Source organism: Camellia sinensis, chromosome 7 (assembly GCF_055761805.1).
Source record: "Camellia sinensis isolate YWXY chromosome 7, ASM5576180v1, whole genome shotgun sequence".
Taxonomy (NCBI): domain Eukaryota; kingdom Viridiplantae; phylum Streptophyta; class Magnoliopsida; order Ericales; family Theaceae; genus Camellia; species Camellia sinensis.
In genome coordinates, this window is record NC_138967.1 from 66,610,815 (window position 1) to 66,678,456 (window position 67,642).

The window sequence follows — 67,642 nt, forward strand, 5'->3', positions numbered from 1 at the left end:
CAATCCACAGCCTCTCTTTGGCACCCTCGCAACCACCACGCTTCATTATGTCAAAATCATAGTCGTAGCCCTCTTGCTCTCTACGAAACCATAGCCACCACGATTTCTCTCTTTAAAACCCTAGTCGCTGACGATCTCTCTTTATTTCAAAACCCTAGTTGTGCGATCTTTTTCTCTGTGAATGTCTCTATATCGTGGCCGTCAGAGTGTAGGAAGGGTTGGTGTGTTACAGGTAAGGGAGTTGCGAGCAACAAGGTTTGCAAGGAGGGTATTAAAGAAGACTAAGTGGGGGCGAAGGTGTGAAGGGAATGGTGGAAGAGGGTGTGAGGGGGTTGAGAAGGACCACTAGAGATGGTAATAGCAACGAAGATGAGATGGAAGGCTCGTGATGGTGGCCAAAGTTTGCAGTGGTTCATGGCGATAGTGGTAGTGGCGAGTGGTGTAACACTCCGTACTCCTTGGACTAGTAGGATTTCTTTGACCCTCTTATCATTGTACTTGAAGCCTCTTTGATTGATTTTAGAGTATTGATTAGGGGTGATATCATAATGGTAAAGTAGGATTGAACCAAAAATATTGATTCAGATAATTGTCCTATGAGCAGTTTTCACTCTTTTTCCTTTTTCTCTTTCCACACTTTAAATCTGGATGTGAGGCTAGAATCATTGGAAAACTTGTTTTCAGGACTTCGATTTGGATACAAGAATGACGTAAAACAGAGTCCGAACGAGGAAGTTATGTCCGTTTGAAATTTGAGTACATGTATTGGAAGTAAGTCCGCTCAAGTGAACTTTTGACTACTCGAGCGGGATTTTGAGATTTTAGGAGTTTAATTTGCCTGCTCGAGCCAAGCTTTGACCGCTCAAGCGGTCTATTCGAAGTCAGGAACTTTAAAGTCACTTTTTAGCCCAAACTTTTCATTCTTTCTTCCTCTTCTCTTTCTCTCCTCCATACCCGAAACCCCAGACCTCCGAACTGTGATTTCATCTATTTTTCACCAAGAATCCACCATAGATCTTATATTAAAGATGAAGAACAAGTGAAGACCAACATTTCGACCGATTGGATCTTGGATTTTTTGAAGGAATCTTCTTGATCTAGCTTCTCTACTTTTATCTTGGAGGTAGGATTACTTTTAATCTTATATCTTTTTATTTTGATGATGTTTATGTGGTGCTATTATTATATTGATGCTATAATTTAATGATTGAGTTTACAAAATTGGATTTTGTTTCAAAAATAAAATTTTCTCTACATTTTCTTAAAATTTCTATTAATGGCTATGGATTATGAAGATTTTAGTTGGGAAATAACATTTAACACGATTTAGGGGTAAAAGCCCCAAATTTATGAAAACTCTTGTTGTAAAATTTGGGAAAAAGATGAAATTGATTTTTAATTCTTTAAAATTGATGAATGGATTATGATATTTGAATATGTGTTGATTGAGACTTGTGAAATTGGAACCTCTTGAGATTTTTCTTGAATTATGAATATTGTTGCTCATTACTCCATTAAATTACTTGAGTGGTGTACATTACCCTTTACCTAAAGAATGTATGAATACTTGGAAATCTTGGAAAGATTGTTTAAGGAGGTGGTAAGTAGCATATGAGTCTGGGTAGGGAGTCGATTTTTGGAAAAAGTTATGTGTTGGTACCCGCGCGGGGGAAAGTTTAAGTGCTCAATTGCCCTATCTTGAGCTTATTGTCGGACGAATGTGAGAAATTGTTTTTGAGTGTCCACTGGTCCTACTGTATTATAGTTGGTAAAAGTGAAAAAAAAAGATGACTTTGGGTGTCCATTTCCTACCGTATTAATAGCTGGTAAATGTGGGGATATTTTGGATATAAACCTATGTATGTGTATGTATTGGGACTCTCTTTAGGGATTTCATAGCATATTTACCCCCGATGTTGAATTGTGTAATTGTGAAAGCTATGAATTCATGCATTCTTTCTTAAATTAATACTATGAGTTGAATTAAATATGTTTGATTGTGATAATGTCATATGAATTTTCGAATAACTAGATACTTTGATAAAAAGTACTTTACTGTCATCTAGCTCACTCATATCTAATAATTTCAGGAATTTGTGATGTGCAACCACCCCTACGAGAAGGAGGGGGAGTCTTTTGTTTTGTTGGGACGGGCATATGTATTTTGGAACCATGTGTCCATTTTGTTGTAACAAGGTCTTGCCTTAATGTTTATACGTCATTAAGACATTATTATTTTTATCCTTTAGTTTCTTGAACTTTGTTAATGTTGTTGTAACTAAGACAAAAATCTGAAAATTTATAATATTTGATATGTAGTTCAATAGAAAAGAGGGCTTTTGGGATTAATGTTATTGTTTGGCATGATAAGATTTCAGATTAATCATGTTATGAGTAATGTTTTAATTTAATTAATTTTGGGGTGTTACAAGTGGTGGCTTGGGTTATGTTAGGTTTGGTTTGAAGGAGTTACGGGTATTTTTGACAAGGAAGGATGATGTGCACTAAACAAAACTTGATGTTTAAAAATCATTAAGTGTGTACCTTAAAAAAACTGAGAAGATTTAGTGTAAAAATAGAATTACCCACACAACATAAATGGAGTTGAATTTTCATAATTACTTTCTAAAACTTGAAATGATAAATACGTTAAATTATACAAATTTAATTAGTACTTGCGTTGTTGAAAGTGCCTGAGAGTAATGCTAACATTTCACTCATTTTATTTAACTTTTTATTAGATATCATAGATTTATATTTATTTATTTTTTAATACTGTAAATTGAATTTTGATATCTATATATGTAAATTTTAGTCAAATATATATGTAAGTAATTTTTTTTTCCCTGTAAATATATAAAGGTCTCATGTTAAGATTTCGCTAAGGTTACTTAAAAATTTAGGGTGGACCCTGAATTTTTGCATTTTTGACGTGGTGGCATAAGTTTATATTATGTTTGATATGAGGAAAAATAATGGTGGAGAATTTTAATAAATGACGAAAAAATTTCCTCAAAAAATGGTCATATACAAGAAATGTTGGGGAGAAAAAAAATTAATTACACTTCTTATTCTTATAGTATGATTCAAATTTTACTTTAATCTCTATTATTTAATTTGAATAATTCGGTCCATATATTACAGTGTAGGCTTAATTTTAATTTGATTTTTCTGTCTAAATTTTTGTTAATTTTATCTACGCATACAACTTTTGAAAATTAATGAGTGTCCCAAAATTATTGGTTTGAACTGAAGAACTAAATTGAACCTACACTTTTAACCAAATATCGGATTAATAATTTTATTGGACTATTAGTCCAATCCCAAGTTTATGTCCACCCAAACAAACATGGCCTAAGCGTTAAAGTAGAATTTGAATAAAACTACAGAGATAAAAAAATATAATTAAACCCATAAAAAATAAAAGAGAGAGAGAGAGAGAGAAAAAATAAAATATAGCTCATAAATGTAGGTACAAAGATATAAAAAAATAATTATTTGAATAATTATATTTTTGATTCATAGCATAAATGAATTTAAAGCCAAACTTTTCTTCCCACACATGCATTCCATGCCTCTACCGTGTTTTTCAATGTTTGAGTAATGATGCAACGAACTATGTACCAAAGCAATAAAAAGATTCAACGACCTCTTGATTATGGAAATTATTTGGTATATTTGGGAATCATGTGCCATGTTACTTACCCATCATTAAACATTATGCTATTTGTTATTTTTTTGTATCTCAATTCAAAATCGTGAATAACACCTCACTCTTTACTAATCATAACACGCCTCACTATATCCCAATATCACCAAATAACTTCTCTTTCAAGATGGCCCACTCATTCAATTTCTTCATTTCTTCATGTCTCTGTCCATCAACTACCTCTATGTACCAAAATTCATCAAGGGTTATTTAGACAAAGACACCACAATTATTAGTAAATATTTTTTTATTTTTTTATTTATGAATTTATATATATTGAACTTCAAATTATAAAAAGAGAAAATATCATTTTGCGTCTCAAATTTTTTTTGCATTTTTCAATTTGACTCTCACACTTCGATTAATATCAATTCTACATCCAAACTTTTGAAATTTTAATCAATTTGACTTCTACCGTCACATTCTGTTTACACAATTGAATGAAATGTACTGATGTGACACCAAAATTTAAATTTTTTAAAAAATATAATTTGATTGAACCGAACTTAGCCGAGCTTGAGTTTAAAAATATTTTAAACATTTAAATATATATATATATAATTTGATCGATATGGCTCTTGTCATTATATTCCATCATATTTAAATATTTTTATTTAAATAATATTTTAAAAAATCTTATCGAGCTAAGCCAAACCAAACTCAAATTTCATTAATATTAACTAGCCAAGCCGAACTCAAGTCTGGTTACTTATCGAACTGAGCTTAAGCTCAATAAATGAGATCAATAAATAAACGAACCAAACTCGAACTCAATAAAACTTGATTCAACTCGATTCATTGGTAACCCTACTAAGAGGGGTTGCCAGAGTCAGAGGGTGGTAGGGTTGCAAGGGTGGCTGGTGGTTGTATGTAGGTGTGTACTAAGAAATTAGGTTCTAGAATTTTGTTTTAAAATATAATTTGATTGAGAGACAAAATTGTAATAAAATTTTTTTTTGAAAGACAATAGACACTTAAATGAGTGGTGTGCATATAAAAATGCCCAGAATGTAAGGAGATGCTTTTGTTGGGTAATAAAAATTTATATGAAGACCCTCAAAATTATTTAAAAGTTTCACTTTAACTATCTAAATTATAAAAGCATACAAATAAATTCCCTAAATTATGCAGAAGTATCAATTTAACTCCCTAAATTATAAAAGCGTACAAATGGACCCCCTAAATTGTTAAGAAGCATCACTTTGCCCCCTAAGTTAAAAAATCGTACAAATAAACCCCCTAAACCTTTAAAATGTACAAATTAGGGTCCTAATAGAAGGGATCAAAGTAAAATACACCAATAATTTATAAGGTCTATTTGTACGCTTTTATCGTTTAGAGAACAAAACAATACTTCTCAATAGTTGGTCGAATTATACTAACAGTCCCTATAGTTTGAGACTTGTATCACTTTGGTCTCTGACTTTTCAATTGTGACATATTTGACCATGAATTTTAAATCTTATTCCAAATAAGGACAATTGAATATATCATTGCTTAATTTCAAGGGCAAAATCGTCAATTTGATAAAATATAAACTAATTTGACAAAAATAAATGTCAAAAAATATTTTTAAATTTTTAAAAAATTATTTCTACGAATTAATGAGAAAATTATGTAAAATTGATAAATCTTTTAGATATTTAATTATATATTTTTTTACTAAATTAATTTTTATTATGTGTTTGGATTATGATCATGTAATGAGTAGTTGTTTTTATTTTAATTAAATTAATTTTTATTTTTTTAAAAGTCAAATATGGCAACAACTTTAATATAATTATTTAACCAATCCATTAAATCAAAAAATTTAAAACTAAAAACATTTCATATATTAAATGTATTGATTACACATTAAAATTCTAACAACCGCCCATTACACAATCATCATCCAAACACATAATAAAAATTAATTTGGTGAAAAAATAAATAAATAAATGTTTAAAAGATTTATCAATTTTACATAATTTTATTTTTGGTGGGTAAAAATAATTTTTAAAAATTTAAAAATATTTTTTCGACATTTATTTTTGTCAAATTAGTTTATATTTTATCAAATTGACGATTTTGTCCTTGAAATTAAGCAATTGTATCTTCAATTGTCCTTATTTGAAATAAGATTCAAAATTCAGGGTCAAATGTGTCACAATTAAAAAATCAGGAATCAAAGTGACATGAGCTCCAAACTATAGGGACAGTTAGTGTAATTTATCCTCAATAGTTTAATGAGTCTATTTGTACGCTTTTATAATTTAAGAAGTCAAAATAATATTTTTCAATAGTTTAGAGAATCTCCGTGTAAATAACCCTCATAAAAACTCTCCAAAAACTAGTACTTTTTCAAAATTATCAATGATTTTAGGATAAATTACAAATATACTTGACATTTACGTAAAATACAAATTGCCCTTATAATTTTGAAAATTATAAATACTCCCATCCTGTGTAAGAATTGATCATTTAATAGAGTAAACAGAAAAAAAAAAAAAAAAAAAAAAAAAAAAAAAAAATCCTAACCACCCTCCTATATAACAACAAAAGTACTACAAATATTAATTAAAATATATTTCTAACATTAAAAAATATTAATTGACTTCACAATTTATTAATAAAAAGAATCATTTGTTATACCAAAAAAAAAAAAAAAATTTGAAGAAGCAAGATATAATTTCAAGAATTATCAGAATAATTAATATTTTAAATAAATTTCATAGAACGTATTTATAATTTACCTATGATTTTATTATGACCTTTCTTCTTTTTTGTTCAAACTTATTTGATCAATCACTCCCAAATAAATGGTATATGCTCGGACATAGCGTACTGAACAAACAATCGTAGCTACAATTTGAGACTTTATCTTTCTTCGTTTTTTTTTCAATTTGGTTTTTTGGTATTACAAAACTAAATGGGATGAGCAACAGATATATTGATCCGTCCAAACCAATCGAACCGAACTAATTTGCCGCATTTTGGAAGGATGCATGATAATGAACGGACAGTTACGAATTGATTTTTTTCAATCTGCCTAATTTTGGACGGATGAAGGATTTGAGATTAATTTGGCCGCAACCAAATCGCCAAACCACAAGCACCCATAATAATTTGTAAAACTTTATGTTTTTAATTTGTTTAGATATTTTGTTTGTGTTTTCAATTGAAAAAAAAAATTAAATATTTTTATTGAATATATTTTGTTGAAAAAGAGTTTTCATCTTAAATATATTTTTTGAATTGAAAAAAATAAACGTATTATTTGTCTATATTTTTTGATTTTTAAATCTAACTCTAAAAATAATAAATAAAAAAGATGATATACGTTGGTTGATTTTTATTTTTAAAAATAGATATAAATGTAACAATACAAATGCATACAATCTCTACTACTGCTCTGTTTATAATTTTGATTGTTTGAATTGTTTTTATATTTTAAGAACCACAACATATTGTAATAATTTATATGAATGAGACATGCTGATTGTGATATGTGAATAAAGCATGTAGTGATTGTAATATTTTAAAATTTCAAAACTTTCTTTGGATAAGACATGCAGTGATTGTAATACTTTTTTAAATCATTGACTGTAATATTTTATTTTTTTTAAGAAAGTGCACAAATTGAATTATGTTAAAAATTTATAAAATTTTAAACCGTCAAACCGATTTGTATTCATCTGTCAATCCGCTCAATCCACATCCGCCGAATTGATAGACAGATGTAGATTGATTTTCTCCAATCCACCTTTCGATTCGCCAATTTATCAAACGGATAACGAATTAAAGATTCCGTGATCGTAACTGACCCGCACCTACCCCTAATGAATACAAAAAGATGAAATGGAAATATAATTGTTGTCTCCCCTCATTACAAATCGGTCCAATGCCGACCACATAGTACTGAGTGCTACTAGTAGCACCTTTCTTCTTTTAGACCCCACCTCATCATACTATTTTGTATTACAATTTTATCCTATTATACAATTTCAATTTTGTTCTCATCCCTATTCTCCCAAAATCATCCCTACCTTTCAATTTTGTTACCATCTCTAAATCTCCCAAGACATCTCCTCCCCAAACTGCCCCCCCCCCCCCCCCCCCCAGCCACGCCTCAAACTGTTCAGAATTGGGTGATGGAGAGACAAGTGTCATCGTTAGAGTTGGGTGATGGCGAGCTAGGGCTGTATGGGTGTTGTGAAGGCACGAAAAGGGTTGTGTGGCTATGGGGGCGCTGCACAGGGGAGGAAGGTAGACACCAAAGGTGAGGAGGATTGGGATAGCACCGGAGGAGGACTAAAGTCTGGGAAGGTGGCCACTGAGGCGGGGAGGGGCTAGGAAGTAGCTACCAGAAGTAGGGAGGGGGGCTGCCAAGGGGAGGAGGGGCTGCCGGATAAATTATATTAAATTTAGCAAATTATGCATTACCATCGTGTGTACCACGACTTTTAGCATATACATATTTAAACAAACTTGTAAACAGAGCAAGAAGCATAAACATATCTTGGATGCAATCTGACAATGACAACAAAAATTAAAAAATAAAAATAGAAAACAAACATAGAAAAGGAAAATGAGAAATTCAAAACCTATCTCTGCCTACAAACAGAGAAAGCTAGAAATTTCAAATGTAAAGATTGTAATTGGTAATGAAAGTACACTTTTAGATCACCACCTAAGAGCTTCCAACAGACTCTTTAACAGAGGCTAGTCACATCCTATTTTACTCCCTTCAACGGGCCAGCTACAACTATTTAAACCAAACTCTTCCAAGCTAGTAACATTTGGATTGGAGAGTCCTGAAAGGCTCTTTAAAAAGTTTGTGTGAATAAATTGGAAAGATAAAAAGTAGCCCCAGAACACATAAATAAAAATATGGTTAGATAAAATACAGTGTACCTTTTTTGGTAATTTAACGAGTAAAAATGAAGAGTAACGTTTATAGAACAAAATACCAAAATTTTATTCTCAAACATTCAGGCAAAAAGAACTCTCCTCCGATAAGTCGTGTTCAACATGTTATAAGCAAGCTCTACATATAAATGGAGGATTAAACCCAATTCTCCCCCATTAATCAGAGCATGTAATGAATAATAAACAGTATGATTCGACCAAAAACCTCCCCAACCAATAACGCAATATATTTATACACTATCAACTGATAACAAATGAGTTCTTTTTTTTCTCTTTTGTAAATGTAGTTTCACTCTCACCAAAAAATGTCAACAGCCACCACACTGCACTTGACGCCTACCCATATATAGTGACACGTGACAGAGCCTGTAAACCACTTTCCTTGTAAACCAGATACAAGGGTTTCTAAATCTATATTAACCTAGTTTGGGAATATGATCACCATAAAATTGTAGCTACAAGGCACACATCGAGGCAAAAAAGGCACCTTCTGCCATAGAATAGCCAACCCACCAGACAATGACTTACCTGAACCCACACGCTCAGCAGCAAATGAGGTGCAGCAGAGTTCCCTACTCCACGTTTTGCTATCATTGGAACCTGAAAGACTGTTCAGGGTTGGTTCGCTGACTACCATATCCAGTGAACCAACCAAAAACTCCATCCAGACTTGGCAACAATTCTTGGCAAATGAACGGTTTTACCAAAGAAGTTGGAGAGAGAAAGCAAAATTCAAACCACAAGATTGTTTACAGTAACTGTAATCATGCGGCAGCAGCCACAGCAGATGCAGATGATGCCTTCTCCATTTTTTACTTCTCAATCTCTGCTCTTCTCTGCTCAGCATGCTGAGCAACACTATTTGCCACCGCCTGATACTGGAAATCGAGTGTCTGTGTGAGGTTCTGAAACCTCAATGGATCGGATGCTTGCAAAACTTGTAAGAAATTGAAGAAAAAAATTCATGTCAGTCAAACACCATCCCAAAAGAAATTTCTGATTTCCATAAAGGGACAAAGTAGAGATATTTGCACTTTTTACCTTTCACAGTATCCACAAAGAAAAGAAAAGGGTCAATCTCATCAATGGGCGATTGCAACTCTTCATCATCACTGTAGTCATCATCCGAATCGTAATCATCATCATCAATTGGACGGAAAGCCTTTGCCTGCAACCCAAAATATCAAAGTATGAACAGGTGAAAGACTAAATGCGTCAGTTGTACATGCAAGAAAAATGATAAAATATCAACTGAGGCAGTAAGTCAAATGAAAATAAAAAAAAATAAAAAAAAAGTGATATCAAGAAATGAAAATTTTATAAGCACATACATTCACATTTTTTTAGTAATATAGAAACATTTATTATTACTTTTTGATAAGTACGAACACATATAGAGAGACACATGATATACTTAAAGGTCACCCATTTTTTACACTTAAAGGTGGTCCACAATTCCTGTTTTGTATTTTGTTTGTTATGCTATCATTTTGTTTCTTCTTCCTCCCTTATTCGCTCCCCCCCCCCCCCCACACACACACACACACACAGAGAGAGAGAGAGAGAGAGAGAAGCCCTGTTTGGCACGGGCCTAAAAGTAAGCTTTTTAGGGTAAAAATGCCAAAAAATGTTCTTTTGGGGGAATTTTTAGCCTAAAAGGCAAACGAAAAAAATAAAACAGCGTTTAAGCTGGTCACCTAGCAAGAGAAGATGATAACATATACCAACCTCTCATGTTCACCTTTCCGCTTTCAACATCACTACCCATAGCTCAATTTTATAGATTTTTTTCATGGCTTTCTTAATCTTCAATTTTTTGTTATAAGAAACAACCATGCAAGAGAAGACTTCCGTAAGATGGTAGCATAAACACATTTAAGATCAAGAAACTATGTCAATTTTCATTCCATCATTCGCTTCTCTTAGTTTACTGCATTCTAAATGATTGTAGTGGACAGAAAACGAAATGAAATGATTTCATTTTCATGCATATGCTTTGATTAAAAAGAAAAAGAAGCAGTAATTTCAAAAGATTGATGAAACCGTGACTTACTTGGGCAGCTAATTTTTGAAGTGTAATACTGTCAGCTTCATCCCCATCCTCAGCATCAATTCCCATTTCCTTGTCAGACCCGTTGCCATCATCATCTCCATAACCATCCATATCATCGTCGTCTTCAGCCTCTTCTTCCAGTGAAGCTTCTGTCCACATTGGATCAAAACGAACATAGAATTATATAAAGTGACAAGAAGTGGAAGAACAACGGTAGAATCATTTATTTAAAGATAAAATTCTATTTTTATTTTTTTTAGGAAAACTCAGCAGTTTAGAATCATTAGAAAATAATAGATGAAAAATTGGGTGGAGAGAAAGAACTTTATACTGGGGATGAAGAAATTAATAAAGCACCTGCCACTTGTTCCTTGTAGGCAACAAGTAGATCAAGAGTAGCCCTAAAAACACGCCCTAAAGCCTCCGCTGGTAATTGATCAGCAGGAAGTGGAAGCAGTGAAGTCAACCCCAAGCAGCAAACTTTTTTATCATGTTCTCTGCAACACCAGCATAACATGCATGAGACACCAAAGGAGAGACTCGTTTTTCTTTTTTCTTTTTCTTTTTGTTTGTGGAAAAAAAAAATAAAAAATAAAAAAAAGAGAGAAGAAGAAGAAGAAGGTTTTGGGAGTTAGTTCATTGAAAAAGAATGAACACAAATGAAAATCACCTTTTGAAATTAGCACGCCCTCCACTCTTCTTAGTTTGTTGCAGCATCTGGAACCAAAGGTTAAAGATTTCCGTAGCAACAGTGAGCTTTTGCAGTATGTTGAGAGTCAAAGATGCATTGTAGTAAAGAGCATCAGCAATCTGCAAAACAACTTAAATACTAGTGAGCACAAAAAAGTTCACCACAAGGAAATCTTCAAAGCATAATAAAAAAACTCCAAAGCATATCCCCAGTAAAATTTATGTACATGCGGTATATGATACTGTATTAGAAATGCACATAACTATTCACAACATGCACGTCAATGTGCACTATAAAAACAAACAATATTTTAAAAAAATCATAAATGCAACAATTCTTCCTTGCAAAACATGCTTAGTTTACAGGAATCCTTAATATCTATCCTTTTCCTATTATAGGCACAACTCTCGAAGACTCTCAAAGTCACCCAAGTTAACTGGAAATATTACACCCAGAAGTTTGTGTTTGAATGTATACAGTTTTTTGTAAGGACAGAATCCCAATGAACAAGCCTTCCATCTTTTTTGTCTGAACAAATAATGTCTGGAATTATGACATTACCATGTCAATGATCATGTAACTGATAGAACCAAAGCTGATTCACCCACTACCATTTTCTGAAAACATGCACAGCTTTCTTTAAGATCAGTTCAATTAAGTTCTAAACATTAAGCGACATTCCTCAGATTAAAGAATTAGTTACCGAGTGGCTACAGAGATAACTAACCAGAATATCAATAAACCTAATTCATTGCTCATACAATCAAATTTTTTCAATATATAAGAAATATACACTCTGTTCAGAAGAGCTGTACATATATACCCACCCTGCAAAACAGATAATTTAACCCCAACTTCTCATCAGTAGAGTACTATACAAAAATTAGAATACATAAGTCAGCGTACATAGAGAATGATGGAAAAGTAAGGAAAAATTGAAAGATCACCAGAGCAGCAGAATTCACAAAAGAAAAATGGTGTTCTGAGGGATGCCTTCAGTTTCCAGAAGAGAGAAACTCGATGTTGCTTACCACTTGGAAAAAAAGGCATTTCAAGTATGGTTTCTCAGTTCGACGCAACCGCTCAACTGTGATCCTAAGATATGGCTCAACCCATTGATCCACTTTCCCTCTGCAGTTTTGAAACACCACTTCAATAAGCTTAGGAGCAGGCACAACGTCACTGTCCTCCAAATTTTTATCTCCCATGATCTGAGTGGGGAAAAAAAAAAAAAATAGAATGCAGCCCTTGTTATCCAAAAGAGGGAACAGAGAAAAATCATAAAAGCAGAAAAGCGGATTGTAAAGGCAAGTTGTCCAACAAGCAGCTGATCCAGATATGTATGTGTTCTTGTTTCATACATAATGCTGACAATATAGCAGCTACTGGTCAAAGGATATTTCTGAGAAGGATGAAGTGACTCACAGATGAATTCATATTCCAAAGGCTTTGCTGGTAATCTGGTTCTCTGCATGTCAGAAAATGTGCAGTACTTCTGGATATATAGTTGTCCAAAGGAACCAATATATCTACACAAATATAGAAATCCACAAGAACCAAAGTGAATAAGGGACAGGCACATGGAAGCTGCTTCTACGAGGAAATGCATATTCTAAGTATAAAAAAATACAATATCCACCTTCAGAAAATTCACCCAGTAGTTCCAACACCATCAACAACAAAACGAACAAAAAGAAATGAAAAAAAAAAAAAAAAATCAGACATTCACAAAGATGCAGCACACTAGGGAATAGATGGCAAGCTTCAGAACCCATGCAGCAAGATTAATCTCATCCACATAGATACACAAGTAACTACAATCCCATAAATTCAAAAGTCAATTGCATGGGTTTCAAGATACACAAATCATTTATCACTTTCCAAGCCCCTCTCTCTCTCTCTCTCCAAAGAAAATGAAATTCAATTTTTTCTTCTCCGTGGAAGGTCCAGATCTATAAGACCCAACATCACACACTTTCAAATACGCATGCTTTTTATGATTCAAGCATTAGAAACAAAACAGGTTTGTAAATTCTTAACTAACCGAATGGTCCAAACAGCAGACATCTATATGTGGACTTCAATCTAATGATTTAAAATATGCAGATTCAGAATACAAATTCAAGTCCATGCGTGCTGTTTGAAATATGTGGATTTAGAATCCAAATCCCAAAACTCAATACAGTCATCAGAAAGTACTCCAAATAAATAAGTGACACAATCTAGCAAAATAAATAAATAAACAAGTGAAGCGGAGTGTGTGCACACCACGGTGATTTTATAATTTCGTCTTTAATATTTATTACTTAATTTGTTTTAGTATCTATTTTAATTAAAAGATTTACTTGTTTACGATTTAATTATTATTTGTTTCCACATTCTAATAGGATTCAGTTTCCTTTTAATATTAGGGTTTAAGCCTATACAAGTATTAGCTTTGCACTGTATTATTCAGTTATGACTAACGAAAATTTGAGTGTTAAAGGCTGTGGCCATTGTGTTAGGGATGTGGCCCTCTTCTTCATCTCCTCTCTTTCTTCTCTCTTCTCTTTCTCTAAAGCATCCTACATCAATAAGTTATACCTAGGATTCTGGCATCAATATAAGGTTGCATTTAGATTGGTGGATTTGAAATGAACGAATTTAGGTCTCAAATTCAAAACAGAGTATTGAAATTGTACTGGGAGACTTGGTGGAAGGGATGAAGTGGAGATATGAGATTTATATCAAACTAGAGTACTTGTGTTTATGTAGAATCCTTAGCAGCATGGGTTTCAAATAACAAAATCATGTTAATTCTAATCCACAATTGATGGGCGTTAATTCCAAATGGTTAATCTATCAGTGGAGCTTCTTTTGGCATGACCTAAAGAAAAACTCTACAATGAAGCACAAATCCAGTCATTCTAAATCCATTAATTGAAACATAACCTAAGTGCATTTGTGACCTTTCCTTGCGTAACTTAATTGTTTGACCTTTTCTTATGAAAATTAAACTACGTGTTTGTGTATGGGAAAGCATTATTAATTTGTTAAACCAATTGCATACCATACATACTCATTATTGCAACTTGTACTTGGTCAATAACCAAACATTAGTCACCTAAAAGTTTTTGGTTGCATAGTTCATGTTCCTATTGTACCCCCACCCGATCTCGGCACAACCCACCATCTACCATTATTTATATTGAGCCACTAACTAGTGATGTCTTTAAGGCGCTCATATTTGATACTATTCAGCATTATGAGTGGTGGTCTATATAAAGAGGTCACACCATATCAAGTTGAAATGATATACATGTACGACAAAGAATTGGATGATCCTGAAGATTAATCTTTGATTGTTCCTAAAGAACTATTTCTCTTCATTTGTGATTTGAACTTTTCTATTCTCTTGAATACTTCTTTAGTTTCATAACAAAAGGATAATTTTTGGATAAAAATCAGGAAATCAAACCAAGCCATAAGAACTAAATATATATATACTGATAAGGATTAACAAGATGCCAATTATTGTAAATTAAGCCAAGGCAATATAATGTATATAAACTTACTGGGAAAGAAATCAATAGCCCAATCAGCCAATGCTTCCATCATCAATGGCCAGAGGGTCCACATATCCAGGGATATTGTGGGTGAAAAAAAGGTCATATATGACACAATTTCTAAAACTTCCTCAAAGACCTCTGCAAACACAAAAATATATTAGAAAAAAGATATATGAACATCTAGCAAAAAATATATATGATTTTTTGCTGAATACAATTACATAATCATCAAATGAGAAATTGGAATAAGATAAAAGAATCAACTAAACCTCTTACTCATTTAAAGGATAACTGAATTATATCCAGGGGAAAACCAAAATGAAACAACTAAACAAATTTCATATTTTTATATTTCTTATATTCTTCTATCCCCCCACCCCTCTCTCTTTTTGTACTTACATAACCAATCAATGTTACATGGAACCAATCAATGTTACATGGACTATTTTATTCCCGCAAACAAATTGGACACTCGGATCTTAAAATATTTGATGAACTAAGCAAGAAAACGAACAGTGGATATTGATACAACACAATATAGAAACACCTACACAACTTAAAAAAAATCAACCGCGAACACGATGTAGACACATTAACAAAGAAATTTACATTTTTATGTATATAAATGAAAATATTAACAACTAGATCACAGACTCTGCACTTGAATCAGCCACACTTCAAGAAACCACCATATCCAATGATTCCGAACGCTAGAATCCTTTAACGGCACCCCAAACTCCTTCAGCCGCCCCACCAAGCAAGAAGCCAAGAACTCAAGAGCTTTGCCATCAAAAGAAAACTGATCCCTCTCGCCTTTTTCCACTCCAATCTCAGGCATCTAAACCTTTTTCAAAAACTCCTCCAGAAGATCTTCAACCTGAACTCCCTCCCCCACCCTTATGTGACACTCCCTTGCTTTTGACCTAGCAAAATTATGATAAAGCAAAGGCGGAGAACTTTTGTGCACCCCTTGTCACTATATCAATACCTGTTGCATCCTACATTTGTTCAATATTGATGTACCTTGGCCCTACCACTAACTCCTCTGCATAAAATTGTATGCCATGGTATATTTAAGTCATTTCCTTGATGTTTCCATGAAGCAATACTAAGAAAGAACAAGAAACTTTTTTTGGATTGCTAAATTTGCATCTTGGAACGATGTGTACCTATTTAAGAACTTGCATTCCAAAACAGAAATCAGTAGGGCATTTACACTTTCTAGCAACTCTAATCCACATGCAAGCAACCAACCAAGCATCTTTCATGTGTACTGTTAAAACCTACCAAAACCTACCACTACAACTACTCCACCCACTTCACCTACTACCAAAACCTACCACTACACCTACTCCACCCACTTCACCTACTCCACCTACTACACCTACTACATACCTACCTCCTCTAATCTTCTATATATAGGACTCATTGTAAACATAAACAAATAATCAATCAATAATACAATTCTCTATTTCTCTATTTCTCTTTATACATTAAATTTCTACATGGTATCAGAGCCATAAGATTTAGGCCCGTATTTTGTTTTCTCACCGGCGGGCAGCCGGCCGGCAACCTTGCCTTCGCTGCCCGCTGGAATTTTGTACACATACCTTCACTTTCCTACATCTTCCAACTTTCTTACAACTGTTGTCCCATAGATGGGCTTCATATCTACCAGTTCATCTATGCCTTGTGACACCTCTATACTGTGAAGTCCTCTGTCCAAATGTATCAATGGACTTCCTATGGCCAACCTGCTTCTGATCAAGCTTCTCAGCCTTGAATGGTGTTTGGTACACCTCATGGCCTCTAAATGCATAGTAATCTGAGTATTGCTGGGCTTGAATCTGCTGTTGTTGACTATTGTTGGTCTCATGATCTGGGTTGTGGTGGTAGTACATGCTCTCTTCTTACATGAGAAGGTGCGTCACTGTCGGAATACGGGCTGCCACCTCTGGCCCCTTAAGCTTCTGCTGCTTCCGCCCTACTCTTGCTAACGGCGCCGCACCTGTGCTGAAGGTTGCCCAATTTAGGCGGAAAGTTTGCTCGGTATTTGGCATTGTAGTACCATTGAAGCTCTGCAGAACTTTCTCAGCTGCTGCGTGAGAAAGGAACTCAATAAACCCATATCCCTCTGACTGACCAGTCTGCTTACTGCGAATAACCTTGACAGCGTTAACCTCGCCAGTGTGAGCAAAGCAGGTGTTGATGTAACCTTTGTCCATCCATTGTTGAAGATCACCAATCCAGATCGTCCTATTCTCATCACTCGAACCTTGAATCTGCTGTTGTTGCTATTGATGATGTATCTGTTGTTGCTGTTGAATCAGCTGCTGCTGCATCCACAGCTGCTGTTGCTGCTGTTGATTCAGATCAGCACCGTTGGTTGTCGATGGCATCATCTTCACAGCCTCAATCTCTCTCCTCGAAATCACAGTGAATTGAAATTCGGCAACAAATGGTAGAGAGAGAGTGTGGTTGGGGAGAGAGAGTGGTAGTGGTACTGTTTTTGTGCGAAGGGACAGAAATCATCACATTTCTCACCTTTTTCTTTTATTTTGTCCTCCACTTTACACCTCACATGCCTTCTCTCTGTCTAAACAATAATTTTCCACCACCCAACTTTCTTTTTATTTTATTTTCTTTTCTTTTATTTTATCACCCACTCACTTCTTATGATGAAAACACAATGGACCCAACTTCATGCCAGCCACATGGGCCTGTCCCTCCGCCAATGCTCTCATCCTTTTCCTTTTTCATATATATATTTATTTCGCCAACCAATACCACTTTTTTTAATTCCTTAATTTATTTTAATAACATGAGTGGCCTCCCTTTTCCACCATCTCCCTTTTTTTCTACACAATCTTTTTGTACCACCGCCCACTCCATGATACCCATATTAATATTATTATTATTATTTTCTAAAAAAAAATTCATTCCAGTTGATTTTTCTGCATTACCACACCTACCATTCGAGTTTGCCAAACACACTTATTTTTTTCATGTCAGGATCAACCCTGATCACAATTTTACACAAAAAAAAAAAAAAAAAAAAACAAACAAACAAACAAACAAACAAACTACCACAACACACCCAACACCCACAATGGGATTTTTCTTCTCTACTCTGCTGCAGGTCTCTTTTTCTTGCCTCCGTCCTGGACGGCCCTTGCCGGTGTTGCCTCCGTGTTTCCCACGCCACCGAGCACATTCACTCCCCCCTGCTCCTCCACTGCAGCATATGGCGGACCTCCAAATCGGAACATAACGGTGGCCTTCCGCTTCAGCTCCTTATTTTCCGCCTTTAGCACACTTATCTCTGCTCGCGCATCCTTATACATGCGTTGGAGCAGAGCCAGTTGGGCGTTTAACTGCTGCACCTCATTTGTCCTACTCTGAAGCCGGTGCGACAAGTTTGTGACTGCCGTCATGGTCTCCACGCATGACTTCAATGTATACTGATTGGCTTCAATATCCGTTTGCACTGCCATTTTTTGCTCCACAGACCGCATCGGAAAGTTCAACGGAGCAAAACCCGAGGTGTTTTGTTGAGGTTCGCACCAGTTATCTCTCTTGTTGACTCGTTGAGGTCGGGAAAGAGAGTGAGCAGACCACGGGAAGACGAAGCCATTTTCTGGGCAACAGAGTGTTACAGAGTATCTCTCTCAGCAAAGGAAAAGTTTTTCAGAGGATTTTCAGAAGTTTTTTGTCTGCCTCAGCCTCAGCCTCCGTCTTGGTTAAATAGCCAAGGCAGACACGCGCATCATGCGCCGCTCGGCGCTCGACGACAACATGGGCGCGCCTTTTGATGGCACGCCTTTTGATGGCACGCCTTTTTATGGATTGGGCACGCCTTTTGTTGGCACGCCTTTTGAAAGATTGGGCACACCTTTTGAGGGTGCGACTTTTTAGGGGTCCGACAAGACTCTGTAAACTGTCCCGACATTGATTCCGGTTAACTTCTACAACGGTCCGACATGACCCCATAAACTGTCTTCTACATCGGTCTGACACGACCACACAGTGTCTGCTACATCGGTCCGGCATGACCTCGTAAACTGTCCTGCTACAACGGTCCGACACGACCATACAGTGTCTTCACCAACGGTTTGACACGACCATACCGTGTCTCCTATCCTGTTTTCTTTTATTTATCAGTTTACTTTCTTGTTTTGTTCCTCTCTCCAAACTCAAGTTGGTTAGTTCCTATCCCCCTTGAGTTTGCGGGGGGCTGTTAAAACCTACCAAAACCTACCACTACAACTACTCCACCCGCTTCACCTACTACCAAAACCTACCACTACACCTACTCCACCCACTTCACCTACTCCACCTACTACTCCACCTACTACATACCTACCTCCTCTAATCTTCTATATATAGGACTCATTGTAAACATAAACAAATAATCAATCAATAATACAATTCTCTATTTCTCTATTTCTCTTTATACATTAAATTTCTACATGTACCTTCTACGTATGGGGCACAACCAATGGGGGGAAAAAGAATAAAAAAATCAGGTCAAATACTTTTTGAGTACATAGCATTGGAAGTGTTAAAGGAATAATTCCATGCTAGGTGCTAACCAAAAGGACGTATAGTAAATGCTTATCTATTTTTCTACAACCGATGCTTCATGTTTAATTTTCCTTACATAGTGTCTACTTAAATGTTTTTCAATTCATCAAATGTAAATTACTTGAAGCAAATTCAGTTTTTTACTTTTTCCAATGTGCCGTCACACATTGTGTTGTAAGAACAAGAGAATTAATTAACACTGCCAGATAGGTCCTTTTTCCTTTGAGTGAACATCTAGCTACTCATTCTTTTCATGTTCACTTCAGGTCTTAGACAAAGGTGGTTTGCTAAACATTGCAAAATGGTTATCTTTTTTACCCTAATTAATATGTTTGGAGCACAGTTCCCGCTGCATCATCTTCTAGATAACAATAGTTTGTTATTGTCTTAATGACCATCATTGAAGTGTTGATAAACAATCCTACAAGTACCAATAGATTACGCACATCAATAAAGGGAAATTTTTTTTAAAAAAAAAATACTGCAAATATATATGTTGAGATATATGATATCAACTCACCAGGGCATAGCACAAAAAAAAAAAAAAAATTGCAGCAATATAAACAAACATGCTGAAAGTAGTATGAATACCTTGTCCATCAGTAGTCAACATCCTACGCATTATTGGAAGCAGAATTGGCTCAATGTGGACAAAAAGGTGAGGAAGCCGACTCACTGATTCAAGAATTGTGCTTATGGCACGCAAACAACCAACTGCTGCCAAAGCACCAGGATCATCAGCCTCATCATCAGCTTCTGCATTGTTCGTACATTTCCAAAATGCAGCAGCCTAAAGACCAAACAAAAATACAAGAAATTTGAGAATATAAAGTTGAAATGCAGCATCAATGTTCTCACAGACAAATGATGAATCACCAGATTCTGGCATAGTCCCAGAGCATACGGTGCCATCTCCTCCCCAAACTTGTTCACAACAGTCTCTAGTGTAAACACCAGATCCTCGTTTTCAACTTCATTCATAAGTTTAAAAAACTCTGAAATAATAAGGAAAATTGAAATTCATTAAAGGAGTCACAAAAGTTAGTGTTAAGACTACTGAACATAGTTTCATAAACCACATACCATCAAGTAGCTGTGGAAGAATTGGTCGGATTTCATTCAAATCTGTGCAACAAAAAAGACAATCCGTTTTATGAAACCATGAAACATTTGAAGTAATAAAATATAAAAAATACAAATAAAAAATTAAACAGAATATCAAGCAGAAATGTACCTTTGCAAGATTCAACAAACGAACGCAATGCAAAGACTGAATCAATACGAACTGGAAGCTCTGGATCACGCAACCCCGCAACAACACTATGCAATGCTTTACGAAAATTGTTTGGGTCTAAAAAGTTTATATGGGCATATTGTCCTGCAACCCATGCCGCCTAACATTCCAGACCATATTAGCAAAGGATAAGCTAAAAAATCTCAAAGATGGCAAAGAGAAGAACTTCAAGATAAGTTGTGTAAATTTGAAAGACAAGGGAATAGCCTCTACGTTGGGGCAGGGTGTTACATTCCACCTAAGAAACACGGACACGGACACGGACACGCGAATTTTTAAAAAATGTAGGACACAACACATTGGGGCACATGCAAAACATATAATTTTATATAATTATTATGTCATATTTTTAAATATTTTATATTTATTTTATATCAAATATTTAATTTTATCAAATTTATCAACTTTAGTATGCTATTTTAGTAAAAAAATAAAAAAATTTAAAAAAATGGTCCTTAGAGTGTCCCCCAATGTGTCCCCAACATGTCCTCAACGTGTCCACAGCATGTCCCAACGTGTCCCAAGTATCCCAGTGTGTCTGACTCTCTATAGCATGTCCGACATGTGTCCGGAGTGTGTCCGACATGTGTACGTCACCTCCAAAGACGTGACCATGATTCATAGCATTCCACCACCATAGTCATCAACAAACTCCCCATTACAAGCAAGAGAATAACAAGACAAGTAGAAAAATAATGTGCCCACGCACCATACTGTTTTTTCAACAAGCTTCCAAGAAAGACGTTGATGATATAATAATTGTGGAGGTTATAGAAATAACATGCCCTGTATCACTCATTTTCTCAAAACAGTTTCCAGAGATAACACAACAATATATTTCTTGTTGCGATTAAGATGGACATACTCCCTGCATCACAGTTGATCAGACAATACTTAGAACTATCTAGCTAGTTTGAATAGAACTCACCATAAAACTTTAAGCTTACCGGCAAATAGTATTTTAGACTAGACTATGTAGGTATGTAACCCAATCACTAGAATACATTCTACTTGACGAAACGTTATCCCAACTATGGGCAGTGCAGAAAATATTCATTTAAATTCATGCTCTTTTGCTAGTGAAATGCAAGTGAAGGCAAAAGGTACAAGTAACAGATGTTTCGAATGTAGCATTTGGTACATTTAGGAAACAACCATATACAATGAAAATAATTAATAAAGAGAGCATAAATTCATGACAAAATGTGATATCTAAACTAACAAAGCCACCCAAAAAAAAACCTAACAAAACAAAATAAAAGGCCAAAGAACAACCCACCTTGGCTCTAAGATGGCCCACAGGACTGCTGAACTCAGGGAAAACATGTTGTATTAACATACGCTCGAGTTCAGACTTGTAAGGTTCAGTTTGTTTTAATTTATCACATAATGCCCCAATAGCAAGAAGAGCACCATCTTTCTGTCGATAGGGTTTATATCCCACAGATGCCTCATCATATCTGGAATAGAAAAAAGACATGAAAAGATGAGCTTACTGCATGCATGTACATCATAACAGTAACAATAGTCCACCATCTAAGAAGTATGGACACGCGACGCGACACGACAATTTTCGAACAATGTAGAACACAACACATGGAGGACATGCACAAAATATGTAGTTTTATATATTTATTTGTCATATAAATGAATATATCATTCAAAGATAATAAAAAAAATGTAACATAACATTAACTCCTACAAATTTATATTGTTTTTCTTTTATTATTGTATCCTATGTTATTTTGCTCAAACTTATAATTAGTTTCATGTGTGTCTAGTCGATGGACACATATGTCTAAGCGATAGACATGTGTCCCTTCAAGTGTCCGAATAGTGTTCAGGTCTACAAAACCTTTTAAAAAGTAGGACACATTTTGATGAATGTCAGACATGTATTGGGAAGTATCCATGTCTATATCCGACACTAACACGCTGCCTTCTTAGAAGTGTATGTGCTTCTTAGTCTACCATAGACGGAAAAATGTGAAATACCTCCTAAAAATCTCCACAATGAATAGTATAAACTTCTGAAGGTTCTCTTTCCCACGCTTTCTTACCAACTCACTCACAAAATCCATTGCAGCTGTCCTAGGACTATACAAATCTTCAACTATATCTGCACCAAAGAAACGGAGATGATAACCCAAAAATAAACTAACAATAGGATTTTAGGTGACAAAATTAGACTCTGATTACTCACCATACCCCTTCCTCACATATTCATGTGGATCTTCATCCCAAAGCTTTTGATCATTGTCATTAAAGCACATAAGTGGAAAAATTACCTCAAAAAGAACAATATCAAGTCTTGGTTGCAGCTGATTGTACATACTGATCTTCGAAATACTGCATATTAAAAAAATTTGAGTATGATCCACACATCAAACTATCAAATTTAAATAATCTTTTTCTTTTTCTTTTTTTTGATAGGCCAAAATATTAGCTAAACATAGGAAGCAACATGGCCACATAGAAGATATGACTACTTAGAATATATCTCCATTGCAACATCATCTGACACTCATTGCAGGAGTGTTCAACTAAAGAAAAGTAGCAAGCCTACCTTATCCACTCTTGGTTTCGATGATACTATCCAAGTTTGTTCCTATGCTATATTTGAGATTTACCCACTTTTAACAAGATGCTTTGCATCAGAATTTCACTTTACTAAGTGGTTGGAGGATTGATCATGGTGATAACTAAATCACCCGGACACTTAAACATAATAGACTTGACATGCATGCATGAAACCATGTAAAAAAAAGCCAGATAAGGCACTTCAAATTCCCTGATCAATAAAGCAGTTATTTTTCGGGTCTCTGGCTTTCTGCGGGACATTGATCTTCTATTTCAAAAACTTGTTAAGCAATTGGATGCAATAAATATTGTATATCAGGCTCAGCATTGCCTAGGCAAGTTCAATGTATAAGACCATAGAGCAACAATTAGAGAGAAGCAGAAGCTGTGAGAAGCAGCACCCTAAATAGAACCTTTCTGATTTCAAGAAAATCAAATTTTAATTCAGTATTTTCCTGTGTTATGCTGATATTATTCTCTCTGTCAATTTTTTTTCCCACCCTTTTATCAGCTACAAAGAAATATAATATCATTAATAATGGTAGGAAGAAGTACAAAAAAGGAAGCAAAGGAGAAAAAGTCCTCCAAAAAGAAAAGAAAGGAAAAGAAAAGTACAACTACAAATCACAAACCACTCTCCAACCACTATTAATCAAAAACAAACAAATCCCTTTAAAAGCCATGGAAAAGGACACCCAAAAAGGAGCCAAGAAACACAATTTTTCCCACAAACTCTCTAAATCTTCATATTTATTCTAAAAAATTCTCCAATTCCTTCCCAACCAAATTACCCAAAGCACCACACAAACTACACAATTCTAAGGCCAAATCCTCTTCAATCATTTTGCAACATTTGAACACTTAAGGAAGGTAGAACTCAATCCAACTCTGCCAGCAGCAATTATTTTATGTCAATGTACAATAGCCAGCTAAGTTAGACGTAACCATACTTCCAAAAAAGGAAAAGAAGAAAGAAGAAGTTTGCAAAAGCCAACTTAAAAATTGCCAGCATTTAGCACATAAAATTCTAGACCCCGATTACTTCAAAACAATTATCAACAAAGAAAATTGTCTTAGAAACATGCAGAGGAAGCACAACCCTTATGCAACCAAAATTACTTTAAAAAAGCTCGTTGTTTCAGGTATGAGCTATGATCCCACATAAGGAAAACAACAAAAACTTGTTCAAATTACAGTAAATACACCAACAGATGATACAGTGGAGAAAATCATGCAATGGAATGGAATGGAATGAACAAAGGGTCATGTAACACAAACCTGTTGCTTAGATACTGCAAAATAAAATTTGTAACTCTATCAGGCAAATAACCACCAACACGGATCACATTCAACAAATTCAAATGGTACTCCAAAATTTTCCCTGCATAGTTCTTCTGGAACATTTGGGCAAAAGTTCTGTTTTCTGGGTTTTGAAGTTTCAAATCTCCAAATCTACAAGACACAAAAAATCTGATAAACCAATTGTTATCTTTAAGCCATTACAGGTCAAATAAGTTCAAAAAGCAAGAGAACTCACCGGGTGTACAGGCGATTTAAAATGTGAACTGTCCACTTTTTCACCTTCCACCATCCCCATGATTTCCTGAGCTCTGGATCAGCAGGTTGGCCTTCTACTGGGACAGGCCTCTCCAATATATTTAAGAAAAGAACCATCCAAGCATTGAAGACATTTGGATCAAATAACTGCTTTGGAATCTCCAACTGAAAAGATTGAAAGATTACCAAGATAAGAAGATTAGCATACAGGAGATTTTCTTAAATGAACAATACAAAACTGACAATCTTATTGAAAGGCTGCAGCTGGAAGGTAAAAGGATGCAATTTGGATTTTATTCACACATTGTACTGCGAAATGTCAATAATCATTACTGAAAACCAACATATCTGTGATTCTCCCAAATGTTGGCTCATTGAAAACAAGAATACCTGAGAGAAACACAACTCCCAAACCTAAAGCCTTACAGAAAAACAAAAAATAATGTACTTCAGCTACAATAGTTAGCTAAATGAATAAGGAAAACATAATAGATTCCAAGTCTCCACACACACATCATAACATGCTTTTGTTGCAAACATTTTGATGAGAAAAAGTATTTTATCCCCTGTTAACATGAACAATACACCATCCAACAAAGAAGGGAAATATTAATACATTCTATGAAACTTTCCATGTGAGCACATACATATATTGATGACCAGAATATTTTGCAGATTAGCTTGATCAAGTCTGCTACTTCCAGTGAAGGGTTTACAATTTGAACAAGCCTGTCAAATATTATAAGCAAATGAGGAAATGTCTCTTTGACAATGAGATAAACTGGTGCTCTCTCTTCATCTGACTTGAACCTATAAAGAACAACAAAAGAATCGAAAATGCTTAACAAATGAAACAAAAATAACAAAATAATCTTGCAAAAAAAGAAAGCTTCAGTAAGACAATATTCACTCAATGATTGAATCCTTCAATAATCAAAGAAACAATTACATGAAGCCAATATATGTGAAAAATGGAAACCTATAATAAATGCGTAATTTATTATTATCCCTAAATTCAATTGCTTGCATTTCGCGAATTCAATTTTTTAACCCCCACGTAAAAAACCCAAAAGGCAGCTGCATTTATGTGGTGCATGTATGTTTGGTAGAAATACATGCATCAGATACACATCATGCTTATTAATATATATCCAGATTTAAAAACAGGGTGGTATGGAATATATACAAAATAACATCCTATTAGCTTTAATACCACAATGATACTGGACGTCGCTTAGATTTTCAAAACTATTTTCGCTACGATAACTGAAGGAATAGGGATTAATGCTTGCAAATTGAAGTTCTATTAGGGATTGTGGATGTAGAAGGTAACAATGGTTAGCAAATGGGATTGAACCGAAATATATTAGGGTTGATGGCTATAAAAAGAATTATGAATAATAAAAGTATAATGGGGAGAAAAATGTAAACTAAGACGAAGAAGAAGGGAAATCATCACTGGTTTTCCTCAATTAAGGTTTTCATTGTCATTTTTATCTTGTTTAGGCGTTCTTCCAGAAACAGGGAAAAAAATAATTACAGAGAGAGAGAAGCCTTTCAACAAGCTGTCCCACCCGTTAAAAGTCAGAGAGCGGGAAAACTCAACAGTCAGAGCCACAGAAGTGTCAGCAATTAATAAGTAGAAGATGTGCCAAGTCCAGAAGGATCAGTTCAAGGAGGGAAAGGGTGGAATGAAAACTTAGAAAAGCTAAATAAAGAAGAAAAAAAAATTGAATTCACACTAAATGATGTTTATTTTTGAGAAATAAAAAATAAACAAGACTCTCAACCTATCCACACACTAGAACATGAATGCAGCATATGCCAACACCATAACTCTATGTACCATACCAAGTGAAGGGCAAACACGTTAAGATCTTATAAATAGAACAATTGACATGGTCACTGAAACTGGAAGTATGTGGCAATATACCTAGTCAGCCACATTTACATTTGAATGTAAATTTACATAAACATAGATATACAACTATACATTCTGTGAAATATGTTATGCTTATGTTCTTGTTATTTAGTTTAGTCATTAAGGGTAGTTTAGTCGTATTATCTGTAATTAGGCTTTTAGGGTTTTGGTTGTTTTCCTGTTTATATTGTACTTCAGTTTTGGTTCTCATTCATTCAATACATACGTAAATTTTGCTCTCAACTTTGTATCACATATGTGTAAGTTTGTAAATTTTTTATTAAAGCTCTCATGCATTATGTGCATTGGCCTGCTGTAGTAGGATGAATCAGTGTTTTTAAGGCGAAAAGCGAACTGAGGCGACAAGGTCTCCTAACGCCTAAGCGCGAGGCGACAAGGTGAGGCGAGGGCTTCATCAAAAACACAAAGGATATTTTTTTAATATAAATAGTATAGACAAAAATATAAATATTTTCAAGAACTATCATGCATTTATCATTCTAAATTCTAAATATCCTTAAACAACAGAAAATATCCAACAAATCTAACATTTTGAGTACTAAATATTCATCAAAAACATCAAACATCAAACCAATCAACCATCCCAAATAATTCTTCCCCCTTCTTTAATCAAAAATCAATGCAATGCTTTAATAATTTTTATTATTTTTTTTATTCGATAATGTGACGCTTATCTTATTATTAAAGTGAATTATATTTTAAATTTTAAATTTTTATTAGTACATGACATATTAATTAGTAAGACAATGTTATAAAATTTATTAATCTGTATAATATTTTTTAGCAAAATAATTATACGATTAACACAGTAAAATAATTACACAATTGTAAAATCAATTTAGTAAAATTAATTGAAAAAAATTTCAGCAAAATAAATAGAAGAGAAACAAAACAAGAATCAGGGAAGGGAAAAAAAAAATCCCAGAACCATAGCGAGAAAAAAAAAACAGCGAATAAAAAAAACAAAAGGGAAAAAAAAAATCTACGGAGAGATGAAATAAAGGAAAGAAGAAGAGAGAAGAACAAGAGAAGGAAAAAAAAAAAAAAAGACAAGGCAGGAAAGACGAAAAGAAGAGAAGAGGGAGAAGACGAAGCAGGAAGAAAGAAGAAAGAAGTAGGAGAAGAAGACTTACCTTAGAAACGATGCCGAAGAAGAAGACGAAGCAGGACCAGGTTTGTTTCTCTCCTCTCCTCTCCTCTCCTCTTTCTCTGCTTGTCGTCTCTCTCTCCTTTCGATACCCCCAGAAACTAGGGTTTTACACTCAATAAATAGTAGAAAGCAATTCTAAGGTGCAATGCATGTCCACAAAAAACACAAAATCAAGAAAAATGAAGGGCCCAGATCTTAGAAGCAAGAAGCGACGCTTTGTTTCGCCTTGCGCTTCATCGCCTAAGCCTCGCTTCACTCGCCTCAACCTTGCCTCTCCATATCACCTCGCTTCGAACCCTATGAAGCGCAATAGCCTCGCCTCGCTTCGGCGAGCGCTTAGGTGCGCCTCTAACAACACTGGGATGAATGGCATGAAAATGCACTCATTAACCATTGCTTGTCATTCATCCCAGTACCTCCCACCATTTGCAGTTGGGCATTCACAACTTAGCACGTATCTTAGTGAAGTATTAAGCTCCGTCAACTAGTCAAATCAGAGTGAAAAACATATATTAAGCAAAGGATAATGATTCTTTACCAGGACCCGCAGAATAATCATCATAAACGTTCTTTATTATATGTTTTGTTTACAATATTAAAAGAAAGCATATGCTAAGCCAAAAGTATATCAAAAGTTGTACCACAATTATTAAAGTTGTATTGACATAGTGACTAAAAACTTTTCACAGATTTATTAATTATACACAAATTCACTAAGCGTCAGTGTGTCTAATTGAGGGCATCTTTCAAATGGTAGAATATCATAAACGAGGACATCTTTCCATGTCTTGGTGTCTAACACTACCTCTACATCTTTCAAATGGTAGAATACCATAAACAAGGCCATTACATGCATTTTCTGGTCCTTGCATTTCAACTGGTAGAATCCTAATTTTTCCCAGCAGAAAATGTAACAAGTGCCCGTAATTTAATCCAAGAAGCATCCTTTGCAAGAAAAGAAGACTTCAGAGAAATTCTAAACTCAATGCGGAGGAACTAGATGTTTCCACATTGTCCGGTGAAGAGCAGATCCAGAAGGTTACCATTGAATTTAATTATATCTTCTTTTCATGCAATTCATTCATTTCCCTATGGTTTTGCATAATAGAAATGATGCTCAGTGAACTCTGACCCTTAGATAGATGGGATTTTAAGCCTTGAGGAAGATTTTATTACCGACTCTAATAGAATTTGGACCATCTCTTCAAGCCTTAGAATCCTAAGTAGCTTCCCTTTATACCAAACTAAGTCTTGCGCCCCAATCTAGTGGGGTTGGCTACGTGGATCTTTTTCCAACATTCCACTTTGTCAACGGTTATATGGTCAGTTAAATTAAATAAATTTATATTTTTTAACTATTACATCTCATTTCAATTTAGGTCTTCCCTTCCTCTAACATTTACATTTATAGCGATCATATCACTCTTCCTAGCATTGCATTGAGAAGCGAAATCCCATATCATCTAAGTACTAAGTAATGTTGAGCACATAAGCGTGAGGGCACCTTCACCTTAATAGCTAGCTTTTGAGATTGAATTCTACCCAAGACCGTATAACATGATATCAGAGCCAAAGTACTCAGGAATGAGTAGGGTGTGCCCTAGCTTGCACATTGCAGGTGCTACCAAGTGAGCACGCTAGTCGTAAGGGAGGGTGTGAAGCAAAATCTCACATCGCCCGAGTAGTAAAGCAATATCAAGCATATAACCACGAGGACACCCTCACCTTAATAGCTAGATTTTAGAGTTGAGTTCTATCCAAGACTATATCTGTCTTCATTGTACATTACTAAACCATCTTAGCATGTCCTCTCTCAATTTATCTTCACTTGGTGCTACTCTTATCATTTCAAAAATATATTCACTTCTAATTTTTTCTTTCCAAGTCTTACTACAAATCTATGTAAGTATATCCTCATTTCAAAAACACTCGTTTTATACAGGTTATGATTTTTAATAGCTCAACATTATTTCCAGCCTTTATAGTTGTTTTATAAAATTTCCTTTCAATTTTGTTAGTATCCATTGCTCACATAATATGTCAGAAGCACTCGTCCACTTAGCAACCCATCTAAGAAGTATGGATATAGCTCACATAATATGTCAAAAGCACTCCTCCACTTTAGCAACCTATCTAAGAAGAATGGATACAACTCACATAATATGTTAGAAGCACTCCTCCACTTTAGCAACCTATCTAAGAAGTATAGAAACAGATACAGATACAGACACAAGTACCAGATACAGCAAGTTCCAAATAATTAGGATACGAACATATCAAGCATATAGCAATATATACATTTTTTTCATTTTCTACGTACATGAATATTATATCCACAAACAACTGAAAAAAATGAAAAACAAACACTAATTCAACAAGATTAAATCACTCAATCTATACTTTAAACTTTATTTAATATAGAAAATACTATTTTATCAATCATAAACCATTACATCAAAGTTGTTTGCTTTCATCAACATCAAAAATTATGCATGCATTACTGACACAAGTAGAAGAAGACAAGTTTTTCTATAACCATTATAGATTGGAAGTAAAAAAAAAAGGAGAAAATTAGCAATTTCAGCAATTAAACACTAATTGAGAATGACAATTTAATATTCAAACACAAATTTAGAAATCAAGGAAGAAAATGCTATTTACATAATAGTGATTACAAAAAAATTATGAGAACACTTTTTACAACTCCTGGCAAGATAATTATGTCTTGTGGTGTTTCCAGAGGTAGGATACGTGTGTCCATGATTTGTCCGTTAAGTGTCCGGGGTGGAGAAAAATTAATTAAAAAATGGGACACACCACGTCGCGTGTCCAAGGGTGTGTCAATGTCTGGCAAGTGTCTGACACGACAACGCCAACTAAGTTGAAATGTTCATGCTTCACAGCAACCTACTTTGATTCGATGGATCTCATTTTCTCCAATCTCTCCTTATCCTTATTAATATTCGAACCTAAGTAACAACAATGTCCACTATTTGTTATCTCCTAGTTTCGAATCTTCACTTCTCTACTATTTATACTTCTATTGTTACTAAAATTATATTCCATATATTCAATTTTATTTCTACTTATTTTTAAACCATTTTGACTTGAGTGTTTCTCTCCAAAATTTTAATTTATTGTTAATTGCTTCCTTAGAATCATTCGCAAGAACAATATCATCTGCAAACAACAAACACCATGGGACATCATCTTAAATGTGTTTAGTTAATTAATCCATGACTATGACAAATAGGTAAGGACTTAAAGTTGACCATTGATGCAATCATACAGTGATTGAAATTCCCTAGTTTCTCCTAAAGGTGATCTAATTGCAGCCACAAACAATCTCATCGCACATGTAATTTATCACATCAACATACCTTTTGATCACACCATATTTCTCCAACACCTACCATATTATATCTCTAGGCAGGCACTCTAAGGTAAGTTTTTTCTAAATTTATAAAAAGCATGTCTATCACTCATTTGTTCATTGTACTTTTCTATTAATATTCTTAGTAAATATATAGCTTTCATAGTTGATCTACCGGTTATAAATCCAAACTCATTCTTTGACATTGTTGCAGTAATCCTTGAGGGATGCTCACTCTCCCCCACAATTTCATTATACAACTCATCAACTTAAAAACTCTATAGTTGTTACAATTTTGGATATCTCCTTATTTTTATATATAGGTCATTTTCCTACTCATGAAAATCTTATTAAAGAACTTTATTAACCAAAACCCCCCCTCCTTACTTAAGCATTTCCAAGCATTACTAGGGATACAATATGGTCCTAATGCCTAATCTAATTTCATCTTCTTCAATACAAATTCCACCTCAAAGTCCCTCATAATAAAACTTACAAAGACTATTATATTCCTATCCTCTTAAATTTTGCAAATATTTTTCATTTAATAGTTTCTCAAAATAATTTTTCTACATTTCCTTAATATTCTCATCATTTACTAACACACTCAAATCCTCACTTTTTATACATTACATTTAACCTAATAAAAGTCTCCTGTTTTCTTTTTTCTCAATTTAACAAAATTGTAAATATTCTTTTCTACATCTTTACTATCTAATCATAGACTCTTAACTTAGCATCTCAATTTTTTCTTTATTTTCTGTTCAAAAGAAAAAATTTGCATTTTCTCATCTATTATTTTACTCAACAACGAAGAAAATTGTATTAGCATCTTCTTATCAACGTAAGTATGGAGGCAGAAGCGCCTTTGGTGGTGTCTCATCTTCTGTATGCAGATGATGCTATAATCTTTTGTGGTGCTGTGGCGGCTCAATTAGGATACCTTTGTTGTGTTCTTCTTTGCTTTAAGGCAATCTCAGGTTTGATAGTGATTTGGCAAAATCAGAACTGATTCCAACAAGAGGAGTGGTGGGTGTTCATCAGTTGGCAGTTATTTTGGGGTGTAAGGTTTCTGTTTTGCCAGTGACTTGCTTGGGTTTGTCTTTGGGGTTTACTTTTATCGCTACAATGGTGGGGGATGGGGTGATGGAACGGGTACAACACCAGTTGGCAGGGTGGACGCATCAATATTTGTCCAAAAAAGGGAAGTTGACATTGATTAAGAGCACATTAGGGAGCATTCCTACATATTTCATGTCAGTGCATGTTATTCCAGTGTCGGTTGCACATTGTTTGGAGAGGTTGTACCGTGATTTCCTTTGGAAGTATTTGGGTGATGTTTTCAAGTTCCATTTGGTTGATTGGAATAAGGTGTGTAGTCCGAAAGAGGGAGTGGTTTGGGATTAAGGAAGTTGGTGGCTTTTAATAGGGTGTTGTTGGGGAAGTGATTATGGAGGTTTGTGGGGGAAACGAAGCGGCTTCGACATTGGTTGGTGGTTGTGAAATATGGGTCTGGTTGGGGTAGTTGGTGCTCTGGGGAAGTGAGGGTTGCTCATGGAAGGGGTTTGTAGAAAGGTATCTGGCTAGGTTTGAAGGATTTTTGGAGATGGGTTAGCTTTCAGGTGGGTAGGGGTGTGCGAGGGCATTTCTAAGGATAGGTGGTGTGGAAACCAAACTCTGGTGTTTCGGTTTCCGCAAATGTTTTGACTTGAAGTAGATAAGGATGTTGTGGTAGCTTCTTGTCTTTAGCTGGTGGTGTGGGATGCTACGATCCGGAGGCAAGTCTATGATTGGGAGGCTGCTCAATTGGTGGATTTATTGGCTATGTTGTATGGCATTCCGGGGGGGTGCGCAAATTTGGGGAGGATGGGTTAGTGTAGAGTTGTAATGTAAGGGTGCTTAAGGGATTTTCTCGATGTTCTATTATCAGGCATACGGATTTTCTCGGTGTCCCATCCAAAGTAGGGTTTGGGGTATTGATGGTTGTGCGTGATAGAATTTTGACTTTGGATAACTTGATCTGTTGTGGTCAGATTCTAGTTAATTGGTGCCGCATGTGTTGTCAGGATGCTGAATCCGTTTCGCATCTTCTGTTTACCTGTCCTATCCTATGGCTTTTCAACTTTGGAGTTTGATTTTTGCAATGTTTGGTTCAGATTGGGTGCAGCAGGGGACAGTGAGGGAGGTTATGTGTAGTTGGAGGGGGGTCGGGTGGGGAAGAGGCATAGAAAGGCTTGGGTTTTGGCACCTTTGTGTTTAATGTGGCTGGTTTGGTTAGAACAGAACCAACGGACTTTTCAGGGGTTACAAATTTCGGTGTCGTGTTTGAAGAATAAGTTTTTGCTAGTTTTGTCAAGTTGAGTGTTGGGGAAAGTGGAGCAGGATTTATTTTCCTTTCTAGATTTCATTGATTCTTTATTTGTCTAGATGTCATTAGACAAGTGTGGGAAGCTTCCAATACATACAACTATAATTGACGTCTCCAACACAAAGAAATACAAATTTATTTATTTTTTTTCAGGCCAGCACAATTGGCAGTGAGATTTGTTAAACAAAATCAAAAAGATCAATAACAGAAATGCTATCAACAATTTTGATAAATATGGGAAATAAACTTACTCATATTTTCTAGAAAGAATCCTCAGAACAAACAACGCTCCAAAAACCTGCTGATCTTGTAAATTATGCTTCACCCACTGTAAAAGACTCGACCATTGCTCCGGGTAATCTGTATTGATAATGGTCTTGAGGCACTCACCCAGCTGTACTCTGTCAAAAAACAAAAAACAAAATGAGAGTTATACCACCGAAGAGCCACCAGAAAAGCAAAAAGATCAATAGCTAAAACATCAAACCTCAACAAAGGAGGGACTTGGGCTATAAAGACAAGAATGTTCTGCCTGATCATGTCTTTATCATTGGGCAAGATCTTCGATTGCTCATCTATATGGACAAGTAAATGCATAAAGTAAACATTGGAAAAGCAACAATTCAGTACAGACACAAATACACACATAATAAATCTCGTCAAACCAAGTATACGTGGTTCATGGGGTGACCAGTTCTTTGCAATAAAGTTCTTGAAATGAATACTGGCGACTTGTCGTACTGCCATGTCGCAATTCTCATCTACTATGATCTGCAACAGTCTCACCAAATGCTGAGGTGTGTACTGAAACTGCAAACAAAAACAAACACAAAACATTAAAAAAAAAAAAGAAACTATATCCAAGTGAATTTATCTGCAAAGGGGTTATGATCCTCTTTTTTTTTTAATTTAGCAAAAAATATATACACTCTACAATTTATAGCATCACCCACCATTGAAAAACCCATTAAGCAAATGAAACAATTACAAAATATAAAAATACAAATCACATGAATAAATATGGGCAACAAATTGAATTTAAATTTTTCAATCAAACATTGATAAAAAAAAATTAACAAGTGAATGAAAATAAAAATACCTGATTGAGGCTGTGTTCAGCGGCTTTGAGTTCATCGGGATTAGGGCTAAGTGCAGATTGAAGGATGACGCAGAGACTAGGAAGATCCATATTTTTTTTATTTTATTTTTTTTATATCTATATATAAATTGTGTTTTTATATAGATGATTGAGAAAGGAATTGGAGGTGAAATTCAAGGATCGAAGCAGAGACAGAAGTGAATCTAAACTCTATAGCTTAATTGCAGTGTGTGATGATTGAAGTGTTGTACTAGGGTTTATGAAAAGCTAGAATATATAAGAATACATAGATTATTCACCCAAAAAAATGAAAAGATATGTAGTATACATATGGAAAGAGAGCAGTGTGAGAGAGGGCAGGGAGGCTGCGGAGAGAAACAGGGATGCAATGAGTGTGTTTTTAAAAGATCGTCATGCCGACGGCGTTGCGCTGTTATTAAAATGGGTAAAAAATTTGAGTAAAAACTTTTTGTTAAATCAAGTGGTTCAATGGAGTTTCATTAAATTATCGGAAGATTGAGCGGATGTTCGGCCGATTGATCGGTTTGCTTAAATTTTTTATAAATTTTTATTTTGAAGTAATTATTTGGAGATATTTGGTGGTGAAAATTAAAGATAATAAATTGTGATTTGATGAAAAGCATATCCGTTCTCAATTTGATGAAATATTTGACAAATTTTGAATTTGATGAACAGTAGAGTAGTAAAAAGTAAGTTTTTGTTATCAAAATTAAATTAATGATCTATTTAATGAATCATTGAAGATAGTTTTATAATGTCTTTTTGTTTTATTTTTAAAAATTAAAATAAAAGCAAAAAAATGTAATTATATTAACAACAATTAAAAATAGGAAAATTTAGTCTAACGTCCCTCTCTCATTTTTAGTAATAAAAAAGATTCATAATATTATTTTATAATATCTAAGGTCCTTCAACCCCACATCCATGTATTACAAAGAAATTTGACTCCTTCAAATCAACTCATCGATCTCGATCTCATGATCATCATGTTGCTGACTCCGGCGAATCGAGGACAGAAGAATGGCGTCGCAGTGGATCGAGAGCGCCGAAACGAAGGCTCGGTGTCGCTGAGGTTCGCCATTGTTGTAAAGCTCTCTCTCCAAGCTGTTTTCTAGGTTTATGATCCTTAACTTCAGGAATCTCCATATCTTACTCAGTCTCATTTCTTTGAGCACAGAGCTTCTCAGTATAATCATCAGGTAAGGAAACTCTCATCTTCCTTTTCACTTCCTCCTTATCTGCTACAGTAACATATTGATCAATTACTTCATATTTCCTAGTAATCGGAGGAGCAATTTTGGGTTTGAAAAACAGAGCACAAGAAATCAAAGAAAACCAATAATCACAACAATAGAAGCAACAGTAGTAAATTGGGTGACTCATTGAAGAGAAAGCTATTAGGGCTTGGGAGAGAAGTGGTGGTGAAAGATCATCGATGGAGGAGCTATGGTAGCCGAGGAAGCTGGGGGAGGAGGAGCAAGCAGCTGTGCTGTTGAAGTATTTTGGTAAACTTGGAGAAGATTGCTCAAAAGAAGTCAATGAAATCTGTTTGATTGCTGAGAAAGTGCAGGAAAACAAATAGAAATTAAAATTCAAAAAACTTTTCAAATTTTCTATGAACACTACTTCAGTTAGTGAATCTAAAACGACATACATTAAGCATTGCTTTGATCTTTTTCCCTTCTTGTAATTTTTTTATTCATATGATTCTGAAAATCTCGTTGGTCAAAATAAATAAATAAATAATTGTGAAAATCTCATAAAAGTGTTTGTTATGACATGCTACTTTTATATAATTCAAAGTTTAATCTTCCGTGAGTTCATAACTGTACATAATCATTAGTAGATTTTATCCTCTTAATGCTTTTGTACCAATTTGAAGAAATTTGATTTCCACTAATTGTTTTAATTCCTGCAGCAAGTGAGGGTGGGGTCATTTTTGTTAGTGGAGTACATGAAGACGTAGAACATGAGGATCTACTGAACATATTTCTCAAATTTGTCAATTTTTTGAGTATCTTTTTTTGAATTTCTCTAAGTTTTTGTGATTTTCTCTGGGAATTTATCAGTGAATTTCTCTGAGTTTATGTGATTTTCTCTGGGAATTTATCAATTGACTATCTGGGAAGTCACAACATTTACATTTCAAATTCCCCTACAACTGTTTCACTTTTTTATTTCAAATTTCAAATATTTATAGCTTCTTCACTCAAACCTAAAGAAAATTCAAATTTCTCGAGGTTCATTTTGACAATTTGAGATTTTCAAAAAATTTGAGGCACATATGAAAATTTGTTTTTACCAGACTTAATTAAGTTGTTTTTATCATTAGGAAAATGCTCATATGATGCACATTGATACATTTGTTTCTCCTTTTCTAGGAAACAAGTACTGGAGTGGGCTTCTACGAGATTACTATGGCCCCAGAGCAGCCACATATTTCAAATTTCTGACAGAGAGTTCGGAAAAGGGTGATGATTTTTGCATAAAAGATTGGAGGAAGGAATGGATTAAGCTTACAAATGATTGGCAAAGCAGTAGGAATTTGTATCCGGTGCAAAGCAATGGAGATCCTCTCGACACACCCAAGTGGCTTTACAACAAATACTTGAAGGATCCAGACACATACGACCACTAAATGGCACCAACTTTGTGCATAAGAAGTGGTTGATATGCGATCAAATGAATCTTTGGTGAAGAGGCAAGTTCCATTCCAAAAATATATATATCATGTAATTGTGTTCTATCTTTGCTTTGCTGATAATATCTCTTGGTTTCGCTCTCCTTCAGTTTTATTTGTGCTGATCCACTAAAAAAATTCACATGTGCCTCAAATTGTCAAAATCTATAAAGATTTGAAATTGTCAAATTTCTCTAGATTCATTTTGACCAATTGAAGGCCGGTGAAGTTAGAGAAATTTCAAATTTCTCTGGAGTGTTGAGTCCAGGAAAGACATGGAGGGCAGAGAAATTTAAAATTTCTCTGGAGATGTAATTTTGTGAAAGGCAGAGAAATTTCTTTAGGAGAGTGGGAAGTATATGGAAGGCAAAGAAATTTGGAAAATGAGAGGGCAGAGAAATTTACAGTGGAAAGTTTAGGAAAAGTCAGAGAAATTTTCAAAATTTCTCTGGACCAATTTTCTCTGTGACGTGAATTTTCTCTGGATCAACTTGAGGGACCTTAGACATTATTAAAATATTAAATATCCTTTTTACTATAAAATCTTAATACTAGGGACCTTAAAAAAAATTCCCTTAAAAATAAATAAATAAATAATATATTTTTGAGGAATTATTGGAGGTAATAATTGGTAGTGGTTGTATCTAGAATTGAGGGTAAGAATATCAGCCAAAGTTGATGGGAGATCGAAAGGTCATTAAAAGATAGTCGAATGTCACAAATGGTGTTTGTTTGATCATTTCAGTGCGCTCAAAGCTCTTTGGAGATTTGCTAGTGGCTGGTGCTGATTAGTTTTGGCTGGTGGTTAGGGTTATAGAGAAATTGGGTTCTTCATGAGTTGGTTCGGTTCGATTTATTAAGGATTTGGTTTAGCTCGTTTAGTAAACGAATTGAGCTTAATCTTGAATATTAGACTCGTTTAGTAGCTGAGTTCAAACTCGAATAAGTTCACATTGTTTATTTTTATTTAAATTATATAATAAATATATTATTTATATATTAAATAATAGCATAAATAATATATTAAAAAAAAATCTTCTTGAGCCGATCCTAGCTAAACTTGAGCCTAATTAGTTATCAAGCTGAAGTCAAGCTCAACAAAACTCGATTCAGTTCGTTTGTTGTCCTATTGGTGATGAAGGTAACAACGGAGAACATAAATTTATTTTAGAAATAAATGAAAATACTTTTTTTCATTTTGCATTTTTTTTTAAAAAATAAGTCCTTTATTTAAAAGCAAAAAAAATATATACCAAATATTTTTAATTTTCAATTTCTAAAAAACATAAAACAAAAAACAAAACATTGTGATGTCATTTGATAATATTTATAGTTTACAAAAAAATATTAAATATATTTATGTTTATTTAAAACAAAACAAAAAAATAAAACAAATCGTTTAGATATCATTTGATAATATTTGTAATTTATTATTATTATTATATTTTATTGTTTATAGAAAATATTAATTATTTTTATGTTTAAACATAAATAATAAACATAATTAGCACACACGTTTTTATAAATTATTTCGAAAACAAGTGAGAGAAGTGGCCAACAGAAGGTGGTTTGTTAATGGTCAGAGATGGTAGTTAGCGGGGCATTTATCCAAATAAGCCAAAATAGTAAGTCAATTCCCAAACTAAGCCTAGTTTTGAAAGAATTCTCAAAATAGGCTAAATCGCGGTTGTGAACCACGATTTCAACACATATAGGCCTCTCTCGCATGGAAGTGGGGAAATCTTAAAATCGTGGTTATAAAACACGCTTTTGATTAATAAATCGCGGTTACAAAACGCGCTTTTAATTAATTTTTTTTCCTTTTGAACTCGTTGTTACAAACCACGATTTTATCAAAAAAAAAATTTGTTTTGAATTCGCTGTTTCTAACCACGATTTTATCAAAAAACATTTTTCTTCTGAACTCTCTTTTCCTAACCACGATTTTATTAAAAAAAATTTCTTCTGAACTCGCTTTTACTAACCACGATTTTAACAAAAAACATTTTTCTTCTGAACTCGCTCTTTCGAACCACGCTTTTTTGGCCAAAATTTTTTTCTTCTGAAATCGTGATTATGAACCACGCTTTTAGCGTAAATTTTTTTTTTTTGTTTCTATTGTCATTATTTTGGTGATAATGTATTTCAGAATAATTTTTTGGGTTACAATTGTTTTACTAAAACCGTTCTCATGTTAATTTTTTTTTCTTTTCTTTTGTCTTTATTTTGGGTTAGAATGTGTAATTCAGCATTTTTTTTTGGCTTGACTAAAGTAAATTTATTTTGTTTTTCCTTGTGTTTGTTTTGGGTTAGAAGATAATAATGTAATTCATAAATTTTTTGAGCTTTAGTAAAGCCGTTTTGATGTAAATTTTTTATTTTATTTTATTTTTTCTTTGTTTTGGGTTAGAAGGTGTTATTTAGTAATTTGTTTGGGCTTTAATAAAACCGTTTTCATTTAAATATATATATTTTTTCTTTTGTCTTTGTTTTGGGTTAGAAGGTGATAAGATAATTCATAAATTTCTTTTCGCTTTACTAAAGCCATTTTTATGTGAAGTTTTTTATTTTTTATTTTTTTTCTCTTGTCTTTCTTTTGGGTTAGAAGGTGATAATATAATTCATAAATTTCTTTTCGCTTTACTAAAGCCGTTTTCATGTAAAGTTTTTTATTTTGTATTTTTTTCTCTTGTCTTTGTTTTGGGTTAGAATGTGTTATTCAGAAATTTGTTTTGGCTTTACTAAAGCCGTTTTCATTTAAATAAATTTTTTTTTCTGTTGTCTTTGTTTTGGGTTAGAAGGTGATAATGTAATTCATAAAACCTTGAGAAAAAACACACAAGTCTCCCACAAAAATACATAGGTAGTACAGACATAAGTCTCGGACAACAATATATTGTGGACACCATGAACTGAACACACAATACATAGATAAACATAACAGTTAGACAGACAAATATTAGCCAGACAATCTGACAAACTCATTACGGAAACACTTACTCTAACACAGACATTACATATTAATGCATGACCTAATATTGCCGAAGTGTAGACATTAACACCTAATTCGCGCTTAAATCGGCAAGTGGCTCAGAGTCTGAATAATTCGAAAGCTCAGCGTCAAAGACAAGTTCAGGATCCTCCATGATACCCTTGATAGCCGCAACATTTGGTTCTATTCTGTTCTTCTGGGCATCCTTCTTAACTATGTGTAGCTGCATATCGCGGGCTAACCTACGGCCCATTTGAGAAATCTCACGTTGTAGTCTTTCACATAGTCGATCAATAGTATCAAGATCTTCCTTTTGGATCTCAACAGAACGTGCTTTTGGCACCTTTAGTCGATTTTCCCGACATAATCTTTCCATTTGCACTCGCTCTATAAATAGTGCGGCCCACTTCAGAAGTCTAGCGTTTGCTAAACCATATCCTGTTTGATTATCTGATGGATCCTCCACCAAACCACATGGATCTCGATAGTACTTGGGCATGACAAAATGTCGCTTCCCAAACCTATCATGATAAGCACAAGAGGCATCTAACAAAGGAAATGGAGTTTCATCTTCAGCATTGTCACTTCGTCTTCCCCCTCCTCGTCGTGAACTGTCAACCCTTTGCAAGTTCCTACCACCTCTGCGATTCCCACTCCCTCCCATGAACCATGTAGCCATGCTAATTTTTTAAAACAAATGAATGATAATTTCGTAGGGCGAAATGAGTTGTAAGGTTGTGTCTTCACCTTTAGTTGTTTATATAGTTGGTTATGAATGGCTTTAGAAAGATGCCTCTGCATGACAATCCCACATATACGAACAAGGTATGAGTTGTCACTAGAATGAAAAACAGAGTAAAGCAAATACTGTGTACCAAGTCATGTGGCTTGACAATCCATCTGCATATACGAACAAAGTAAAGGCATGCTCACTGTAAGGTAAATCAGTGAATTCAGTGTTGGCATGTGACTTTTTGAATTGAGAATCCCACATATATCAATAAGAGATGAGTTGTCACTGTAATAAAAAAATCGAGCAAAAAATTGAGAAAACCAAAGCATGTGCACCAAGTCACATGACTTGACAATCCATCTGCATATACGGACAAAATAAGGGCATGCTCACTGTAAGGTAAATCAGTGAATTCACTGTTGCCATGTGACTTTCTGCATTGAGAATCCCACATATATTAATTACAAATGAGTTGTCACTGTAATAAAAAAATCGAGCACAAAATTGAGAAAACCAAAGCATGTGCACCAAGTCACATGACTTGACAATCCATCTGCATATACCGACAAAATAAGGGCATGCTCACTGTAAGGTAAATCAGTGAATTCACTGTTACCATGTGACTTTCTGCATTGAGAATCCCACATATATTAATTACAAATGAGTTATCACTGTAATAAAAAAATCGAGCAAAAAATCGAGAAAACCAAAGCCTATGCACCAAGTCACATGACTTGACAATCCATCTGCATATACCGACAAAATAAGGGCATGCTCACTGTAAGGTAAATCAGTGAATTCACTGTTGCCATGTGACTTTCTGAATTGAGAATCCCACATATATCAAATTGGTATTGAGGTAAATCTATTTGTGTATAATTAATTGTAAATAGTGATTTTGACAAGCAAATCAAGTAAAACCAATTGGGTTTTAAATTTAGTTCCCCAACTGGACCAACCACTTGGCTTTGAGCTTGTTTGTCCAGCCCCCCAAGTTTAGTTATCTGTCAACCCCCAATTCCTTACCACAGTCATCATTTTGACTGGACTTCCAGGAATTGGAAGGCGACTCTTTCTTCTTTCCCGATGGAGATTGAAATTCGTTACGTACAGGATCCCTATTTCACGAGCCCAGTTAAGGAAAGCTTTTCACCGAGCTACCTGTTCTGTTTTATGTGTTGTTCAAGGCGGTAGTTCGTTTGTATGAACTTTATTTAGTTCCCCAACTGGACCAACCACTTGCCTTTGAGCTTGTTTGTCCAGCCCCCCAAGTTTAGTTATCTGTCAACTCCCCATTCCTTACCACAGTCATCATTTTGACTGGACTTCCAGGAATTGGAAGGCGACTCTTTCTTCTTTCCTGATGGAGATTGAAATTCTTTACGTACAGGATCTCTATTTTACGAGCCCCAGTTAAGGGAAGCTTTTCACCGAGCTACCTGTTCTGTTTTATGTGTTGTTCAAGGCGGTAGTTCGTTTGTATGACCTTTATTTAGTTCCCCAACTGGACCAACCACTTGGCTTTGAGCTTGTTTGTCCAGCCCCCCAAGTTTAGTTATCTGTCAACCCCCCATTCCTTACCACAGTCATCATTTTGACTGGACTTCCAGGAATTGGAAGGCGACTCTTTCTTCTTTCCCGATGGAGATTGAAATTCTTTACGTACAGAATCCCTATTTCACGAGCCCCAGTTAAGGGAAGCTTTTCACCGAGCTACCTGTTCTGTTTTATGTGTTTTACATATTTAGATCATTCAACATACATTAATCCATTTATTAATCCAGAACATTCATTAACTCATTGCAATTCAATAAAGAAAGTCATGAACTAATAAATGTGCAGTTATAAATGTAGTTATTTCATAAACTTCAAGTTCATAAAACAAATACTTGAAATACATCCGTTCGTTAGATGAACAACAACATTGTCTTACACTCCAGTAGCGAAGATATGAGACAACATACAAACATATATGACAGATAAAGGTGTTTGATTTCTCATTCCTCATCTGACATGTAGTAGTCAGAGAGATATTTTTCATTGTTTAAGACATTATTTCGCTCAATCACTGTCAAATCTCTGTTGCTTGCTTCTGCCATTTCGGTGGCTAGCTGAAGCATGAAATGTCGACCTCTCCGTATCAACATTCTATTGTTCTCCTTCTTAATTCTACTAACTGCTTTTTCATAGTCACTCATATTTCGTCTAGCCATGGTCAATGAACGACGATGAGGTACCGGTGCCCCAAAGTTACGTAGATCATTAAACAATCCTTCTTGCTCCGTTACCCTGAACGCCCATTCTGCTCGGATACCAGCATAATAGTCCTTCGGACTCGAGTATTTTTCGCTCTTGTAGTCATAAGTAAATGGAGGTAGCAACCACACTTTCGGATTTCTTTGCTAGTGTGAACTTCCTGCACCTCTTGAAGACATTGTCCATAAAATAAACAAACAAATAATAATAGTAATTGTAGATATATGACTATTATTATGCCTTGAAGAAACATCATACTGGGGGTGTCGCTATTTATAGACATCATACTGAGGATTAACTAGAGATGATCTAGTGACGAAAATGCATGCTGGGGCACTATGGAATAAGTGACACCCGTGATATTATTTTTTAGCTTTTCATTTCATGCAATCCTGAGTACCCGTGACTTTGTGTACCTGTGATGTAGTCACGGACGTGGTTGTTAGATAAAATCATAATTGTAGGCCAGAGGATGACAATGCAATCCCTTCATATTGGAGCAGTGAGTTGTCAAATAAAACAACATGCAGTGAGTTGTCACATCGCCACATGAAACTATTTTTTCATGCTTACTTTTTTAATACATAAGTAGTCACTTGGAATTGACGATTTCAGTATAAATTGGTGTTTTCAACAAATTATAAATGAAATTAAATGCTTAAATTTTCTTTGTTTTAAAGTAATATTATTCGTAAACAGCCTATATTTTATCTTATTTTCACTTAGTGAACTTCACAGTCATCCCATTTTCTCATCTTTGCATTTTTTGCTTCTTTTTATATTCGGTAAATTACACTTTACTCCTTCAGTCCATCACATAATTGTTTATAAACACTATTGCCATGTGGTCGTATTGATGTGCCATGTGGTCGCAAAGTCAGAAAGTCACATGCATTACTGCATCACTGCACAAAGTGACATGCATCACTGCATTACTGCACAAAGTCACATGCATCACTGCATCGCTGTACAAAGTCAGATGCAGCACTGCATTACTGCACAAAGTCACATAGCATCTGAGGAAAAAACAAAGCATCCAAATTATTACATCTGTTCAAGTCATTGGCGAGCATCACTGACAAATGTTAGACGTATCATTGCGCCGAGCTACAATTTATTATCGTACCATACCTACTGTGCCCTTGTGAATTATGCAATCCATTAAAATTTTGAGGGGGTGTCATAACAAAATAACATTAAATTAATAAATATGTCAATACACCTAAAAAGTAAAACAAATTTGTGAATAAATATTTCTAAAAATTTAAAAATATTTTAAAGATTTTTAAATTGTGAGTTCACATTTATTTTTAAAAAAAAAATTTAGGCAAAGAAATTTGACTAATTCAGACGTTTAGTCGGTTGATCAGCTTGGTTTTTATTTTATTATTATTTTTTTATGTTTTTACTTTTTGTTTTGGAATAACAGTAAATTATGCAATTCATAAAAGTCGAAATGACAACTCCTATCAAGTTGATGCATAGTTGTTCAGGTCATAAAAGTTGACGTGACAACTCTGATGCATAGTTGTTTACAATAATTTCATACATACAGCTACCATGTGTATATATGGTATAAATATCGCATCATATCACAACAAAAGTTTTACAGCTATTTCGAGCGATATCATCATGAGATATACGGTGGTTGATCTGTATTTAGCAATGGGTCGGTATTGGGTTGCAGATGGAGATGAATTTGAATACCCAATAAATCCAAATTTGCGTTATTTACATGCCACCGTCAATACCATGAGAGTTGAGTGGGAATTTCGCAAAACTCGAGCAAATGTTCTCGTTGAGCTATGTCGTGAAGTTAATCTTAAATTTCCTCGCCGTTTAGCCATACATATGCCAACTGACACTCCACAGTTGTTGCAAAGGGCATTGCATCGTATCCGTGACGAGGTTAATCGCATGACCCAACGTTTGCAAAGGTCCGAACTAATGAAGACCACAAATGAGCGTACCGAAGATGGGTTAATGGATGATGCACAACAGTACTACGCCTGGAGCATGGATGTTATGTATGAATCTGATATTCAGATGTTAGATGATGATGATAATGAATGAAATTGTTTAGATGAACGCCCAAACCATTTCTGTAATGCATGCAATTTTTAATGCTTATCCACGACTTATCAATGAAGGGAGATATTTCAATTGCTTTCGAATAGTTCTTGTAATTCTACCTTTACTTTCTCTCCGTTATTGTTATTTTGAAGAACGCTACTTCAACTAAACTTTCATGATTTCATGCATTATTGATGTGGAATATAATAATGATACTTAATGAAGTACATGTTCATATAACAAATAGTTGAAATACACGTTTAAGCTATATGAACAACAAATATATATGTCTACATTTTGTTTGGTTATCATTGGTTTGTACATGAAAAGAAGACAGTGAATGCAATCATTCAGAAAAGTGAAAGAAAAGGGAAAACAAAATTATGTGTTTGTTTAGATATTTGTTTTGTTTCCTGTTTACTCATATTTTTCCTTACAACTATCCATTATGCAATGTTTACATTTTTTTCCCATATTTTTTTTGTATAAAATTTTTAGTAACATGTAGCAACATAAGTGGTCCTCCAATATCGCTCAATAATAAAATCCTATCAATTCTTATCATTTTTTTCCTGTTTTCCTTTTCATTTTTATGGAAATCATCAAAACAAGTAAGAATAAAAAATTGTAAAATTATATTTTTCGAATAAATAAGTATGACACATTTACATCATCTGTACAAGTTTGATTTACAAAAACTATAACAAAAACTATAAATAAAATAAACTATACACTCCACATCACACCCGCTGATGCCCTAACCTGCCCCCAGTCCCACAATCCCGACCGTGGACCTCCCTCCTCGATCTCCTGCGGTAGACTCTCTGAATATCTGGCTCCCCCAATCGTAAATGCGTATCCTGTGGAGCCTGTGAGTGTGACCCCCCTCTACTGCATGTGCTGCCCTTGATCCTGTCTGTGGCGGAAGATCGGATACTGCTGTGAGCTGTGAACCTCCATCATCTGGTGCAACTGTATCACGATCTGCAGCTGGAGCTCGACCTCTGCTTCTGCCCGCACCCCGACCTCGGCCGCGACGTCCGCCACGACCAAAACCTCGGCCTCTCCCACGCGCTCTGGGTGGGGGCTCAATATGGGCCTCAGCGTCAACGTTGGAGATGTCAGTGAGAACTGCATCATGTGTACTCATGGTCGCGGTCGAACTGTCTGGTGGTGGTAACTGGGTGGGTGGGGTAACAACGTCATGCATGTATCGGGGCGGTGTCCAATCAGGGTCAGGCACATAAGATATGCCAGTATGTTGCGTAGGAAGTACGTCGAAGGAATCTGCAGATATGTATGGGGTAGTATGTGGTGGGGTGACTGATGTCGAAGGAGCTGATGTGGCAGACGCTGAAGTGAAAGGCGCTGACGTGGACGGCGCTGATGTGTCTGGAGCAGCTGCTGAAGTGTGTACACCGTAGTGGCCGTAATGCAAACGATCTCCCCGATGGGCAAGCTGGAATGCCTGGTACAATAACTCCCGGATCTCTGCAACGGCCTACAAGGCATGCAGCCCATTACGTCTCAAATGGGCGTCCTCAGCCAAGTGAAACGACCTCCCAGCTCCAGCCACCTGAACAAACATTCAGACGTATTATTAGGCTACAGTTGACTGAAAGTAAATAAAGTATGATTTTAATAATTATCTGACACATAATATGATATTCATTAATGCCTCAAGATAAGGGCCAACTCCCCGATATCCAGACTCAGACACGTGGCTCGGATTCCCGACTAGTAGGTGTGTATGTCGCCGATATCACAACATGTAAGGGTCGGAAGAGGGGATCACCTCATCGCTGTAGTCAGCCTGTACAATACTATCCCGGCGGGTATCCCATAACCGTATATATCGCATATAAAACAGATGCCAGTCAGTGCCAGCTCGGCCACGCCTATCAGTGACGTGTAACTGCCACTCAGTGTCGAACCGATCCAGCACGGACTGCACCCGACCAAACTGTCGGAGGACACGATGGGGGAGATGCCACTCAACCACGTCAAAACAAATAAGTGGCACTCTCGCCATCCATATCTCCTGACCCAGTCGGCAGTAGTCGAGGAGCGTACCGAGGACCCCAGCGTAAGGCTGCCAGATAAACTACAATGACGACAAATAAATTAAATTTTGCTCGTGAACTCAAAATATATACAATGAAGAAGACAACTAAAACGCAATCAAAAAATTTCATACATCGCCCTCGATCATCCGGTCCAGCTGGTCTCTATAAACTACCACTACGTGGGTCGAGACGACCTCGTGGCCCATGTCAACCCTCCACCGGCTACCTCGCGGTCCGGTGGGCAACTGCATGTCCCCCTCACCTATAGGTAGCTCACCAGGACCAACCAGTTGCCGCCTAGACGGGACAATGCGAATCAATCTCTCCCATGCCCAAATCTACAATAGTTTGAACACAATTACAATACTGATATATGGCATACAATATGAATTGACATGTAATAAAATTATTACTAACCTGTAGCAACACAAGTGGTCCTCCAATCTCCCTCGTACCCACTTGAGCTGCTCGACATAGCATCCTATACAACCATGCCAGAGCCGCGCTACCCCAGCTGTACTGCCCAATCTCCTCAATGTCTCTCAGCAATGGCAAGTACATCAGCTTGACCAGGTTCTGTGACTTATCAGGGAGAAGTACCCCCCCAATAAGCCACAGAATATATGCTCGGGTATGCTGCTGTACCAACTCATCTGGAGCATGATCTGGAAGATGAGCAAAGTGCTCGGCCAGCCACCTCACCCTCACTCTACCTGCCTGTAAATCTACTGGTGTAGGTGCTACTCCCAATAGCTCAGCACATAGGGCTACCCACTGCTCCGTCGCGACAGATGGGTCAACTCTAGTAACTGCTCGGCCATCAATCCGAAGACCATATAGGACGAATACGTCCTGCAACGTGACGGTGGCCTCCCCGATCAGGAAATGGAATGTATGAGTCTCTGTGCGCCACCTCTCGATGAGAGCAGTGATGAGTGCGTGGTCCAGTCGAATATGCTCGATACGATACATACCATAGAATCCCGCGCGTAATAGATACTGCAAGACTCTATGGTCTAACAGATGCTCCCACAATCCAGAATCTGCCCGACGGCATGTCAACACGGTGCGTGCCTCATCCTGCACAATAGAATGACCAATTTAAATAATAACATTATCATGAAATATACAACAGAATGCAATGTATTTTAATTGTAGGCGTAAAGTCCGACAAATGTTATTGCATACCGGACGGTCCCACATACTGTCAGCCCGATGTGTCTGTCTGAACAGTGGAACCTCCTCAGGTACATGTGCCATGAAGCCTGTACAACTGAAATATTAGATCATCCATATCAAAATCTCATTTAATCATAACATAATAACAGAGAAAACTGTAATTATTGATTTTGTACTTAACGATGTAAAATACAATGAAGTAAATGTTATGGGTTCGAGAAAAGACAAATTTATGAGCCACTTACACGAAAACAATTCGAAATTAATGATTACATTTATGGCATATTTGACAAAACTTAAATATTGATTTTGTAATGCTAAAAGTTTGAATAAATTATAAATTTTGCAAAATACATATACAATTTTGTAATTGTGAACAATGACTGCAGCATTCCAATTTTTAAAATTTTAATTTATAATAGGTTAATTTTTTTAAAATTTGTATATTTTTTAAATTATACAATGTGAACAGTGATTGAAGCATTCGATATTTAATTTATTCAAAAATATGAAATTTTGAAATGGTAGAAGAACTACGTGATTAAGTATAGAATCATGTAATACACATTTTCAATCAAGTACACGGTGAAAAACTAGTACACATTTTCAATAAATTATACAAGTTTGAATAAATTATACATATTTTTAATTTTGCATTACACATTTTTGAATCAAGTACACATTTTGTAATACACATTTTAAATGTACGACCCTGTTTACAAATACAGAATTTAAAAATACATAATTAAATGATCTATTACAAATGAAGAATTTCAAAATGATATATTACAACATGTAAGTATTACATAGTCTTCATCGACCAAGTCGCGCCGGACATGTTCGCCTGTCATGACCTGTCTGGTGGCACTCACTGCAACGAGCTGTCAAACGCCTGTCTGATATATCCATCTCATTCGGAATACGAGCCATAGATGTACGACCCCGTTTTACTTCTCGCAGACAAACTTCATTAGGCAATAAGGTCCACTGCGGATCATCTCAATAATCTTGATGCGGTATTGGATTGAATTTAGTTTCCCAAACCCTCATGTATACAGGAAGCCTATATATTGGATCAACGTACTGGAATGGATTGTCACCGCATTCAGACATTACAGCGAGCATATGGGAACATGGATAGTGTCTTATCTCATATTTCCCACAACTGCACGTGGGTTGATTCATCCGCACAATCTGTCTATTGCGACCTCGTCCACGGCGAAAAGATGTTTACACCTCAAATACACGGCGGGGCCTATAAGACAATATTGATACAAACTAATCAAGTTCATGTTTTTAGGTGTAATTAACTTAACAACATAATAATAACAATTTTTTGACATTACAAACTAACCTGTCATACGATATCAACTTGAAAGTATTTCCCCTTGCGATACCCTCCTCCATAGTTCTTTGCATCTCTCTAGGGTATTGGAACTCATTGCGTACATCTGTTTCAGCTTGGGCTCCCATCTCGTCAAAATATTTGACGAGTCGTCGAAATGTAAATTCAACCATAGCTGAAATAGGTAAGTTCCTTGCACCTTTCAAGACGCTGTTGAAGCACTCTGCATCATTACTGGTCAATACCCCCCAGCGATATCCACCGTCATATGCAAGGGCCCAGTCCTCAGGATTCATCTTGTGGACCCAATTGATGGCTTCTTGGTTAATAGCCTGTATCTGATCTAAGTAACCATTACACTTTCGTCGGTGATTAGCACTCCCTGCTTTCCACAGAAGTTGTTTGAGCTCCTTATTTCTGAAATGTGTGTTAAAGTTACTGCAAACATGTCGAAGGCAGTGCCGATGATATCCAACAAATTGGAGCGACGGATTCAGCCAATGCCGCCTCACAGCAGCTAAAATACTCTCAGCTCGATCAGATATCAAAGTCACTCCCTGTCGGTCCATGACAATATGTTCCTTGATATTTTGAATGAAGAACGACCAAGACTCCAAACTCTCCCTGTCGACAACAGCGAATGCAAGCGGTAATATTTTGCCATTGGCAGTGATAATCGTTGCTACAAGCAACACACCAGTGTATTTACCGTATAAGAATATACCATCTATAGTTATAACAGGCCTACAATAGCTAAAGCCATCGATGACGAGTTTGAAAGACCAAAAAACAAAGTGGAAGACGGGCATAATGGTTGTATGCCCGGTATATCTGTGCTTCCATGTCACGATGGTGCCAGGATTCGATGTCTGTAATGCATGCATGAATTTAGGCAACTGCCTATATGATTTATCCCAATCACCGAATACCATTTTAATTGCCTTTGCCCTTGCATGCCACGTCTTCTTGTATGATATACTATAGTTCATGGTCTTTTTTATATCTTCGATGACATTCTTAATCGGCATATCAGGTTCATTCTACATACGACAATCAAATATGAGTTGGATTATCTGGATGTGAACACTATAAACAAACAAATATGTATATATATGTAAACATTTATTTTTTATACTAACCGCAACTTGTCCCAAAATATGAGAAGCAATGTAACTGGAGCTAATATTAGTGTGGTCCCTGTTCATTCGTGAGTATAAACAATGGTGAGGACCCCTGTACTGCTTTATTTCAAAAAGACCATGTTTCCTACTAAGAGATGCACGCAACCACCAACTGCAGTCGTGCTTGCAAGCAGACACCCAAAGGTCTCGCTTGGAGGTTACGACCTTATACTCTCGATTATTTGTTGCATGGTACAATTTCACAGCATGTAGAAGTTGCTTCTTATCAACAAAAACCATTCCTCTGTCCAACTCGGGATTTTCAGCGCTCCAGATCCGGTTACGGGGAACGACATCACGGGTACTAATGTCAAAATCACCACCCATGTGAATGTTGTCATAGAAAGGGATTTCAACTCTAGGTGGAATGGGGGCATTTTCAGGGTCAACGGGAGCCTGGGCATCATATTCTTCATCATCATCATCATCATCTGATCCGCCTAATAAATTTTCTTCATCACACATGTCATTGTCATCATCGTTTAGGGCGACATCAGGACCGTACATGTCACTGTCAGCAAACTGCATCTTGTTCACTGTTGCAGCCATATTACTAGCAACTTCAACCGGAGTGGTATGATGGCTGCATGTGGGCACATCTTGTGTGTTACTATCAAATTCATACCCATATCCACCACGTGAACTTGATTCTACACCATGGCCCTAAAATGACTGTTGTGTGTAGCCCAGTGGATAACATTGATCTGATTCATACATAGGAGACTGAAACGCTGTTATGTCAATCCCATGCGTCAGCAATGTAGTGAACGGACGAGAATCCATTTGTGTCATGTTCGGGATATTGTGTACAATCTCTTTATCAATGTAGACTTCCAAACAATTTGGTGCTTGAAAAGTTACACCGATACTTAATATGGTGTTCAATGCCTCATCGTCATTGATTGGTAATATCTTGTATTTGCTGTGTGCTTGCCACTGGCGATAAGGATATCTACATTTGAAGGTCAATCGAACACTTTTCCCGTAACTTGCCACCTTTGACGTAAACATCTCCTCCAAATTGCTAAGCGTGGTGCTAATTTCCACCGCATATATCCCTTTCGGCTCAGCATCATATGATACGCCTTCATTAGGATCTCGAATTATGTTTCCCTCCCAGTAAAAAATAATTGGAACAGTGTCCATATACTTGCTTCAATTAAGACAAAAAACATTAAAATAGCAACAATATACTTATATCTCCTTGTACTCGTAAAAGAATTATATGAATTTTAATTCATTCAAGTACAATTACTTGTGACGCAAAAACTGTATTTAAGTAAACATCAATTATAATCCAACAATCATTATTGATTTTTTAATTAAGATATGAGTTAAAATAATGATAATGCTTTAGATTTTTTAGCTTTTTAAAAAAAACATCTTACAACACATACAAAATTAACATCATGCTCTTCTGTTATGCTTTTTACATTACTTATTATGATTAAGATCATGCTCTTGTGCACATTAAATGTAATTTAGCTAAGTTTTAGGTCTAAAAATCTTTTATTAATTTTGGATTAATTTTGTATAAATTATAAAAAAATGATTATAAATTACAAAGTAACAACATTTGTAATCATTAAATAAATATAATTGATGTAAGTTGATTTAGGTAATTGATAAATTATAAATCTAAGTAATTTACATAAACTTATAAGTGTAAGTTGTTAATCTTGTTACTTTGAGTGTAGGTAAACTTATGAATGTAGGAAAATCCAACAATCTTATGAGGTAGGTAAACTTATGAGTGTAGGTAAACCTAACTTTACATCAAAGTAACAATATTTCTAATTTACCTAAATTTCACATCATGACATAAATTATGAGTGTAGGTTGTGACTTTATATAAATTATAAAGTGTTGGTAAACTTGATTTATACATAAAGAAAACTTATTTATACATATTCGTGACCACGCTTGTAAGTAAAATATGTAAAAACGTGTTTTCAAAACACATTTTGAAAAAAAATTCAAAACCAGCACTCACTCTTCTTTGTCACAGACACTGACACTCACTCTCTCTATCTCTCTCTCTGACACACACACACACAACACTTACACTCACATGAAACATATATAATTTTTAATATATATAAATTTTATTTTATAAAATTCAGAACAATTAATTTTTTTTAATTTAATTTTTCTTTTGAAATAAATTATTTTTCCAATTATTTTTATTTTTTTTCCAATAAATTTTTTTTTTCAAAGGTGGGGGAATAACTGTCATAAATATAAACCTCAGGGGTGTCAGCGTAATTTACCAAAAATAAAAAATTACATTTTAAGAATTAAAGTAAAAAAATAATCATTTTATATAGTTGATTATTATTTGCTATTATCAATTATTATTATATATATTTAATATTGGTCTGAATTTTACAAAATAAAATTTATATATATTAAAAATTATATATGTTTGATGTGAGTGTGAGTGTTGTGGGTGTGTGTGTTAGAGAGAGGGATAGAGAGAGTGTTTGTGAGTGTCTGTGACAAACAAGAATGTGTGCTAGTTTTGAATTCTTTGTTGAATTTTTACATTTTGATTAGAAGTGATTATTATCCACGGGTCAACAGTAAAACCGTGGTTTCCAACCACGTTTTCTGAAGATAGAAAGAATTACTTAACAAAAGCATGGTTATGTATAAATCAAATTTCCTTCATCAGATTTACTTTAAAAAAATAATTACTTCAAAATTTATGTATAAATAAAATTTCCTTAAAAACGTGATTTGTAACATAGACAGATATATCAATAATTTTGAATATGAAGACATTACGAAGATTCTTCTTTTATTTTTCTGTTCATATAATTTTATAGTATAATTTGTATCAAGTATTGTATTTATTTTTTCTGTTCATATAATTTTGTAACAAGTCATACAAAAATCTTAAATCATAGTGTAACTTTTTTCTATGAAATTATTATTTTTTTCATTGAGTTTAAATAACTCGACTGATTTTGTATGACTTGTTCTTAATTTTTATTTCAAACATTGTTCACGTCATTTTTTATAACTGGTGGTTCAATTAGTGAGATTTATGGACAATTAAAGAGAAGTTAATTTTATTTGCTCAAGTTTCTGCCAATAGGGACCTTAATGACAAAGTTATTTGGTAGGTTATTTCCTATGACATTATTCCCTAACTTAGGGAAATAACCTCATCCGAAATAATGTAGGAAATAACTTAGGGAAATAACGTACGAAATAACATAAATAAAAAATTAATGAGCTCTCATAATTTTAAGCAATATAAAAAACATAACAAAAAAATTATCGACCTGAATCGAGTCAAACTTGAGTTTCATTAATATTAAAGAGCTCTCACTATGTGTTAAAAATTAGGTATGCTCCTTTCAGATCTCAAGTTGAACTCTCAGTATGTGTCATGTTTATAGGTATTAATTGAGATTTGTCGAATCTACGCGGAAGGGACGTTTGGTGCGGATTGTAAGATTAGTCGATAAATACGTAAACTAATTCAGACATCCGACTATCATAAAAAGTTAAAACTTAATTGAATAAACATAATACAGGCGCATAGAGAATAAGTCATATAGCGATCCCGGGTTTACCCTTGTTATACCGTGATCCGGACATGTGTCCGTGGATGTTGGTAGTTGTTTATTATCTTGTTTACATCCTTTTTACTTAGTATTTGAGTTATGGGATGTGTTGGGCGGGTTTGTTACAGGTTGGTCGAGTTTAGAAACCAAAGCTAGTTGCCCAGATTTTGGCCTGTACGCTCGAGCGGGGGTTTTGGCGCTCGAGCGGAGATTACACCCATTCAGTATTTTTCCTGTGCAGCGTTGTACGCTCGAGCGTGGGATTAGCCGCTCGAGCGGGGTTGTCTGAGTGCCGCTCGAGCGTAGAGTTGGAAGCTCGAGCGGAGGCCTGGTTCTGTATAAATGCTGGGAGAGTGCATCCGGCGCTCGAGCGGAAGTTTGGACGCTCGAGCGGGAGTCTGTGAGTGACGCTCGAGCGGGGTGTTTTACGCTCGAGCGGGAGACTGGGTTTATGTCCCGAAATTTGTGACTTTTCAAATCACTTTTTACCTTCTCTTCTCTCTCCTACTTTTCCAAAAACACCATTGTTGAGCCTCTCACTCTAGACTCTACCTTCTCTCTAGGTTTTGATCTAGTAGGAGTGATTTGCTCACCTTTGGCCTTTACAAAAAAAGTTGTTGATCGTCGAGGGCTACATTTTAATCTGAAAATCTCGGGTTTTGGAGCACGTTGGGTTTTGTCGTCTTCTCTTTTGGGGCTCCGGATTTGAGGTAGGGATATCCTACTCCTCTCTATGGGTTTTGTCTTTAAATTTTAGTATTTTGAGATGTTGGGTTTGGTTGGGTAATTTTGTGAAAGTTTGGGGCTTTTTGTGTGATTTTACAAAAGTTGGGGGTTTTATCTATAATAAACCTAGATGCATGTTTGGCATGGAGAAATGATATAAATGTTGAATCATTGTTGAAAATGGAACCTTAAGGGTTGAAATGTTAATTATGGTAATTGATCTAATTACATGGTTTGATTAATTGAGTTAATTAATCGTGAGAAATGAAGTTATGAATTGGAAATGTTGAGATTGGGAATGTATGGGAAAAAGGGTGTAGTTGAATTATTTATCACTCACCGAATTGAAATGTTGATTGAATATCCATTTGTGCACTTATTTTCTGTCTAGAAATAACTGCTTGGGCTATCGGTGGAGGATAGTCGTGATTGTTATAGACAACGCATGATGATTAGGCAAACGAAAACTAATCAATAGGAATGTGTCATGGAATTTGACGGTTGATAGAATACACTAACTGTATGTATTGAATGATTGTATATAGAACCAATGTGTTTGTATACGTTATGTGTAGAGGAGGAGATGGGGGATGTACTCCGCGGTTTAGGGGAAGATGGGGGATGTACCTCTAAACCGGATAGTGTTGGGAGAAGATAGGGGATGAACTCCGTAGATACAGCTCATATGCTTGTCTAGAGAAGTGAAGATAGAGCTCATATGCTTATTTTTGTGAAGTGAGGATACAGCTTATCTGCTTATCTGTGAATATGGGATATTGTTGTTATACATATCTGTTGAGAATGTGGATATAGCTTATATGCTTATCTGAATGTGGGATATAGTTTTTACACATATATGTGGAAATGATGATAGAGCTAACATGCTTATCTGTTGAAAAAGGGAAAAGGGAAAGTAACTTGGACTCGTAAGTCGGATGACATAATTTGTGATTTATGTGAATGTATCAGTGTTGGCCATCTATAAATTGCTAATCTTTTAGTCATTGTTCATGGTTGGTTTAGTGTATTTCTACTGGGCTGTGGCTCACCCTATATGGGAATATCATTTTCAGGTACAGGTAGCATGCCACCTCCAAGGACATAGCTTGGGAGGCTAGAGGCGGACATACTTATGTCGTTTTATTTTTGATGTATTACATGTAAATTCAAGCCAAGGGCTTAATGTGTAAATGAGTTAATACTCTTTGTTGTAACCAAGTGTTAACTTGGAAAGCTGTAAGCCCGTAGGGCATTTTGCTTTTGTTGTTAACATGTAATACTTTTGTAATGAAACTCTGATGAATAGAAGAATGCGGTTATTTCATATGTTAATGAATGTCTTATTCGATGGGTTTAATGTTATTACTTTGAGGGCGTTACAAGTCAATTGGATAATTCAAATGGGTAAAAATTATTGAGAATGACTCATTTTATAAATCAAATATTTTAATTTTTTCAAACATAATTCCTAAACAATTTTTTTTTTTTTTATATCAAATGTTTTCATAATAGCATTTTCCATGACAACTTAAAAGGCCTCTTTTGGCAAAGAGGTAAAAAGTGATTTTTTGACTTCTAATTTTTTGTGGATCAAATTATTCGACCTCTAATGTTTATATCAATTTTTTTGTGGATCACTTCTAAAAAGTCATTTATTTATATCAAATTTATAAAAGGGAATGTCATGAAATTTAAGGAGGAAAAACTCGAAAATGAAATTCAACCCTAAATGGGGCATGAAATTCAAGTAAACTATACTTTTTATATTTAACCACGATTAGATTTGAATTTAGTGCATAAATTTAATCAAACCATTTTTTCTTATCGTAGGGCATATGGCATCAATGGCATATTTTAAAGTTTTCTTTCTTTAAAAATTTTTTTAGTGTACTACTTAAAGGGTCACCCATACAAAATATTAACAATCACAATCACTCTTTAAAAAAATTTAACAAGAAAACGAAATAAGGCCTACACCGACATAAAATTCAATTATCTGACTTTTCTATTTTGCCATATCTCTATCTCCAAAATATATATATATATATATATATATATTTGTTCCTGGCCAAAATGACGAGAAAACTTCCATAGCAATTTCTTATCACAAAATTTGTTCCTTACTTTTCAATTTCTTGTTCTTACTTAAAAAATTGAAATTTAGAACAAAAAATATTTTTGTTACTCTATTAATTTTAAGTTATTACTACTCCACGTCACCTAATTAATAATAATTTTTACTGCCAAATTAACGTTTCTCTTTCTTATGTAATTAATTAACAGCATTAAAATTCAATAAATTATCTATAATTAAACACATTCAACAAATTCAACAAATTATCTATAGCAAAAGATTTCACATTCAACATATTATCTATAATTAAAATTCAACAAATTATCTATAATTAAACACATTCAACAAATTCAACAAATTCTCTATAATTAAAATTCAACACATTCAACATTCACATTCAACAAATTATCTATAGTTAAAATTTCACAAATATAAACCCTAACTCTAATTTATTATTTCTGATTTCACAACATTTTATTCACAAATATAAACCCTAACCCAAACCCCACATTCATGAACCCTCACCCTAATTTATTCACATTTTATTCACAAACATAAACCCTAATCCTAACCCCACATTCATGAACCCTAACCTTAATTTATTCACATTTTATTCACAAATATAAACCCTAACCCTAACCCTAACCCTAACCCCACATTCATGAACCCTAACCCTAATTTATTCACATTTTCATAAACACAAATATATTCACAAATATGTAAAGTAGATGATAGAAGCCATACCAACGAGAGAGAGACGGTATTGAAGCAGAGGGAGCTCGACAGAGAGAGAGAGCAGGGAGCACAGTGACAGAGAGAGGAGTAAGAGCGAGAGAGAGACAGCAGAGGGAGTTCGACAGAGAGAGGAGTAAGCGTGAATGCAAAACACGGGGTTGGGGGAGATTATATACAAGTTTTAAAATCGTGGTTGTGAACCACGAGTTCACTTAATGGAAAAAAATTTGGCCAAAACTCGTGGTTAGAACAAGCGAGTTCAGAACAAAATTTTTTTGCTAAAATCGTGGTTTGGAAAAGGGAGTTCAAAAGAAAACAGTTATTGATAAAATCGTGGTTACAAATAGCCAGTTTAGAACAAATTTTTTTTTTCACAAAAGCGGGTTGCGAACAGCGAATTCAGAACATAATTTTTTTTCGATGAACTCGTGGTTTGTAGCAGCGAGTTCAAAGGAAAGAAAAGTTAATTAAAATCGCGTTTTGTAACCACGATTTATTAATCGAAAGCGCTTTTTGTAACCATGAATTTAAGATTTCCAACTTTCACGCGGGACAGGCGGAAATATGTTGAAATCGCGATTATGAACCGCGAGTTAGCTTATTTTGGGAATTCTTTGAAAACTAGGTTTAGTTTGGGAATTGATTTACTATTTTAGCTTATTTAGGGAAATGCCCAGTAGTTAGCTGCCAAAAGTAGTTTCCAGTAAGAGGTGATAGCTAAAAGTGATTGCTGACAATTGGTGATTGTGGTTGAAGGTAGTTGCCAACTGCCAGGAATGATGACCGAAGGTGGTAGTCAAAGGTGATTCACATCGATGAGAAGTGATTGGCTATACCAGAGGTGATTGCCAACAACAGTAAGAGGTGGTAAACGGAGGTGGTTGTCAAAGGAGTTTGGAGAAGACAAAAAGAACGAATAAAAACAAAACAAATTATAACACCAACTTCTTCCTTTTCCTTCCAGAATTTCATTAAATCTGTAAATTGTTTACAAGTTTTTGTAAGCAAATTCAAATACCAAATGATTTTTATTTACAGGTTTCTAACATTGTTATAAATACAAAAAATAATAATTATAACTATAAATGTTACCAAACATGGCATAGTACCCACATGTGTTTGAAAATAAGTGAGAGGAGATGGTCAGAGAAGGTTGATAGTGAGAGGTGGTGGCTAACAGCTAGAGATGGTTGCCAATGGGCGAAGGCTGTTGCCGGGCACCAAAGGTGGTGGCCAACTGCTAGAGGTAGATTCCTGATATGATGTAGTGGCCATAGGTGGTTTTGTTCCCAACGGGAGGTAGTGGTCAAAGGTTGTTATTGTCAATGGAGCTCAGTTGCTAATGACCGACCACATGTGGTTGTCAGTTGTGGGAGTTAATAGGTGTGGGTGGGAGTGGAATAAGAACTAATGAAAATTTATTCGAGTCACCAAGGGTGTTTTCATTTTGGAGTAGAGGGAGGTTTTTAGGTTATGGAGCCAAATAATTTACACTTGTCGATTTTGTGAATTAACTGCTGATAGTGGACTGATCGTCACAAACACAAATCTAAGGCCATGTTTGTTTGGGCAGACTGGATTAGATTGGATTAGCATTCCCATGGCTAATAGTCTTAAGATTACGAATTCTTTAGATTATGTATCCTATCATATGTTTGGATTGAGTTAGGATCATAAGGAGGACTAATAGTCTAGACTTTGGATTAGTCTTTCAATTTATATCCCACCTCCTTTTGTGGGATTGAATAGTCCATCATAAGTAGGATACCATATCCAGGATTGAATAGTCCATCATAAGTAGGATACCATATCCAGATGGATTGTTAGTCTGTACTTTAATTGTTTAACCAAACATTGGATTAATAATTTTATTAGACTATTAGTCCAATCTCAAACTCATGTCCACCCAAACAAATATAACCTAAGTACAGACGTCGAAATTCTCTTCAATACCAATTGATTGTAAGTTAACTATGAAAGTATAGATTATCACGAATTAAAAATATCTTCAATTAAGATGTCAAATCTTAAGTGAGTTCAATACCAATTGATTGTAAGTTAACTATGAAAGTATAGATTATCGAGGCTTTTCCCAATATAAGCCTTTTTTACATTGTATTTCCAAAACTAGGCCAACTTCTGACGGAATTCCAAAACTAAGCTAAAGCGCCATTACTATTCGCGCTTTTACTGTTAGGAGCGCAAAAGTAGATGAACAGGAAAATCGCTATTACAAATAGCGACTTTGATTAAGAAGTCGCTGTTACGAATAGCGCTTATAGCGTTAGTTTTTTTCCCAATAAAAACGCTGTTCTAAACAGCGCTTTTTACACAAAATTTTGTTGCCAAAAAAACGCTATTGCTAATAGCGATTTTAACAAAAAAAAATTTCCAGAAAAAACGCTATTTCTAATAGCGATTTCAGTTCAAATTTTGTTGCCAAAAAAACGCTATTGCTAATAGTGATTTTAACAGAAATTTCGTTTTTAACACAAACTTTGTTGGAATAAAACGCTATTTTCAAGATAAAACAAAAGAAAAAAACATAAAACATATTTTAAAAAATATATTTACACTGTATATTTTAGTACTTGGCTTTACTAAAGCAATTATCATGTTAAAATATGTTTTTTTTTTTCTTTTGTTTTTGTTTTTGTTTTTGTTTAGAATGTGTAATTCATAAATTTTACATAATATGAAAAAAAACCTCTTTTCATATATTAATTTTACATACTATTTTTCATATATATAATTTCAAAATCATATTCATGTAGATATTATTAAGCCAATCATGTTCATTTATTTGGCTTTACTGAAGCCGTTGTCATGTTACATTTTTCATTTTTTCTTTTGTCTTTGTTTTGATTTAGAAAATGTAATTAAAATTTTTTTTTCGTCTTCACTAAAGTTGTTTTCATGTAAATATTTTTTTTGCTTATTGTTTTGTGTAATTAATTATTTTTTTTTTCGCTTTACTAAAGTCGTTTTCATGTAATTTTTTCTTTTCTTTTGTCTTTGTTTTGGGTTGGAAGGAGTTATTTAGAAAATTATTTTGGCTTTACGAAAGCCGTTTTCATTTAAACATAAATATATATTTATTCTTTTGTTTTGGGTTAGAAGGTGATAATGTAATTCAGAAAATCAGTTTAGTAAACCAGTTTAGTAAAACCGTTTTGTACCCGTTTTCATTTATAAAATTTATTTTTTTTGTATCGTCTTTGTTATGGGTTAGAATGTGATATGCATGCTGTACAGTTCGAAGCACACCCACACACTGTGCAACTCGACGAGCAACAACGAAAGGTGAGACGCGAAGACCACCGCGGAGTAGGCCAAGAAGACAAAGGCCACAGCGAGAGCTCCTAAAATAAATTTTCTCAACATTTTTGTAATAATACTTAATACATAATATACGAAGTCAGTACTTTACAAAATACTCATACGGGTATGAAAACAACATAACTGAAGTTGCAAATGTAATAGTTTTCAGTTACGTAGGTAGTACAGACATAATTCTCCCACAAAAATACATTATGGACACCATGAACTGAACACACATTACATACATCCTGGACACTCTTAACTGAACACACAATACATAAACATAACAGTTAGATAGACAAACACCTAATTCATGACCTAATATTGCATATTAATAGCCGTAACATTTGACAGACACAATACATAAACATAAACTTAAACATAAACATAACATAACATAACAGTTATACTTACTCTAAAACAGACATTACATATTAATGCAAGTTGTTATATTGCCGAAGTGTAGACATTAACACCTAATTCGCGCTTAAATCGACAGGTGGCTCAGAGTCTGAACAATCCGAAAGCTCAGCGTCAGAGACAAGTTCAGGATCCTCCATGATAGCCTTGATAGCCGCAACATTTGGTTCTGTTTTGTTCTTCTGGGCATCCTTCTTAAGTATGAGTAGCTGCATATCGCGGGCCAATCTACGACCCATTTGAGAAATCTCACGTTCTAGTGTTTGACATAGTCGATCAACATTATCAGGATCTTCCTTTTGGATCTCAACAGAACGTGCTTTTGGCACCTTCAGTCCTCTTTCCCGACATAATCTTTCATTTTGCACTCGCTCTATAAATAGTGCGGGCCACTTAAGAAGTCTAGCCTTTGCATAACCATATCCTGTTTGATTTTCTGATGGATCCTCCACCAAACCACATGGATCTCGATAGTACTTGGGCATGACAAAATGTCGCTTCCCAAACCTATCATGATAAGCACAAGAGGCATCCAAGAAAGGAAATGGTGTTTCATCTTCAGCATCGCCACTTCCCCTTCCCCCTCCTCGTCGTGAACTTTCACCCCTTTGCAAGTTCCTACCACCTCTGCGACCCCCACTCCCTCCTATGAACCATGTAGCCATGCTAATTTTTTAAAACAAATGAATAATAATTTCGTAGGGCGAAATGAGTTGTAAGGTTGTGTCTTCACCTTTACTCGTTTATATAGTTGATTATGAACGGATAAATGAGAATCCCACATATATGCATGCTGACTGTAAGGTAAATGCATGCTGACTGTAAGGTAAATCAGTAGATTCACTGTTGCCATGTGACTTTTTGAATTGAGAATCCCACATATATCAATACGAGATGAGTTGTCACTGTAACAAAAAAGTTGAGCAAAAAATGGAGAAAACCAAAGCATGTGCACCAAGTCACATGACTTCACAATCCATCTGCATATACGAACAAAATAAGGGCATGCTGACTGTAAGGTAATTCAGTGAATTCACTGTTGCCATGTGACTTTCTAAGTTGAGAATCCCACATATATCAATAACAGATGAGTTGTCACTGTAATAAAAAAAATCGAGTAACAAATCGAGGAAACCAAAGCCTGTGCACCAATTCACATGACTTGACCATCCATCTGCATATAAGGACAAAATAAAGGCATGCTGTTTGTAAGGTAAATCAGTGAATTCACTGTTGCCATGTGACTTTCTGAGTTGAGAATCCCACATATATCAATAACAGATGAGTCGTCATTGTAATACAAAAAATCGAGCAAAAAATCGAGAAAACCAAAGCATGTGCACCAAGTCACATGACTTGACAATCCATCTGCATATAAGGACAAAATAAAGGCATGCTGACTGTAAGGTAAATCAGTGAATTCACTGTTGCCATGTGACTTTCTAAGTTGAGAATCCCACATATATCAATAACAGATGAGTTGTCACTGTAATAAAAAAAATCGAGCAAAAAATCGAGAAAACCAAAGCCTCTGCACCAAGTCACATGACTTCACAATCCATCTGCATATACAGACAAAATAAAGGCATGCTGACAGTAAGGTAAATCAGTGAATTCACTGTTGCCATGTGACTTTCTGAGTTGAGAATCCCACATATGTAAATAAGAGATGAGTTGTCACTATAATAAACAAATCAATAAAATCGAAGACTGTGCACCAGGTCACATGACTTCACAATCTATCTGCATATACTGACAAGTCTCTCCCCGATTTGACTACCCAATGTGTGAAAAAATGAAGCTTATGAAGCTTACGACCCGCTATTTGTATTTCATTGAAAAGTATGACTATTTGAATTGTTCTTGTCATTTGGGAAGCTATTCACCGACCTACCTGTTATGTTTTATGTGTTGTTGAAGGCGGTAGTTCGATTCACCGAGTTTAGTTTTTTGTCAACCCCTCATTCATTACCGGAGTCATAATTTTTACTGGACTTTCAAGAATTGGAAGGTGACTCTTTCTTCTTTCCTGATGGAGATTGAAATTCGTTGTAATTTCATCCCTATTTCAGCAGCCCCAGTTAAGGGAACCTTTTCTCCGAGTTGCCTGATCTATTTTATGTGTTTTAAGTATTCACATAATTGAACATACATTAATCCATTCATTAATCCAGAACATTCATTAACAAATTGCAATTCAATAAAGAAAGTCATGAACTCATAAATGTGTACTTATAAATGTAGTTATTTCATAAACTTCAGGTTCATAACAAAAATACTTGAAATACATCCGTACGTTACACCAACAACAACATTGTCTTACACTCCAGGAACGAACATATGAAAGATAACGGTGTTTGATTTCTTCTTCGTCATCTGACATGTAGTAGTCAGAGAGATATTTTTCATTGTTGAAGACATTATTTCGCTCAACCATTGTCAAATCTCTGTTGCTTGCTTCTGCCATTTCAGTGGCTAGCTGAAGCATGAAATGTCGACATCTCCGCATCAACATCCTGTTGTTCTCCTTCTTAATTCTGCTAACTGCTTTTTCATAGTCACTCACATTTCGTCTAGCCATGGTCAATGAACGACGATGAGGTACCGGTGCCCCAAAGTTACGTAGATCATTATACAATCCTTTTTGCTCCGTTACCCTGAACGCCCATTCTGCTCGGATACCAGCATAATAATCCTTCGGACTTGAGTACTTTTCGCTCTTGTAGTCATACATAAATGGAGGTAGCAGCCACACTTTCAGATTTCTTTGCCGGCGTGAACTTCCTGCACCTTTTGAAGACATTGTTAATAAAATTAAAAAAAATAATAATAATAGTAATTGTATATCTATTACTATTGTTATGACTTCAACAAACATCATACTGGGGTATTTATAGACATCATAGTGGTGCTAGGGCACTATGGATATGGAATAAGTGATACACGTGATATTATTTGATGTTATTCATTTCATGTAATTTTGATTACCCGTGACTTTGTGTACCTGTGATGTAGTCACGGACGTGGTTGTAAGATAAAATAATAATTGTAGGCATAGAATCACAATGCAATCCCTTCATATTCGAGCAGTGCGTTGTCAAATAAAACAAAATGCAGTGAGTTGTCACATCGGCACATGAAACTATTTTGTCATGCTTACTTTTGTAATACAATAAGTACTCACTTGGAATTGACGATTTCAGTACGTATAAGTGTTTTCGAGAAATTATAAATGAAATCGAAAAATGAAATTTTCTTTGTATTAAAGTAATATTGTTCATAAACTATCATTGTTTTTCTCACCAACATAATAAAATGGTCACCTGCTAGGTAAACACGATTGGAACTTTGGTGCCTATATTTTATCTTATTTTCAGTTAATGAACTTCACAGTCATCCGATTTTTATTGTCATTACACAACCGTCCATCATATTTTTTTACCAACATAATAGCATTTTCTGCTTCTTTTCACAGTCGTAATAATGTGACTTAGATGAATTCTGAAATGTGCGGAAAAAACAAAGCATGTAAGTTACACTGCAGAAGTCACATGCATCACGTAATGTCAAGAAAAAAGTCACAACGTATACAAGCATGGCAAAGTAAGAAAGTCACATGCATTACTGCATCACTGCATAAAGTGACATGCAGCATTGCATCACTGCACAAAGTCACATGCAGTGATGCAGTGATGCACAAAGTCACACGCATCACTGTATCACTGCACAAAGTCAGATGCATCCCTGCATCGCTGCACAAAGTCACATACCTCCTACGTACTGTGCCCATTGCAATTATGCACAAAGTCACAGGCATCATTGCATCTGCGGCACAATAGCCGATGCTACAGGCCGTTGATTCGTTCATGACTGCACAAAGTCGAGTCCTGACAGCCGTATGCACTGGATAAGGTCAGTGGCATGCATGTGATCGAACAGGAAATTGCATACATACAGCTACCATGTGTATATATGGTATAAATATCGTAGCATACCACAACAAAAGTTTTACAGCTATTTCTACCGATATCATCATGACATATACGGTGGTTAATCTATATTCAGCAATGGGTCGCTATTGGGTTGCAGATGGAGATGAATTTCAATACCCATTAAATCCAAATTTGCGTTACTCACGTGCCACCGTCAATACCATGAGAGCTGAGTGGGAATTTCGCAAAACTCGAGCAAACGTTCTCGTTGAGCTATGCCGTGAAGTTAATCTTAAATTTCCTCGCCGGTTAGCCATGCGTATGCCAACTGACACTCCACAGTTGTTGCAAAGGGCATTGCATCGTATCCGCGACGAGGTTAATCGCATGACCCAACGTTTGCAGAGGTCCGGACTAATGAAGACCGCAAATGAGCGTGCCGAAGATGGGTTAATGGATGATGCACACCAGTACTACGCCTGGAGCATGGATGTTATGTATGAATCTGATATTGAGATGTCAGATGATGATGATAATGAATGAAATTGTTTGGATGAACGCCCAGGGCATTTCTGTAATGCATGCAATTTGTAATGCTTATCCATGACTTATCAATGAAGCGAGATATTTCAATTATTTTTAGCCTTGAACAAACATATTTTTTATAGCTTCTTTACACGTTTTGTTCAAACCAAACGCGTTTGTAATTTATGTTCTCCGAAATTACGGATAATGAGAGAGGGGTAGAGATGTGAAACAGATTTGTGTGATTCATCAATATAAATAAGAATAAAAATTTGTGAAATTATAATTGCAAATAAATAAGTATGACACTTACATCAGCTGTACAAGTTTGACACATACAAACAAAAAAAAGAAAAAAAAAAACCTATATAGTCCATATCGTAACCGCTAATGCCCTAACCTGCCCCCAGTCCCACAACCCCGACCGTGGATCTCCCTCCTCGGTCTCCTACGGTAGACTCTCTGAATATCTGGCACTCTCTCCCCTGCATGCGGCCCTCCACTGACTGCCTGTGGAGCCTGTGAGTGTGAGTGTGACCCCCCCTCTCCTGCATCTGATGCCCCTGATCCTGCCTGTGCCTGTAGATCAGATACTGCTGTGAGCTGTGTAACTCCCACTCCCTCGTCTGGTGCAACTGTATCACGATCTACAGCTGGACCCCGACCTCTGCCTCTGCCCGCACCCCGACCTCGGCCGCGACGTCCCCCACGACCATAACCTCTCCCTCGCGCTCTGGGGGGGGCTCAATATGGCCCTCATCATCAATGTGTGAGATGTCAGTGAGAACTGCATCATGTGTACTCCTGGGCGTGGTCGAAGTAGTCCCCATAAAAGCAGGTGGTAACTGGGTGGGTGAGGTAGCAACATTATGCATGAACCGGGGCGCGGTCGAAGTACTCCCTAGAAAAGTAGGATGTAACTGCGTGGGTGGGGTAATAACATCATGCATGA

General features: G+C 35.4%; 1 protein-coding gene and 1 long non-coding RNA gene across 3 annotated transcripts in view; one reads left to right on the forward strand and one right to left on the reverse strand.

The window, feature by feature from the left end:
* LOC114256934 (uncharacterized) overlaps positions 1-2,349 on the forward strand; it is a 13,555-nt gene extending 11,206 nt beyond the window's left edge. Inside the window, exon 4 of the long non-coding RNA XR_003627382.2 lies at positions 2,091-2,349. This is a non-coding gene — a long non-coding RNA (uncharacterized LOC114256934). The remainder of the gene's footprint in view (positions 1-2,090) is intronic.
* Positions 2,350-8,641: 6,292 nt separating this feature from the next.
* On the reverse strand, positions 8,642-35,326 carry LOC114256728 (importin beta-like SAD2). Of its 2 annotated transcripts, none has more exons than XM_082878074.1 (22): positions 34,857-35,326; positions 34,432-34,567; positions 34,245-34,332; positions 34,009-34,158; positions 25,572-25,734; positions 24,905-25,089; positions 24,646-24,819; positions 22,991-23,136; positions 22,783-22,906; positions 22,067-22,247; positions 20,728-20,887; positions 20,577-20,618; positions 20,370-20,488; positions 20,085-20,283; positions 14,916-15,047; positions 12,787-12,890; positions 12,393-12,572; positions 11,341-11,480; positions 11,028-11,167; positions 10,671-10,819; positions 9,659-9,785; positions 8,642-9,554 (listed from the first exon to the last, which is right to left on the reverse strand). In XM_082878074.1, the coding sequence occupies exons 1-22, from the start codon at positions 34,944-34,946 to the stop codon at positions 9,430-9,432; spliced, it is 3,054 nt and encodes a 1,017-aa protein (XP_082734200.1). In that variant the 5' UTR covers positions 34,947-35,326; the 3' UTR covers positions 8,642-9,429. The 2 variants fall into 2 exon arrangements, with proteins under 2 accessions (XP_082734200.1, XP_082734201.1); XM_082878075.1 differs by having other exon boundaries at positions 10,671-10,816; positions 34,857-35,299.
* Between the last annotated feature and the right edge of the window lie 32,316 nt (positions 35,327-67,642).

Coding starts and splice junctions, on each gene's coding strand:
- LOC114256728 (XM_082878074.1), bottom strand. CDS start 34,946: ATGGATCTTCCTAGTCTCTGCGTCATCCTTCAATCTGCACTTAGCCCT. Junction 12,891..14,915: donor GGCTATTGATTTCTTTCCCA/GTAAGTTTATAT, acceptor ATATTTGTGTAG/ATATATTGGTTCCTTTGGAC. Junction 11,168..11,340: donor GGGCGTGCTAATTTCAAAAG/GTGATTTTCATT, acceptor CTGGTGTTGCAG/AGAACATGATAAAAAAGTTT.